This window comes from Phodopus roborovskii, unplaced genomic scaffold (genome assembly GCF_943737965.1).
Source record: "Phodopus roborovskii unplaced genomic scaffold, PHOROB, whole genome shotgun sequence".
Lineage (NCBI taxonomy): Eukaryota > Metazoa > Chordata > Mammalia > Rodentia > Cricetidae > Phodopus > Phodopus roborovskii.
The window spans coordinates 33,998,520-34,066,418 of NW_026126433.1; the positions used below are offsets into that span (position 1 = coordinate 33,998,520).

General features: G+C 39.9%; 2 protein-coding genes across 4 annotated transcripts in view; one reads left to right on the top strand and one right to left on the bottom strand.

Annotated features, from left to right (window-relative positions):
• The window catches only part of Mettl13 (methyltransferase 13, eEF1A lysine and N-terminal methyltransferase), a 13,346-nt gene extending 4,608 nt beyond the window's left edge, over positions 1-8,738 (bottom strand). The window contains exons 1-5 of the mRNA XM_051186099.1: positions 8,421-8,738; positions 6,079-6,838; positions 5,066-5,265; positions 2,880-3,075; positions 444-611 (exon numbers count right to left, since the gene is read on the bottom strand). Of these exons, the coding sequence (XP_051042056.1) occupies positions 444-611; positions 2,880-3,075; positions 5,066-5,265; positions 6,079-6,838; positions 8,421-8,573 (1,477 nt within the window). The 5' untranslated portion in view covers positions 8,574-8,738. The remainder of the gene's footprint in view (positions 1-443; positions 612-2,879; positions 3,076-5,065; positions 5,266-6,078; positions 6,839-8,420) is intronic.
• Positions 8,739-29,743: 21,005 nt separating this feature from the next.
• Vamp4 (vesicle associated membrane protein 4) lies at positions 29,744-51,666 on the top strand. 3 transcript variants are annotated; one of them, XR_007834637.1, is made up of 9 exons: positions 29,748-29,845; positions 33,190-33,307; positions 37,308-37,354; positions 39,352-39,402; positions 40,444-40,544; positions 41,847-41,926; positions 45,518-45,569; positions 47,372-47,520; positions 49,730-51,666. XR_007834637.1 is itself a non-coding variant. In XM_051186101.1 (8 exons), the coding sequence occupies exons 2-8, from the start codon at positions 33,242-33,244 to the stop codon at positions 49,756-49,758; spliced, it is 426 nt and encodes a 141-aa protein (XP_051042058.1). In that variant the 5' UTR covers positions 29,744-29,845; positions 33,190-33,241; the 3' UTR covers positions 49,759-51,666. The 3 variants fall into 3 exon arrangements, 2 of the variants coding, with proteins under 2 accessions (XP_051042058.1, XP_051042057.1); XM_051186101.1 differs by lacking the exon at positions 47,372-47,520 and having other exon boundaries at positions 29,744-29,845; XM_051186100.1 differs by lacking the exon at positions 49,730-51,666 and having other exon boundaries at positions 47,372-48,196.
• Positions 51,667-67,899: the final 16,233 nt, after the last annotated feature.

Here is a 67,899-nt window from a genome sequence, read left to right on the forward strand (position 1 = left end):
TCCTTTAATCCCAGCACTGGGGAGGCAGAGGCAAGCAGATCTCTGTGAGTTCAAGGCCAGGCTGGTCTACAGAATGAGTTCTAGGACAGCCAGGACTGTTAACTGTTACATACAAATGTGAAAATTTATAAATAACTTAAAATTTAATGGATAACTTAAAATCTGTGTGCTTCACATACCTTGCTGAATATATATTTATACCTTAACTTTAAAGTAAAATAAACAGAAGAAAACAAAGCTTATACCCCAACACAAGGAGCTATTTCAAGATGCCAGGCTATTTGAGGCAAGTTACCCATAAGCTCATTAGTGGAGAACATAGTTCAGATGAGGGAGGATAGGTACCTATGTGCATCTTCCAGTCTGTATTAACTGCATAAGTGACATGGCAATAAGCTTAGCCCTCAGTCTTACATGCTCTGCCTGTGGAAGGCATCTCTTACCTAAGAGCAACTCTGGGTTTCTTAGCAGGGCAAGGCCAGCGATCATGGCTTTATGGTGTTCACAACAGAGGTAACTCTTATCGATGGACTGTCCTGGGACAGGAGGGAAGTCCTCGGGAGTATCAGCAGGTCGCTGTTTCTTCCTCTCCTTTTTCCGTTTCTTCTGGGCTAAAGGAGAGAGTCACACTCCTGAAGTCCTAGGCTTCTTACACTAGCCCTTGGAAAGTAAGGGCTACCAGCAGCAGTGTGCTGCAACAGCTTTAAACAGAAGACCCAACTGTTCCATAAGCAATTTTGCTGCAGATTGGTTGACACTGTATAGATAGGCTGAAATTGACCATTGAGGGAATTATTTATACCATAGAAATTGGCAAAATCTACAAATCAGACTCCCCTCACACAAAGACACAGTTGTTTTAACATTCACGATATAGTGCTGACTACCAGAGAACCAGAAAAGGTAGACAGCAAAAGCACATTCAAAACCTGGAAATACTAACTAAAGGGTCTTAAGGGCCTTCCCTCTGAGGATGTAAGACCCAGTACAGAAGGAAAATGGGCTCATTATTCCTTTACAGAGATGCACAGTCATTACTACCTCCCCAATACCACTTACTGTACCAAGACTTTTTAACACTTCTTACTCTTAGCTCTTCTCATAACTGAGCATCTCAGATATTCAGTAAAGTACACACAATTAACAGGAGGTACAGTTAAGACATGAACATACGACTGCTTGTGTCCCTGTATCTACCATCCTCCTACTATGTCTCCTGGATCATATACTATACTACGCCACCCCACTAATAAGGAAATTACCTGAAACTCAAACTGGAAAGAGCAAAATTCTCTTCAGCCATTTGACTTAGGTGTGGGATGAGATTAAGGAACCTGCAGCCTGAATTACCAGATGAGAGGGTGGGAGCCCACAAGCATGGAGAATGGGCCAAAGAAAATCATTCTGAGAGTATGGGATAGGGTGAATCTGTGACCTCAGGAGTCTGGACTTCTCCCTCCAACTTCTTCCAGATTTGCTGTGATGACAGCATGGTCAAACAAAAGCAAGGAATGGAAATCAAGACAACCAATTTCAGATTTTTGTGACCAAAGGGAAGTTAGACTGCAGAGGGGGAGGACAGAAATATTTACTTTTTAATCTAAAGCAATTTTTTTAAATACTAGTCTCACTCTATAATCCTGTCCAGCCTGAGGTCTGGAAATTGATTAGTAGGCCAAGTGGCCTTCTGAGTACTAGGACTAACACAATGCCCCACCAAACCCAGCCTTAGTTTTTACATTAAGTGCATGATTTTAAATTAGTCACAATAATACAAACATATATAGCCAGGGGACAGGAGTAGGTAAGACAAAGTAGTGATTTCTCCTCAGTGAGATCTCTATGTAACATCTTACATATACTTAAGAGTGGCCCTCGGTGGTTAAGAACACTGGCTGCTCTTATAGAGAAGCAGAGTTCAGGCCCCACCCCAAGACCCACACCAGACAGTTCATGGCTGCCTATAACTCTAGCTCCAGAAATCTAATGTTCTCTTAGGGCCTCCACGGGTACCTATATCACAGCACGCGCGCGCGCACACACACACACACACACACACACACACACACACACACAATTTTTTTACTTAAAAACAAAATCTTAAAAAAAGGAAATGAATGAACCTGAGGGAGGCCTGGGTCTCACTGACCAACAATATAAACATCAGACAACTGTGACCACATTAAATATAAATTAATTAAAATTCAGACCAGTGTGGTGGCTTATGCCTGTAATCCTAGCTTAGAAGACTGAGGCAGGGGGACTGCTGAAAGTTCAAGAACAAGCTAAAGACTGAGACTATCTCAAAAATAAAATACATAAATAAAAATCAAGTTCTAACCGTATTCCATGTGCTCTGCAGTCACTTCTAGTTTGGGGCTTAACACGCTAGAAAGGAAGCGCAGAAACTATTTTCTTCACAGCACCCAGTTCCACCCAACAGTGCTGCACTAGATGGCAGGCGAGGCACCCAACTCTAAATCCCTCTGAAGCAGACAACCACGAGCATGCTATGGAGGAGCGCAGAGCTCCATGCAACCTTCGTGTTTCTGGCTCATCTCCAGAGGGGCACAGAGGGATGTACATTTAGCAGCCTATAAAACAGATTCCCTTTAAACTGAGGCACTAAAGCCATAATCAAGTTTATCCAGTCCACTGCCCCTACTGCTTATCATTTCAGAGCTAGGCTTTGCTCAAGATGTGAGCAAATGCTTCTGTTTGCTTATTTCCACTAGTACCCTGCCCCAATGGTGGGAAAGGAGAGCTTCGGTTTACAAAGATCCAGCTCTGCCCTCCATCTTGGCCAAGCTCTTAGTTCTTTTTAAGCACTCTAAATAAACTGAGTCTATCCAGACACAGTCACATCTGTGATGCCTCACCTCTGTGAGACACATCCTTCAGCAGCCTGGCTTCCGACTGCACCACGTTCCTGTTGCTGAGGAAGATGAGCCGCCGAAAGTACCACCTATCTTCCCCTTGCACATCCTCAATAACATAGTCACCACTCAAGGCACTGTGGTCTTGGTGCTGAACAGTCCGGACTCCAATGTCCCCGCCCACAGACAAGAAGGGAACCTGTAGGAGCAGAGATGCAGAAAAAAACATCAGCTCAATTAAGAAGTACGTGACACTATATACTACACTTTGGTTAAACATGAAAATTTCCCCATGCCAAGGACAACGACAGCTCCCAGAGACTTGCCTTTCTAACCCAGTGCTCTCCTGGGCCTTTCGACAGAGACCAAAGGTTTGATCCACTTTAGAAACCCAAATGAGGGGCTGGAGAGATAGTTCAGCAATTAAAGACACTGGCAGCTCCCCTAGAGGACTTGGGTTCAATTCCCAGCACTCACATAACAGCTCACAAAACTATAACTTCGGTTCTGGGAGATTGGACACCCTCACACAGGTATACATGCAGGCAAAACAACAATACACATAAAATAAAAATAAATAAAAACTCTAATGAACACACAGACATCCCCTAACCACTACACACCTGCACTTGGTGCTGCCCAAGAAAAATGTAAGATTTTCATCAATAAGCACACACATTCCCCACAGCTCAGGACATCAATGAACAAGACAGGGCTATCAGGAAGAGGCTGTGATATGTGGGAAGGAATCCAGACAAGAACAAAAATGACAAAAGACCAGGGGAAACAACAACCCTTCCTCTCCTCAACTTAGTCTCATCTTTTGCCCATTTTTCCTTATCTCAGGATGAGAATGTGTTTCCCCCTGAACTTGCTCCCTCTGTTTCTTCTTAAAGACCTCCCAGCAAATTTTCTAACTGCCAATAATCCCCGGCCTTGCAGCGTTGGGGAGGAGAGCTCACTAGACAATCTGGGCCTTCATGAGGTAAGTATCTCTAACTGATAACAGCCCAGGAGTCTGTCAGAAAAATCAGAGTCCTCAAACACAGGTCACCATTTTAGATCCACACTGTCACACCAACCCCTCGGCTTCCCTAACTTCTTATAACAGGCCTGTCAATTATTCATGGTGACAGATGACAAAAGACAGATGTCAACTGGCAATACCATTTTTTTGTCATAACTTTGTTTCCTTTTCAGATATGCTAATACCCAGAAGTGAGCTGTTTAAGTCTTCTCTTTTATATCCTCACATGATACTTCTGAGACACAAAACATCTAGGGACATCCAGCCCCACTAGGAGCTGGAAAGATGGCTCAATGGTCAAGAAGCCTGGCTACTCTTCTAGAAATCCAATCCTCAGCACCTACTTAGCAGCTCACAACTGTCTATAATGGTAGTCCCATGGGATCTGATGCTCTCCTCTGGTGTGCAAACATACATGCAGAGAAAAAGCCCATATAATTAATATATTAATATAAACATATATATATATGTGTGTGTGTATATATATATATATATATATACACACACATATGCATAATATATATTTTTTTATTTTTTTTAATATGAAAAAGAAAAACACAGGCCACCAACCCAGAGGCTATACTAAGTATGCCTTTCTTTGCTCTATAAGTGTGTGTGCATATTAAAGAATTAATAAAGAATTAAACCCAAGGCCTTATGCACAATGGGTAGGCCTATTGCACTCTACAACCTTAGCCTCGAGAGCAGTTCACCTTTCTCTCTCTGGTGGGAAACATTTAACTCTCACTTGACAATGACTCTCCAAACAATGGTCAAAATGTAGTCCTAACTTTCTTCTTTAACTTTTTTAAATATAATTTTATTATTTTATGTGCATTGGTGTCTTGTCATGGGTGTCAGGACCCCTGAAACTGCAGTTACATACAGTTGTGAACTGCCATGTGGGTGCTGGGGATTGACTCTGGGTCCTCTGGAAGAGAAGCCAGTGCTCTTAACCATAGAGTCAATCTTCCAGCCCCTTAATTCTTATGTTACCATACAAAGTAATGGGTTTTATCATGGCCTCTCTATGCATTGTTATTATATTTTTGTCCTCATCTGTTTCCCTCCCTTGTCCTGGCCTTTTTAAGGCTCCTTCTGCCTTCCTAGCTGCAGATGGAACTCCAGAAACCAGCGAAAGGTGCCGCTGAAGTTTTGGTACCTGCTGCTGGGGAGGCATCCCGGCTGGGGCCAGCTCCATGACTCTGGTTGACAGCTCTGCTTGAATGCTTTCCATGCCATCATACTGCTGGCCTCTATGAAGAGCCACTGTGACCAGCCTCCTGAAGCCTGCACTCGCCGCCAACTGTTTCCGGCCCTCGTCCATGCCAAAGAGCCACTCAGTCTCCCTGCCCTGGGGTACTGTAATAGACAAAATTGGTTACAGGGGCAAATAAACGTTCAAGCTTCAAACCGATGTAGTTCACATAGCAAAGCCAATAGCTGCTTAGGACCAGCTTCGTTCCTGTGACCCACTGACAGGTTATCATTCCCAAAGCAGAGCAACCCAACAAACAGGAAGCAGCACTAAGGGTGATACACGTGATACAAGTCTTGGGGATCAGGGGAGACCAGCAGAGAAAAAAAAATGCTATTTTATCCATGCAGGCCTGATTCCAAGCTGTTTAAAAAATACAAATAATGGAATCCTCACAAGGGCTCAAAATGAACATGACATCATTTCCATTTTTACAAATGAGCAAAGAGAAGCACAGAACTTAAACTGTTTGTCTAAGTCCATACAGCTAGTGAACGCAAAGCTCGGACTCAACCCCAGACGGTCTGGCCCATCACCACCCTCCTATCCACCCCACTACTCATTCCACAGGTGGACGGTAAGGATTATGAAATATGTGGAAAGATGGCTCACAGCTGGCACCAACCAGTCCAGCCTTGCCTCCATTAATCCACATTCACTGAAGAACTAACATTTCTATACAATGTGGAATGGATCTAAATTGGCACTTACTGCCTCCTGCCTCCATTCTCAAAGCTTCTATAATGGAGTATGAAAAGAACAGGCTCAAGTCTAAGAAGGTTGCTGGAGGCCTATTACTCCCTTTCGTCATAAAATTCAAATCAGCCATGACATACCCAATCACCAATACCCAAGCCCAATCCCAGCCCCTACAAGCCAGCCCTTCCAGGGAAAGAGGTGGAACAATCCCAACTCACTGATGAAAATGGCAAAATGACTGTCCCGCGATGGTTTCACAGTGGGGTTGTCCACCACGTGGAGGGTGTAGCGTGGCTCCCCAGTGTCCCCATTGCACAAGTCCAGAGATACACTCCCCAGCCCAGCCTTGCGGCGCAGCTGGCTGCACAGCCAAGCATAGTGCTGCCGCTCCCGCACGGCCTCGGCCAGCCGATCGGCACTCTCCAGCCGTACAGGCTTGCCCTGCTCCTGAGTACACAGCTCAAAGATGTGAAGGGCAGAGCCAGGGACTGGCCTGAACTTGGTCATGACGAAGGCAAAGACAGGCAGAGAGAACCGAGGCTCTGCTTCGAACACCTGGTCCTGGCTGTTGGCCACTTGGTGCACCCTCACCATCCACCCCTCCCGAGAGAAGTGACCCACTGCTTTCTTCAGGATGTGAGCCTGAGCCAGGGAGATGCAGAGATAGCGACCGCCCACCTGCAGGACACGGCCAACCTCAGCCAGCATCCTGTCCACCTGCTGCAGGGTCTTTTCCTCCTCGTCGGTCAGGACAGCATCCAGCGTGCCCTTGTCCAGCACCACCTGGAACGTGGCATCAGGAAACTCCATCTGTGTCATGTCCATCTTCAAGAAACTCATGTGGGGCCGTCGGCTGGCGTTGCGCTCTTTCATCTGCTTGATGACGACCTCACTGATGTCAATATTCACTATATCGTGATAGCCCACATCATATAGTTGCTCACTTAGCTCTGAGTTGCCGCATCCAATCACAAGCACCTAGAGGAAAAACATCATATACAAAACGGAAGTGACCAAGGCAAAGACACGCTGTTTGATACTTCAGAGGAAAGTCTCACCTTGTCTATTTTTTTTTTTTTTTGCAATATTTTTAAGTTACTTGATTGCATGGTTCTCAACGTGTGAGTCTTGTAGATGACAACCTTGTATTTCAACGTCAAAAGCTAGGCACACGTAAAAGGAATTCACTAATCTAAACAGTATTTTGCCACAATAAAGGTCATGTAAGAACAGGCTTTGTGATGTGTGCTATTCAAAAATTAATGTGTGGCTCGAGAGATAGCTCAGGAGGTAAGAGCACCTACAATTCTTAGAGAGGACGCAAGTTCAGCTCTCAGCACCCACATGGCACAGCTTGCAATTGCTTATAACACATTCCAGAACCAGATAGCCTCTTCTGACCTCCACAGGCTCATGTACTCACATGAGCCACATAAACTCACGATGGCAAACACGCATATGCATAATAAAAATAAATAAGTAAATGTTTTTTTAAGTCTGTAGGAAGTTGCAAAACACAAACACACTAGCTGCAATACTGCTTTTCCATTATAAAGGCAGCCTCCATAACTGTCTCTATGCACTCATGCTTCACATTTCCCAGATAATAAACTCCAGTTTGTGAAACTTCAAAATCTGCCCCATCACAGATTCTATCTGATGATATTTAGCTATCCTTCTGAAGCCAACACTAAAACCCAAATTACTATCTCTCTCTGTGGCACAATCTTCCATTCATCTTTGAAAAAGTTTGCTGTCACCATCTCTGGAAAAGCATCCTTTGGTGAGAAGTGACTGAGCTCTGGGGCCAGAAAGATCCACTTTTAAATCTCCATTTGGCAACCTACTACATGTGTGACCTCCAATATTCCCCTGTGAAAACAAGTGCGGCTAAATTTGCTAAAAATAAAAAGATTGCCCACAACAAATGTTGTTTTCTTCCCTACTGCCAATACAACCCCATCTCTTCTACGCTCACTATTAAACTTGGAACTTTTCTCTTTCAGAGTGTGTGCAATTTATGCCTTCTTGCTCCTGTAGCTTGAGTGCTAGGGACAATGTCTGCAATTTGATGAGCACTCAGAAGTGACTTGATTAATAAAAGTTTGTATCAACAAAGCCACACAGTACTGCCTAGACCACATTCGTGCACAGTGACAGAACACCTTTTTAGGCTACTGACGAAGTCATCATTCCAAAAAGGTCATAAGCTTTTTTTTTTTTTTCTTTTTTCTTTCTTTTCTTTTCTTTTCTTTTCTCAAGACAGGGTTTCTCTGTGTAACAGTCCTAACTGTCCTGGAACTTGCTTAGTAGACCAAGCTGGCCTTGAATTCAGAGAACCTCCTGTCTCAGCTGGGCCTAAAGGCGTACGCCGCCATGCCAGGCTCAAGGATCACTTTTGACTGAAAGCTTTAAAAGGCTATTTTAAAGTTGTCATTTGACCAAAATGCTGCACCGGTTCCTGAATTGTGGACCCGAGTAGGGTACCCACGCTTGTCTGTCTAAGTTTAGAACTGCTATCTTCAGTCTCCACTGAGGGTTTCCTGGACGCTCATCTTACCTTCTCCCTGGGCTTGATGTATTTGTGCAGTACCTCGCACAGTTCCAGATAGGTTCCATACCATTCGAAAGATTTCTTTCCTCGCTGCTGGAAGAACTTCTCCCAATAGTCAACAGAGCCAAACTCCTTGGAGCTTTTAGGTAGGAGATTCATGTTCCCACGGCGAGCTGTGTCTTCGAGACCACTGCTGGTGACAGATCCACGAAGGGAACTCACCACAGGAAGCACCGAGATACAGCCGCGGGGATCTTAACCACTACAGACACCATTGATTCGCCCCGCACTCAAAACCCAACCGAACGCCCCTACGCGGCGCACGCGCGCTCGCCTCCGAGTTTCCCACGCGCCACCCCCTTCTTTGCACCCTCAGTACGGGCCCCACGTGCAGCAGCCCCACACTCTGCTACTCTCAGAACCCAGCAAACACATCCGGGTAAGACGCCTCGGGATTGGTCTGGCGCCCATACCAGACCAGCAGCTCATTGGTCAGTGTGTCTCATTTCTGGCACATCATTGGCTGGGACTCTCTCGCCCTCGGGCTTGATCGTAGGCGTCGCGCGCTTTACCCAAGACGATGAGGGTGGGCGGGACTTCCTGCCAGAGTACGGGCGGAAGAGGCCAACTGCCTGGAGCCGGGAGCGTCTGCGCGCGCCGCCACAGCGGGCTCTGAGACACTGCACCCCATCGCCGGCTGAGGGCGCACGGGCTTTGGTAGCTCGCCCTGTCGCGGTGGGATGGCGTCTAAGAAGCACAGGAGCTGGAGGCCCAGGAAGAAATCTCTCTTGTTCATCAGGGTGGAATCCTTGGGGCGCGTGTGCCTGTCTGTCATTTCAGACCTGCACAGCCCAGCGCTGTTTCTTTCCCCATATTCTCTCCCCGGACTTCCTTAGCCACCGCTGTTGGTTAATTCAAAGGAAAATGACTACTTTTCTGCTCCAAAATATGGGGCTTCGCTATCAATATTGTAAACGATGTAAAATTTTAGGAGGAAAGACTTAACAACTTTCATAGGTGCCTCCTTTCCCCTCTCTCTCGCCCCTCAAAACACAGTAGCCATAATTAACATGTCCATTTTATTATCAACTTCCTTAAATTGTCATGTTGATGCCAGCTGTAAAGGTATATTTTATGTATGATAAGCATACTATCCTTTCAAATATTCGTTGTATGAAAACATTCCAAGGAGGTTCCTGGTGAAGGGCTGTTTTTGAAAAGACGTTGAAAGAAACAGCTCTCACGATAAAGGCGTGCGAGAGATGGTTTATTCTGGAGCCAAATATGAGTGACCATAGCCCAGGAACACAAATTTAGATTCCTCAAATACTGTGTTCCCATGAGGTGGCATTTTCATGGACCTTTTTACAGTAACAACGCAGAAAGTAGTAAGATGACACACTTCCAAATACATTGGTTGGTCTATAGTGAGATAATTACAACCAAGTGGAAAAGCTGGAGGTCTATTCCTGCTTTCCAGAGGTCTTACATTATGGTCACAAAAGATGTTAAGTCATGCACAGAGGACGGCCACCAAATGGCTATTTTTAAGGAGGCTAAAGATGTCCTTAGAAAATTTGGCTCTGGACTTGCACCATGTCAACCTCTTCACATAGCTGAAGTTGTGGTCAATGAGCCCTTGAGGACACAGCTTCTTTCCAGTAAATCTTGTTCACAGCCTACACAAAGTTGCTAGCACAGACACTAAATAGTTAGGATAGACATCATTTTTTAATTTAATCTTCAAACATTTTATAATCATCTATTGGGCATTTATTTATTTATTTATTCATGTGTGTGTTTGTTTTTTGAGACAGGATTTCTCTGTAATACCCCTGGCTATCCTGGAACTCACTTTGGAGACCAGGCTGGCCTCAAACTCACAACAAAGATCCGCCCTTCTCTGCCTCCCAACGGTTGGAATTAAAGGTGTGTGCCACCACTGCCCAGCTGGCTTTTTTTATTGAATTTTTTTCCATACAATATATTCTGATCATGGTTTATCCTCCCCCAACTCCTCCCAGATCTTCCCCATGACCCCCCAACACACACACTATTTAGCAAGCAAACAGGCAATAAAATAAAGCACCCAGAATTTTAAAGAAGACAGAAGAAACACATACAAACATCCCATCAAAACACACGATTAAAAACCATAATATATTGGCAAAAGACCATTAAGGGAAAAAAATGTCTAAACAAAGCAGTATAAGAAGGAAAGTATATGAAAATACCCTTGAGTTTGTTTTGTGTTGGCTATCTACTGCTAGTCTCCAGGCCTAATCTTAAGTGTGGTTAATTTATCCAATTACATGGCCTTGGAAAATATTAATCTTTCCTTTTCAAGCTGGTATCGATTGCAGATATAGCTTCTTGATCAGGTATGGATGCCAATGTCCTCTCCCCCCACTCACAGCTGGACCTTTGCAAGCCCTTTGAGTTCATGTGTGTGTCAGTTCTGTTGTGTCTGGAAGGCAGTTTCCTTGGAGTCATCTGTAGTGCAAATTCTAATTGGTCTTAATAATAAAAACATAGAGTCAGATATAGGGGCAAATGCAGAAAATAAGACACAGCCACTTCTTACCTCTACTGAATCCTCAGACCAAAGGGTTGAGCTTATATTTCTACATAGTCTCAGACTGAATGAGTCCCAGATCCTGTCTCCACCCACCTTACATTCCCATCTCTACCTCCCTAGTGCTAGGATTAAAGGCCTGTACCTCCCAAGTACTAGGATCAAAGGCATGAGATCCCAGGTACTGGGATCAAAGGTATGCAGCACCAAGGCCTGGTCTCTACAGTTAACTAGTGCCTAGCTCTGCCCTCTGATCTTCAGGCAAGCTTTATTTGTTAGAGCACAAACAAAATATCACCACAGTTATCCATCCCCTCTGGCTCTTAGAACCTGTCTGCCTTCTCTTCTGCATAGCTCCCTGAACCCTGAAGGGAAGAGTTTGATGAAGTTGCACCATTTAGGACTCAGTATCCAAAATCTCTCAGTCTCTGTACATTATCCAGTTTTGGGTCTCTGGGTTAGTTCCCATCTATTTCAGAAGGAAGCTTCTCGAATGGTGGCTGAGCAAGGCACTGATCTATTGTAGAAGAATGTCTTTAAGAGTTGTTTTACAAGCCAGATGGTGGTGGTGCATGCCTTTGATCCCAGCACTCTGGAGACAGAGGCAGGCACATCTCTGTGAGTTCAAGGCCTTCGTGGTCTACAGAGTGCTTTCCAGGACATCAAGGCTGTTACACAGAGAAACCCTGTCTCACAAAACAAAACAAAAAGAGTCCTTTTATTAATATGTTGCTTTAACAGAGCAATAATATTTGGTTTTCCCTTAGGTCCATAACTATCCAGTCTAAGGTTCATGGCCACCATCAGGTATAGATCTCATCTCATTGAGTGGGCCTTAAATCTAATCATAGAGTGGTTGACTACTCCCACAACATTTGTGCACTAGCATATCTTAGATGTGGGTCAGCATTGTAGATTGTAGGATTTGTAGATGGGTTAGTGGTTACCTTTCTCTTTTAGTAGCATACAGAGTACCTTCCAGTAGCATGAACACCAGTCAGTGAGGGCTGAAGGCTCCCTACAGGACTTCTTAAAACAGTAGATTGGTGAATTGCTCCATCTCACCCCAGCAAAGTTTTGATTCTTTAGTTCAGTGGTGAGACCCTGAGATTTGTGTTCCTAACAGGTTGCCAGATGATGCTTTATGCAGATATCATCCCTGAGCTAGTGTCAGATCCTTCCAGGCACGCCCCTTATAATGGTATCACTCCCAAACCACACTTTGAAAACCATTGCTTCAAAATTGAATTGAGTGATAAATAAAAATGGATATGGTGTGAGACAGGATAGAAAGGCAGGACAAATTAAGGGGGTATAGGGAGAAAAAGAAGCCCCTCCCTTGGAAATGTAGTCCTGATTCCTAGCTGAAAGTCAACCACAAAACCAAACCAACAAACAAACAAAAACCATCAACACAACTGATAAAGCCGGAATTACCTACAGAGATTATGCTAGTTTTCCTACAGATATATCAAACAAGGATTTTTTTTAATATAAAACAAGGATGTGGAAAACAAGCACTGCTTACATAGCACCAGATTGTTTGAAACCTTGGGTTTAACAGTATTAGCACTCCTCTCTCCTCTCTAAACCTGCTAGACCCTAGTTCTGGGGTCCTGATGGGCTGATGGGAGAGCCCCATGACACAAAACCAAAACCAGGAGATGCAACAAGCAAGTGGTGTTTATTGAACAACTGCACTTGAGTGTCAGCAATCTTGGGGAAAGCTGCACACCCCACAAAGGGTTTAGGCTCCTTTTTATAGAGATAAACCACAAATCAGCATACATGCATGGGCACAAGGTGATTGATTACAAAGTATGACCTCATGTTTGAGAGATCACCCAGGTGTGATCTGTTCTTATTCAAGGGATAAACCATAGAATGACTTGGAAAGTCCCCAGACTGTCCATTGCCCAGGAGTGACCCAAACAGGGCTGTTCATCTGGAATCATTTGTTCCAGGGTTGGGGGCCTATTTCTTTGTTGTGGGCCAAGACGTGTGAGAAACATTTTTCATACTCTGACTTTCTCCTGGCTGTACATTTAGAGCCTTCAGTTATTCCACAAAGGTTTGATGATTTAGTAACTAGCCCTATTTAACAAGATCAGTCTAGCATATAACCACTAACCCCATCACCATAGTAACCTTTCTTGTTCTCGTAATTCCTGTTTTTTCCTCCCATGTCAACGTTCATTTTTTTATGATTTTCTATACTCTGCTTGCAAGAATTATTCTCTTGACCCTTTCCTACATCCTTGCTCTGAAAACTAAAATCTTTCAAACCCAAAAGATATTTGACATAAGACCGCCTTAAATTTTTATTTATAAAAAAATCCTTAAGATGAGGAAAATGAACTAGCTCATATTACCGTACCTAACTCTAAAGTTCTGCTTAATTGTTAATCCTTGTTGTGAATTACATTCTTGGAGCAATGGAACTCAACAATAAAGTCTTATTACACAGTCATTGTAAAGACACATAGGTGGTACTCTCATGAGAAGGCCACACCCACACTTGGGTATATTCTGTCCTTTTCTTATGTATCTCTTTCTAAAAACCAGTGCTTAAATTTAAATTGTGTGCTCTGTCATTTATACACAATAAATTCACTACTTTTCCTTCACTCTGACTTGTCTTGAAATTCTTTTCTGAAAAGTAGTCAAGAATTAGAACTCCCTGGGCCATTGATGGCAGTTCTGGGATGTCTTCTCACCACTGATAGTTTTAGCTCCACAGTTTTCAAAGGTTAACCCAAAATCACCTATAAGTAACATTAAGGAATATCTGCCTCCTGTTCAGCTCCCTCCTTTCACATTGTTCTCTCCACCCAAACTTTTACCTACTCTATCGCACCAAGTTCCCTATCTGGGAGTTGTGGGGGCTTTTATAAAGTCAAGGACATCACTTGTGCTTGAAATACCACACAACTGTAAAGAAGCTAAACACATAGCATCCACCAATGCAAGGCTTCATCAGTTCAGTAAATGTTTGAAATGTTAATAGTGGCTATCACTTAGAGTAGAGTGGCACAGGTTAAGTTATAGATAAGTGATAAGCAAGACAGTCATGTGAAAGACATTAAACAGTTGTAAAAGCACCTACAGTGGGGTGGTGATGCTCTAAAGAAAAAATAAAACAAATTTTTATAGTAAGTACATTTGAGACCCCTTTCCTGACCTAAGGGTAGTCCAAAGAAGGCTTTCTTTGGGAAAAGGGTACAAAAAAATCTATGATATGATTCAGTCTGTGCTACATACCTGACTTTGTTTCAATAGGAGCATGGCATGGGTGGGGGAGGAGGAAGATTATGAGGAGGAAGAGGTAGCTCACCCTCTAGAGCAGTGGTTCTCAACTTCTCTAATGCTGTAACCCTTTAATACAGTTCCTCATGGTGTGGTGACCCCCAACCATAAAACTATGTCATTGCTACTTCATAACTCTAATTATGCTACTGTTGTGATTCATAATGTAATTATCTGATTGCAGGATATCCGATCTGCAACCCCAGAGGGGTTTTGACCCACAGGTTGAGAACTGCTACTCTAAAGGCCTCTGAGAAATTCTGGCTGCTGCTTTCCCCACTATCTCTACTCAAGGGTGTGGCATCAGAAAAGACCATAGAAGTACTGTCTATTCAGACCTAAGTTCTAGATTCTTATATACTGCCCCCAAAAGGTAATTACTGTTTGCAATTTGTCCCATACAAAAATGTAAGCAACTAATTAGTTGCTATCTGTGTGGGCCTCCTCTCTTTGACCCAAAGAAAACAATAACAACCAGAGCAGTTTAACATGGTAGAGATTTGCTAAAATGCAGTTGTTAATGCAGAAATACTCTGTAGTTCAGACTCTACCACTAGTCTTTACTTATTTGAAACATTTCTTGCAAGATTTAACTATGATATATAATTAATAACCATGGATTATCATTAATACAGTTAAAATTAGATGTTAAAATTCTTTGTTGTATTAGTATTCCCAGACTGACTGGTTACCTCTGTGATTTAAAATGAAGGCTGAAAATCTGGAGAGATGGCTCAGTGGTGAAGAGCACTTTCCACCCTTTCGAAGAGTACCCAGGGTCTGTTCCCAGAAACCCATAAGGTGATTCAAAACCATCCATAACTTCACTTCAAGGAGATCTGATGCCCTTTTCTGACCCAACGGGCACCAAGCACATGTTTGGTACACATACATACATGGAGATGACACAATGAGATACATGAAATAAACCTTAAAAAATTAAAGTAAATTAAAACTGAATTTAGATAAATACATTCAACACTGTAGAGAAATAATACAACCTTGCTCACATGGTTTTATGGTCCATAGAAATGCATTGTTCACAGCACTAATTTTTTGGTCATATATTGCAGAGGCAATAAAAAACCAATACAGAGCATCAACATGAGAGGGAGAAACTTGTATGCTTGTGGTAAAAGCTTACAGTGGGCAGAAAGCAGCATCAGGTAAAACTAAAAAATGAGTTACAAAAAACAAGTTTTAGTTTTCTATTTCAGACATTTAACTTAAGACTATCAGGCCACAAGAAGCTTACAGAGAAGTAGGACAATGATAGATGGGAAGAAATGATCTGAGACATGTTTTTTTGAGGACTGAAAAGTTTGATGACTTACTGGGAGGGGAATAAAAGACTAAGAGTTTCAAAATGGTACCCACACTGGCATTCAGATAACCAAGAAACCAGTCTGTAGAAAGTACCTGGAGAAAAAGAAGATGATTTGTAGAACTGCCACTTGGAAGGAATTGAAAGGTCCCCATGCTATTGAAACCCAGAGCCAGAGGCAAAAGTTGGTCTTCCCAAATGTCAATCTCAACTGATGTTCTCTCATGTTTATTGGGATAAAGAGAATTCTCCATGGGGTACAGGGAGTGGCTCATCTAATACTGGAAACTATTTCATGAACTTGTTTTCTACACTTAAGTTAAGAAATGAATGGTCTCCTGTGTCTTGCAATAATGGAAGACGGGCAAAACAACCTAGAGTGATTTCATGCTATTTTATTAGCTGAGTTTCAACACTTCTTGAGGTTACTGTTGACCTGAGAAATTATTCTCAAGCTAGACTGGAGTAATCAGATTGAAATTGTAGTACTGTGTTCGGTTTGTATAGCTCTTGTAGTTTACCAAGAGTTTTTCTTATACAAACATTTGGATCCATGATAAAGGCATTCAGAGCTGCTAAATTAATTCTACATTAGCAGAACTGACCTTTCTGACTGAAAGAACTTGCTAGGCTTATTAAGAATTGATTAGTATTATCCCAGGAGGTGGTGATACACCAATTACCATACACACATAATTGGTAATAAACTCCAATTGCTGGAAGATAAATGAAGAGAATTATACTTATGTTCAATTGAGTTCAGTCATATGTGTCTCTAGGTATTACATTTGCCTCCCAGTATTATTCTCTTTGTTCAGTAGTTTCATCTATCTACTGAGTCTGTAGCTGTTCAGTTTTCCTCATATGTAGGATTGCTAAAGAATTCCCATCCACTTTGACAGGGTAAGTAACACACACAGGAAACAGGCAAGTTGTTTGCCTTTAGGCCTGGAACAGTAACTTTAGGAAATCTGGGAAGATAGGGAAAGGAGGAAATGGCCCTGAGGGCAGTGACCTGTGCCGTGTGTGTGTGTGTGTGTGTGTGTGTGTGTGTGTGTGTGTGTGTGTGTGTGTGTGTGACCCCTACATGGAAGGACTCATTTGTCTTCTTTTTGGATCCTATGCACAGCCTAGATATTGGGGAAGATTACAATGGTACACCATAACAATGTGTTCTCCATAATTTCATTGTAAAACAGTTCCTGTGAAGGAAAAAAACAACATGTTGAAAACAACTTATTTTTCTTCAAAATTGTAGCACTCAGCACTCCGAACCATGAGCATCTCAAGTGTCGCATTTTCGGGGATAGTCTCCATCCTCAGCCATAACAAAATACTTTCCACAACCAAAGGAATGGATTTTAAAATATAATTCAATAAATAAAATTCACTGAAATGCTCTACCCAACATCTTCATCTTAAATTTCTGATCCAGCATCCTCAAAGAAACCAACCTGAAATTTCCTGTAGTTCAATATAATCCTTCTCTGAAACAGAAACTTTTTTTGCCACAAGGTGGCTGAGTTACAAGGAAGTTTTTTCCTAAGAAGAATCTCAGTGTATAGTCCCAAAATGTTTTATTGTCACTAATTCAACTCATCTCCCAATAGTGCATCTTTCAGTTGGTTAATTTTTGGTTGATCGGATGGGTCTTTTGGTTTTTACAAGTTTAGAGTCCAACATCAATGGAGGAGTGTTCCCCTTTCTCTACATTCTCTCCAGCACAAGCTGTCACTGGTGTTTTTGATTTTGGCCATTCTGATCAGGTGCAAGATGGATGGAATCTCAGAGTGGTTTTGGTTTGCATTTCCCTGATGACTAAGGATGTTGAGCATTTCCTCAGTGTCTTTCTGCCATTTGAAATTGCTCTATTGAGTCCACACCACCCTGAACACGCCCGATCTCATCTGATCTTGGAAGCTAAGCAGGGTCCGGCCTGGCTAGTACTTGGATGGGAGACTGTTCTGTTGAGAATTCGCTGTTTAGATCTGTACTCTCATTTTTTAGTTGGATTATTTGGTAGTTTGATGTTTAGTTTCTTGAATTCTTTGTATATTTTGGAGATCAGCCCTCTGTCAGATGCAGGGATCTTTTCCCATTCTATAGGGAATCATTGTGACTTGTTGACATGCTCTTTGCTTTACAGACGCTTCTGGTTTCAGGAAGTCCTATTTATTAATTGTTGCTCTCAGTGTCTGTGCTACTGGTGCTTTATTTAGGAAGTGGTCTCCTGTGCCTGCCGCAGACTGCTCAGTGGACAACAGGTCTGTGGGGAGACCAAGACTCGGATGACCAGGTCAGGAGTGGCTTCAGTGTGACAGACAGACACAAACACACTCGAGGAGGTTTGCAACTGCTGTAATTTTTACTTCAGAGCATCGGGTTTTTAATGCAGAAAGTTCAAAGAACAGATCTTTGGCCACAATTCAAAAAATTACAGACATTTTACAGAAATTAATGCACATCAGCAATTTTCTTGAAGCATGAGATCAAGTGCATAGCCGGAAACTATTTTCTATTTTGGCCTGCCTGTGGTCAGCGTGCCAGACACTTGGTTCACTGAGTTTAGAGAATAATCATTGTTTTTGAACATTAAACTTTCAACAGCATTGCCAAGCTCTCTCCTAAACCTCTATGAACTCTTATACTGTTTCAGGGGCCCTAAGATCCCAATCATAGCGTTTCCAATATACTACAGACCTGGCCCAGAACCTAGGATCTTTATGAAATATGAGCCAAACATAGACATTCCACCTAAGATTGTAGTAACTCCAACAGCATCTTTGCTGCGGGTGGACTATTTTCAGGCAGGGTCACATTGCGGGCAAGTTCACATAGCTTCAACTCTATTAATTTCTCAGGCCTTGGGCTGACACCTGAAGTCTCAGCCAGCACCATGGGTTTTGTGATTGAGGGCACAGAGGACATTCATCTGTTGATCGCTGGTCTGCATCTCTTTCAATTCCTAAAACTATAGCTAAATGTTCTCTAGGCTTTACTGAACTAACAGTGGAGCTACAGGCCAGAAAACTCATGATTAAAACCATTATTGTTAACATAGCACAAATACACCCAGCACCCATTCCAATCAGCCAGCCAAGCAAGCACCTGCAGGGACCTGGCCACTTCTTCCCAGGAGATGTAACCACGTGTGGTGCAAACCTCTGGACAGGTAGCCATGAGATTCATCTCAGCCATTGCTACACTGTCCCCACTGGGGCTGGTGTGGCATGTGCCTATGCTTTCAAGTGTATTTTCCACTTTCTCTTTTATGAATTTCAGTGTGGATGGATTTATATTGAGGTCTTTGATCCATTTGGACTTGAGTTTTGTATATGGCCATAGATATGACTCTATTTGCACCCTTCTACATGTTAAAAAGGCTATATTTTTAAAGTAGCATTTTAAGAATTGAAATAGTCTCTCATATATATATATTATATATACACACATATACATATATATATATATATATATATATATATATATATATATACATATACATCAGTAGGTTTTAGTATGCTTATACTCCTTTGCTGTCATCACCACTACCTATTCTGGAACAGTTTCATTAATCTCAAGGAGAAATTCCCCACTGCAGTCCTACCAGGCCCTCCATCTTCTCTATTTAACTTGTCTCCACAGATTTATATCCTCCATGCATATCATAAAAATAGAATCATAATATATGGTCTTTTGTGTTTCCCTTTTCACTTAGCATATTTCCAAGGCTCATCTTTGATGTAGTATGTACTAGTATTCCATTCTACATTGTGCCTCAATAAGATGAGTATTAATTGTTTCCACTTTGAGCTATAATGAATACTGCTGCTGTTAACATTGACATTGTATGAAGGTGTGCTGTTTAAGATATGCCTAGGAGTGAGATTATGGATCATGTGTTCATTATAATTATTTAAAAAAATAAATCTAATGATCCAGAAAAGCAAGTTAGGGTGTATAATTTTTCTCAAGGGATTGTTGTAATCTGTTCCATTAGCAATACATATTACACGAAGAAAATCCTACCATAAAAGAAGATTCTACAAATACTGAAAAGTAAAGAAAGAAGAGCTCAGGATAGTTGAGGCAAGATGGCCAATTGTTAATTCAGCACTTAGAGCCTTCCAAAAAAAAAAAAAAAACAGGATAGATTTAAAAGTATATAGGACAAAAGTGGAGGTTCACAGAGTTAATAGTTTAGAGAGAAAGACGATGTGGTAACTTGGATGGAAGAATCAGGCAGAGTTATGTGAGTTTGAGGCCAGCCTGCTCTATATAATGAGCTCCAGGACAGCCAGAGCTACATAGAGAGACCTTGTCTCAAGCAAAGAAACAAACAAACAAAATTAAAAAAAAAAAAGCAAGAAGGGTAAATATTAGTAAAATAAATGCATTATCCTCTGAAAAGTTGCAAAGATGTTAATGTTATTTGTACATGGAAACATGGAATATACTAAGGTTTTCTTTTTTCTTTCTTTCTTCCTTTTTTTTTCAAGACAGTTTCTCTGTGTAACAGCCCTGGCTGTCCTGGAACTCACTCTGTAGACTAGGCTGGCCTGGAAACTCACAGAGATCTGCCTGTCTCTGCCTCTTAAGTACTGGGATTATAGGTGTGCTTTTTCTTTTCTTTTCTTTAAGTATAAATCTGAACATGATGCTCTCTGGTTTTTAATTCTTGGGATACTCTAACATCCCTTCAAGGCCCTATCTCATCTTCCACTGTGCTCCTTGTCTACCACACTCCCTCATCAGGCCTGCCTCCTCTTTTCTCATAAATATCAAAATCCAGAGTATCGAGAAACTGAGAATACTGTTGTCAAAGAATGAAGTTACTTTCCTATCTTAGCCACATGCAAAACTGAGCTCAGAGTGAAGTAAGGACCCAAAACTAAAGGACACAGGGGGAAAGCTTAATGTCATTGGCTTTGGTGGGTGTCAGATAAAACGTGAAAAGCATTAACAGCAAAAACAAAAATGGAAACTGGGACTAAATCCAACTTTGACACTCCTGTCCATGAAAGCAATCAATCAACAAAGTTAAAGGACAACCTACAGGACAGGAAACAATGCTTACAAGTCATAGCCAATTGGAGTTCATATCTAGAACATATGAACAACTCATATAATTCAACAGCAACAGGCTGTTTTGTAAAAATAGACAAAAGACTTGAATAGATATATAATGCACCACATTGCTATTTTAAGGAAATAAAAATCATATTTGCAAAGCCAGATGTGGTGGTACACCTGTTTTCGTGCTGAGAAGGAAGATGTCAAGAACTAGGCTAGCCTAGACTAAACCACAGGGTCCTAGCTTAAGAGAAAATCATTTAAAAACCTTTAAATAGCCACAGGATATCCATGGAGTGGGGGTATAACAAATGTTACCAAGGATGTGGAGAAATTGACACTCATCTGCACTGTTGGTGAAAATATAAAATGACCTGTTAGAAAAGTTCCTTCAAAATGTAAAAAGTTATTGTATGACTCAATGTCTATATCCTTGGCAACCTAGAAATTCTGAGGCCAGCTTGGGTGGCATGAGATTCTATCTCAAAGTCAGGGTGAGACTGAGGATGGGAAGGAAAAGTAGAATTATGGTTGCTGGAGTTGGGGACAAAAGGGTCATTGTCAATAAACATACAACTTGAATTTTGAAAGATATAAGGGTTCTAGACGTCTAATGCCCAGCATGTGAGTGTAGGTATCACTAAAAACCCATACACTGCAACATAATGAAGATGTAAAGTTTTATGTGTTTTTTTAAAGAACAATGCTCAAAATAATATTGTTTATAGTGCCACATTCTTTCCTGGCTAGTGGCACTTGCTGTCCTTTCTGCCTGGAACATTCTCCCCCTTGTTTTTCACATGATTGGAGCCTTTCATGCTTTTAGTCAACTTAGTGAATCCTGCTTAGGAATACCTCCCTCAAAAATCTTTTTTTTTTTCTTTTATATCAAGTTCCCCTCTACTCTGTCGATCATGTTTTTACTGTTTTCTAAGTATTTGTGGCAATGTGTAATTGTGTAATTAGTTCATGTATTTATTTGTTTGAAATTTAATCTATAAAGAAAGCATTTAAACTATGTGCACGACTTAGTAGCAGACACACAATAGACACTGTGTGTGTGTGTGTGTGTGTGTGTGTGTGTGTGTGTGTGTTTGTTTAGTCTGTTCTCTCCCCTGTGGCTCAAACTCAGGACACCAGGCTTTGCTGCTATAGCCGTTACTAAATGAACTGTGTCACTAGTCCCTTGTTTCTTTTTATATTCTTCAAATGTCAAAAGAAAACCAGTGCCATTGAGCCAACTCTTGCTAACTAATCTATAACTATAATAAAATCGTGTGAAGTAAAAAAAAAAAAAAAAAAAAAAAAAAAAAAAAGCTATAAAAATGTGGGATTCTGTATTATGGAAGACTACCAGGAGACTACATAAGTATTGCATTAGGAGTGTGTGGCATTCTTAGAAGACAATGTTGAGGCAGAGATCTCCTTCCAGCTTCCCCCTTTATGGCCTGGGAAATGAAGCCAGGGTTGAGAACGCCACTTTGTAAAACTCACTATGCACAGAGCTTCCAGGCAGCCTGAGAATGCGAAAATACTACACCTTCCACTTTCCCCAGCTTTTTGTTTGGGTTTGCTATAATTTTGGTTTTTCTTCTTTTTTTCTAAATGAAATTTTATAAAATTACAACCAATTCCATGAATGTTTCTGTTGTTTAATCTATGCAATTAAAATCACTGATTGAAGCCAGGTGGTGGCAGAGGCAGGTAGATCTCTGTGAGTTCAAGGCCAGCCTGGTCTACAGAGTGAGTTCTAGGATAGTCAGGGCTACACAGAGAAAGCCTGTCTCGGGGCATTTGGGTGTGGGGACAAAATCATAGGTCATCTCTCCTTTCCTTTAGTGTAGAACTCTACATCTTGCATTCTCAAACATCATGCTTTCATTTGTGTAGCTATTTTTAGTTGGATTTTTAATCTCACTTTTATATTGTCTAACTCTTCCTAACTACTAAATATAACTTGTTTTTTTTTTTTTTTTTTTTTATGGTAACTTGACTCTAGAAAACATGTCTTAGTTACTGTGATGGTTTGACAGAAAATGGATGCAAAGAGATTCAAAGTGCCATTCCTTTTGGATCCTAAGAAAATGGATCCAAAGGGAATGGCACTATTAGGAGGTGTGGCCTTGTTGGAGGAAGTGTGTCACTGTGGGTATGGGCTTTGAGGTCTCTTTTGCTCAAGCTTCCCTTAGTGTGTCTGTGAGTTGACTTCCTGTTGCCTGCAAGATGTAGCATTCTCAGCTCCAGCAACACATCTGCCTGCAGGCTGCCATGCTCCCCATCATGCTGATAATGGACTGAACCTTTGGAACTATAAGCAAGCTACCCCAATTAAATGTTTTCTTTACAAGAGTTGCTGTGGTCATGGTGCCTCTTCACACCCTAAATAAGACAGTTACCGTTCCGTTGCTGTGAAAAGACACCATGACCAAGGCAACTATTATAAGAAAGAGAATTTAATTGAGGCCTTGCTTACAATTTCAGATGTTTAGTCCATTGTCATAATGGGGGAGGGGGGAAGCATGGCAGTAGGCAGGTGCTGGCACAATGCTACATCCTTAGAGAGAGACTCTAAGCTTGGTTTTTGAAATCTCAAAGTCTACCCCCAGTGATGCACTTCTTCCAACAAGGCCATATCTCGTAATCCTTCTAATTCTTTCCAGTAATGCCCCCACCCATCAATGCCTTAGGTAGGAGGTCAGAAGGGTGGAAGATCTGCCCCTGCCTACCACCAGCCCAAACACTCAGGAGGGCAGACTCTGTACTTCGCCTGTGCAGCACAATAGAGTCAATCCTGTTGCCACTATAGCTTCCATGATGAGATTCCCTGTTTTTGTTTTTTTCTTTTCTTTTTTCTCTTAAATTTTATTGGGAGGGTGCTGCAAGGGCAGAGGGCAGATATATAGGAATGGGAAATGAATGGGATTGAGATGCGAAATGTAAAATACACAAAGAATAAATAAAAAGAATGTTTTTTTTTCAGCGCCCACGGGGAGTTTATTGAGAGGAGAGAAAGAGGGGGTAGCTGGTGGCCAACCAAAAGCGGGGGTGGGGGGTGGGGAGAGAGAGAGAGAGCACAAGAGGGGCAAGAGGGGGAGCAAGAGAGAGCAAGAGCAAAAAGAATGTTTTTAAAAAATCAAATAGTACCACTCCCTGCTGACTAAGAATTCAAATCTATGACCCTATGGGGGCCATGCTTATTCAAACCACCACAAAAAGGAATCTGCAATTCCATTAAAATTTAAACTTCACAATGTGGCTTTCTATTTCTCCCTTGTTAACCAAAATACTTCTGAAAGATTGGTAATGGCTTGATTACTTATGGCTTTCCTAGCATTGTATTTTCTCATAAGCTTTGACACCAATAGCCACTCTGTCCCTTTCAACTTCATGGGGATGGGAGGAGAGCTTTGGGGGTTAAACCCTGCTAGACAAGTGCTCTATCATCCCTCACATCATTCTTCTATTTCCTTTTTTTAAGTGTTAGGAATAGAACCCAGACCCTAGAGCAGGTTAGGCAAGCATTCTCCCAGCTTTCTTTCTCTCTCTACAGTGTGTGTGTGTGGGGGGGGGAGTGTTGCATTGCCGAGGCAGTACTTGCTATGCATCTTTAGACTGCCCTTAACTTTATCATCCTTTGCCTCAGCCTCTCAAGAGTTGTGACTGATTTCTGGTATGTACCACCAAGCCCAACGTGTCTTTTTTAAAATGTCCTGCCTTGACTTCTCTGTACAAGTTTGATTATTGATGGCTCTTCATCCTTTCTCCCCAGCTACTAACAAACACTCATTCTCTTATGCCCAGTTCTGATATCTCATGTACCAGCAGAAAATTGACATTCTTGTAAGTACTCTGCCTTGGACTCTTCTTCCCAGAGAGGGCAGTTAGGAGGATCCCTGTGCTAAATGACTTCTACCCTTGAGAAAGAAAAAAACAACATAAGGAAGAAAAAAGAGACTTCATGATCTTTCTTTTCTTCCACTACTATTCACGTGGTTGAAAAGAAGGAAGAGAAATAGATCAAGATCAGACATCTTTTGACCTACAACTATGACTTTGTCATTTTTCTACTGAACCTATTCTTACAGGAGTTGATTCATGCCAGGACATAGTAATGGCTTCCTCTTATTACAACCCCCAAGATATGGCAGCACTCCCACTTGATTTCATTGTATTGAAGATTGCCTTCACAGGAATTGTGGGGCCTAAGTCTCTTTGATTTTTTTCTTTTGGTCACCACAAAGTGATCAGCTTGCTCCTCAAAGTGCTCCTTATCATGATAATCTATCTCACTACAGTCCTACAAGTAATGATCCCAAGTTACTATGGACCAAAACCTCTGAAACCCGTTAATCCAACTGGCCTTTTGTCTTTTTATGCTATTTCATAGTGTGTTTGCTATTTTAAAACACCATGACCAACTATAGAACTTATAGAAGAAAGAAATTTATTTGGGCTTATGGTTCCAGAGAGGTTGAGCCCATCATGGTAGAGCAAAGGCATGCTAGCAGAAGCAGGAAGCTTGCATCATGAACACCAAGCAAAGAGAGCAAACGGGAAATGATATGTGACTTTTGAAACCTCAATCTCCCATCCCCAGTAACATACTTCCTCCAAAAGGACAAACCTCCTAAACCTACTTTCAACAGCAGCACCAACTCAAACACCCGAATCTACAGGGGAAATTATAATTCAAACTATCATACACAAGCATTTTATCATAGTAATGGAACACTAACACCCTCAGTTTGTGTTGCTGTAAAAGTCTGTAAGCTTTTGGAAGAATATACATTTTACCATTTTATATCCTTAAACTTTAAAAGAATGTGTATCACATATCTGAAAGATTAATCAATTCACTTTGATATTATACCCCAAACTAGCAATATCACTTTCAGCAAGAAAGTAATGTTTGATCTTCAGCATACTCAGAGATCAAGTGGGGTCACCACAAAACACTAAGATTGAAAGACTGCTTCTATGTGTTTCAAGAATAAACTGGGGTGTGTAGCTTCCCTACCAACAGTAGATGGCCACAGGAAGTCCTCAGCTACAACTACAGGGTCAGACTGAGGTTCTTCTGGAGCAGCTAAAAATAAAACAGAAGAAGCAAGAAGAGACGCTAAGACGATTTTACATTGGCCTGCCATCTGAAGTTATCAATATGGTGACAAGTCAAAAAAAGACTACAAAATGTTTAGATGGAAATAACACCATGAGTCAATAATCAAGGGCTTGCTCATCAGTTTGGAAGAAATCTAGCACAGGGGACATTTCCAAAGAAATTCTAAACATGTGCACCTTGCTGCACCTTCTCCCCATCTTACTAAAAGTATAACCATGAGTACAGGTTGAATGATGGGGTATACAACGTTGGGTAGCTACCTCCTCTGAATTGGAGCATTCCTCTTTGAAGGAAGAGGCTTACAAGATTTAAGAGGCTATAAAAACAATACTTAGGAAGTTACAGGATTCACAAGGCCCCAAGGTTATAAAAGCAGTAAACAGCTATAAGGAGGAGGCTCTCTGGTGGGGTCATCGTCAAGGAGCTTCAGGGATGCAACTTTCATGAGTCATCACTCATGTCATGGTTTGCTTTTTTAGTGATGCACTCTGCCTTTGAGTCACCTAGGCTCCTGTAAGTAACCCCAATAAGCTCTTTGGTTCACCAAAGTAGAATTGGATGAAATTAATCTTTTGTAGGGTGCTGGTTCCCTACCTAGGGTAAATAGATATTTGTTCACATCTCTCCAGAAAGTCACACACCATAGAAGAAAACTAGTTAGACAGTGTGTTTATTTATGGAACTTTCTACAATCCCCAGGTTGCAGTAGCTGTAGTCTGGCCTGCTGTTAGACCACTCAACGCAGCTCATAGAAATCATGCTTTTTAATCAAAACATTTTTCCATAGTTTTTTATATAATGAAATTATTGTTGTACTTACACACTGAGATAAAATACTGCCTCTTACTACTCCACCTTACACTAATGTTTTGCTATAAAGTTGGCAAAAAATATATTTTTTACTGTCCCTGTCTTTTATTATTAGGCTTACAAATGTCATTTAAAGTGTCAGATATTTTCCTTTATTAGGAACAATGTATCACAATGCAATATTTTAAAATAGTTTAATTTGCCTGTTGATTCTGTTGTATTTTCTTTTTTATGTATGTAGACCAGGCTGACCTGAAATGCAGAGATTCATCTGCCTGTCTTTATGAGTGCAGGGATTAAAAGTATATGTCACCATGTCTACCTCTTATTTTTAAATCTTTCTAACTACAAATATGTGATAACCACTCCGTCTTCCATTCTACTTTTGTGTGATAGTGGCATTTTAGCATGTTAATTCTATATTATTTTCAAAGACTTAGTGGTGGAATATCTGGAAAATTCTTTGTTTGCTAATTGGTATATATATCTATTCGTCACTGCAATAGACTCAATTTACCAATATATTTCCACAAGTAAACATTTTTTATCCCTCCTTTTAAAAAGTATAAACTGCTGGGCAGTAGTGGTGCACAACTTTACTCCTATCACCCAGCTGGCAGAGGCAAGGAGATCTCTGTGAGTTTGAGGCCAGTCTGATCTATGCAGAGAGAGTTTCAGGACAGCTAAAGCTACACAGAGGAAACCCTGTCTCCAAAAAAACAAACAACAAAAAACAAAAACAAAAAAAACTGCCTAATTTCTATTTTGTTGAAGCATGGGACCCATTTATATGCATACATAGATAAATAGTTCAACTCAATGTAAGCTTATAGTTCTGCAGTATTTGGACAAATTATACAATGTTATCTCAGAATCATGCTCTCTACATTAACAAGGAAAATGATACTATCATTAGGTTGTTATACAGAAAGGTCACATTTTAATTATGAGGATAGTGCTTAAAAATAGACAGTTGACAAAGGGTGGCCACTTTTAACTTTACAATAAACTTACAGCCCAACTAGACATGTTTCTCTGATGTCCTTATCTTTGTGGGAGCCATTTCCCTGAAATAAAATTCTTATAATATAGCAGTATATCAATAAACAACAAGAATTAAAAGGGAAAACAGAGATATCCATGAACCCTTCTCATATCACATTTAAAGTTCCTGAGGAAGTCATCTGGGCATTGCCAGTACAGTATATATTTTAAAGAAAGGCTATTGTTGAGCTGGACAGTGGTGGTACACTCCTTTAATCCCAGTATTAGGGAGGTAGAGGCCAGAGGATCTCTGTGAGTTTGAGGTCAGACTGGTCTACAGAGCTAGTTCCAGGAAACCAGGACTGTTACACAGAGAAACCCTGTCTTGGGGGGGGGGGGGGACAAAAAACAAAACAAAAACCCTATAGTCAATCTGTGTTTTAAAGCCAGGCTCTATGTAACTCATGTGTGTGATCAAATAATGCAAAGTAGGGACAGGTTTAGGCTACTTTGTGTTGCTCCTTAGATAACTCCTGACTTGGGTTCTTTTTTTTTTTTTTTTTTTTTTTTTTTTTTGTTCAAGAAAATGTATGTGTTTTCTAAGTAAGATGTACAGTCATCCTACTGATACAGAATGTGTATCCCTGGCTGTCCTGGAACTCACTTGCTCTGTAGACCAGGCTGGCCTCAAACCCAGTGAGAGCTGTGCATATAGTCACATTTTTACAATTAATTTTCATTCCATTTTTTTAACCTACTAGGAAACAATAGCAAAACAAAATATTGAAAACTGGAAAGTAAACAAATCAAGTAGTGATTGGCTTAGCAGATACAGCCTGATTTACACACTCAAACCTCAAATATGGCTCAGGAATGGAAATTTTCAGAAAAGAGCAAGATATGGGCTAAAGTTAAAAGAAATGGTAGATCATCTACTTAAGAATCAGATGATTGGGGCTGGAGAGAGGGCTCAGTAGTTAAGAGCACTTGCTGTTCTTGCAGAAAAGCCTGTTCCAATTCCCAGCGCCCACATGGTGGCTCATAACCATCCAGTTCCAGGGGATCCCATGTCCTCTTCTGGCCTTTGAGGCCATCAGGTATAAATGTGGTGCACAGATATGCATGCAAGCAAGACACTCACGTACATAAAATAAACAATAAAGAGGGACCACTCTGTTTTCTTTAAAATTAGAAACAATCTTATTTTATATATCAATCGCAGTTCCCTTTCTCTCCCATTCTCCCATGCCCTCCACCGACCCCCATTCCATCCCACTTCTGCTCCATAGAAAGGGAGAGGCCTTCTATGGAAGATCTTCAGTCTGTCACATCATTTAGGGCAGGGCCTAGGGCCTCCCCTGTGTGTCTAGGCTGAGAGAGTACCCCTCTATGGGGAAGGGGCTCCCAATGTCCATTTGTACACTAGGGATAAATTGCCAGGAGCCCCACAGACTGCTCAGGCTTTCTAACTTATACTCATGTGCAGGGGGCCTGATTCTGTCTTGTAATGATTTCCAAAGTGTCAGTCTTGGGTCCATGATCTCCCCCTTGTTCAGGTCAGGCTACAACTAAAGGAAATGAAACTGACTAACCCTTGCCAACGATCCTCAAGCCTGACTAATTTTAAAAACGGCATCGAACAACTCTCTTCCATCAGAAAATGCCTTAGGCATTTACACTTCTATTTGGCTCCCTCAGACGTCCCGCAAAGCGACAACTTCTAACCGACCGACACCTCAGTCATCCATCCCTTCAGTGTCCCGCTCTGCGAGACTTCTCCTCAACGTTCCCTACTCCTCCCACGTCCGATCCGCGTGCTCCTCCACGGCATCTGAATGTCATATCTACTGGGGAGTCTCCTAGGTTAAATGGCGGGAGTGATCGACCAGCTCGGTGTCTCCACTGCTTGAACTAGTCCGGTCCGCCCAACATCAAGAAACGGAGCGCCGAGAGGCTCGATCTCCTTTGCGTGGGCCCGCCCCCATGAGCCCTCTCCAGGCCTCCGAGTGCCGAGCGGCTGGATCCCCGAGGTCTGAGCCCGCCCCCTCCGCCCAGCGCCAAGCTGCTGAGCGCCGAGTGGCTCGATGCGCGGGGGCGCTGCAGCATCACGGAGCGGAGCCGGGTGTGCGCCCTCGGTCTTCCCCCTCCCACCCTCCTTCCTCGGCTTCCCGCTCCCTCCCCCGCCCGCCCTGCGCAGCCAGCAGGGATTGCTGCCCGGAGCTCCTCGGGAGCCTCAGGTATCCCGCCCCGGCACGCCTAGAGATGAAGGAAGCTAGGCGACGCCCCTGCCCGCCGCCCCAACGTCCGCTGGGGCCTGGAGCTGGCCTGCGCGAGGACCGGGTCGCGAGTGGGGAAGCCAGGGGCCCGGGGTGCCGTGAGGAAGGGGCGCGAGGACGGGGCGGGGGTGCGGCTGGGGCGGCCGAGGAGCCTTGGGACCGATTTACCCTCCCCGGAAAGAGCTGTTTCAAGGGGGTTCCTGCGCCGGGAGTGGGGGGGGGGGCAGAGTTCCTAGCAGATGTCGGGGTGCGGGGCCTGGTACGCAGGCTGGAAAGAGAGCCATGGAAGCGGCCGGGAGGCTGCCTGGGCTCCTTCCTCAGGGGTTCTGGACAAAACGCTCAGTGTTCAGAATGACCCGATGGTGGAGGTGAACACGTAACAGGTTTTGCGAGTAAGATTTCCAGTCTTGAGTCCATTCAAATCACGATTTGCGTGAAACTGCCACCAACCAAAGACTGCAGATCAGATGAGAAATGAGGAAGAACCAGAAAGGGAATGGAGACTGAGAAAAGGGAAGCCTGTGGCTAGCCAGATTTGAGCATTTTGTGAAATGAAACACTCAGGGCGTGTTTTGTAAAGTAAAAAAGCCAACATAGAATAAACAACAGGTTAGAAGTTTTTTACGTGTAAAGCCACCGAGAAAACGTACTACAAAAGATAAACATACGTGAAATTTAAGCGAGTGTATACATCAGAGTCCTGCCTTGTTGACACTTCAGTGAACCCTGTTGAGGAAAGACATCAGGGATGGCTCTTACTATACCTAGACGCTTTAAATGACAAGAATATTTTTGGTAGAGGAACTATAGGCAGAATATAGCCAACTCTTAATTTCTGAGCACAGTGCATTTCTGCTACTTTTTTTCTCCTACAACTATTAGTTGGTGGTAGTTCATCAAAAGTAATTAATTTATCTGTCTGTTGTTTTACTAGTGACCTGAGTTTGCTACCTTCAAACTGATAACTTGGATTTAAGAACTTGAACACGGGGTTTACTCCTCATTAAGGCTTAGTGTTATTATATCTTGTAGAAAGGTTATGTAAGTGCGTTTGATCACTTCATTCCCTGTTGGCTGAGATCAGGAGTATCTGTTCCTTTTGTGCTGTCGAGGTTTAAAATAGAAAGTCCAGATATGATTAAAAGCTCGTTTTCTTCAATTCTTGCTTTGTCATTTTTTTCAGTGCACTCTGTAATTTTTCTGCATGAAATTTGTTCTGAAATTATGATGAAAGGAATAAAATGGGTCAGATATATCTAACAAATAACTCGAAGAACCCTAGAGCTGTCACTCAGGCATGGGTAGTTATTTAATGTCACAAGTGGTTTGCTAGTCAGAAAACAAATGGCAGGAAGCTGATTTTACTGATAATACTTTGATTTCGGTTTCTTTTTGTGCCTACCATTAATCAAGAAACTAATATCTAACATTAATTTAAAGATCTTCAAGTTTTTTTTTTTTTCTTGTAGAAGATGGTAGGTTGTTTTAAGAAAGTATATCTTTCTACAGCAGAGCTGTGTAACATGATGGCAACTAAGTGCATAAGTGTTAAACTGATAATACATATTCACTTGTTGGTCAGTTGGAGTGGAGTGATATAACACTTGTCATACTACATATTCTTAGTGCTTGCTTGAAAGAAGTGTCAAGAATAAAAAAGAAAACCCATGTACAATACTGAATGCTAAAAATGTCTCTGTTACTACATATACATGTGTGTATTCAGCACATGCTAAACATCTTGGCTTTTATGAATTTTTAATCAGCCATCATCTGCTCCAAAATGCTGAAATTTTATATTTGCATAACTAGTTCTCTAGAAAATTTTGATTATGTTGCATACTCAAGTGTTTCCTGGAAAAATCACAATGCACATTCTGCTGCAAAGAAAACCAGCTTTATTTAACTTTCTTGTTTTTATGTATGGAAAAAAAAAATCCCATTTCCTCTCAGAAAATGTCTGTGAGGAGGGTGTTTTCCCTCAGAAACAAACCATTGTGCAGGACATTCTCCAACAGAAGCCAGCTAAAAAGTCCTCTTAGTTTATTTCTACCACTGTCTACTAGGAAAAAGCCACAATGTCCCCCACATCAGCTCCAAGCCCCCAAGCTATTATACCTGTGCTTCTAATTGGCTGTAAATTGAGATAGCTGCAGTCTCTTTGTTGGTCTCAATTAATTTGCTAGAGTGGCCCACAGAATTCAGGGAGACACTTTACTTAAGTTTGCCAGCTTATTATAAAGGCTGTTATGAAAGGTGCAGATGAATTATCAGATGGTATAGATGGGAAGGTATAGGAGAAGGAACCCAGATCCTTCCTGGTCCCTCTAGGTGTTCATTCTCTAGGAAAGTCCATGTGTTTATACTTCACAGCTCTCTGGGGTCCTGGCCTGTTGGGTTTTTATGGAAGCTACATTTGTGGAAATACTAAATTACAGCAGCTACTGTTGGGGATTACTTCTACCTTCTCCTGTTGGGGTGGTATGGACTGAAATAGCCCAACCTTTTAATCCTGTCTTGGTTTTCTCAGTGAATAGCCTCCATTCTGACACTGCCTATAGACTACTGGACATCTGTCAATCTCATTAGCTTAAAAACTCACATTTATCACTCATGTATATGGAGTTTTTAGGATCTATATGTCAGGAAACAATAGTAAGACTAGAGAGAACACGTACATATACACACATGTAAATATATGTATATACATTACTTTGTGAGTTAATAGATATGCACATGTATATGTAAATATAGAATTATTATTACCACAATGTCACACTAATACTAGCTACCCTTATGGAGCACCAGAGGACCATATTTTATAAATGGTTTTGCATGTGTTATCTATCCCCTGTGACCACCTAACTTCATGCAGAATTCTGGAAATCACTACTTTACAGATGAGGAACCAAATCAATGCTTAAGCAACTGGTTAAAAGTGCAGTGAGCAGAAGTATGCCACTGTTTTCTGACTCCAAGTTAAAAGTCAAAGCTTGTTCAGTATTTAGGGACTATTCCCATTTTCTCCCTTTTTGACAGCATCTGCTCTTTCATTTTATAAAAACCTAAATTTTACCCATTTTCTCTACATGTTTCCTTAGGAGAATAACATTCATTTTTAATTATGGTTTTAACTAATTCTTGCAAGCTAAGACTTAACATGTAGACTATAGTTAGTGGAATGTAGCAAGTCAGGTAGGTAGTTAAAAGTGAAGAGATCCTTTCATTCAGGGCCTTGTACAGTCTTATGCACGTTTGCTTCTACCTCAAAGCTTCTCATATGATGAAATTCATTTTCTCCTAAGGTGGCAAATTCTTACTCTGTGGACGATAGGAGAGTGTTTGTGAGAAGAAAGTATGCCTCCCAAGTTCAAGCGACACCTAAATGATGATGATGTTACCGGGTCTGTGAAAAGTGAAAGGGTAAGTTTAGAAGCTTAAGCTTTAAAGAAATCCAATATAAGCTGCATTCCTTGTAAATGATAGAAGGACATCTGGAATGTATGGAACAAAAAGAGGGTGACCCTTTTCCTGTTCACCCTAAAGGGTCATGGCTGATGCCCCATAGCGAAAGGAAGGTTAACAAAGGAAAAGTAGAACAGATTTATCTGATCATGGTTTTATTCTATATGACATTAGAGCAGTTAGATTGAAGACCCAAAAAGGCAGGTGAATTGGCCTGTTTTTATGATTGGATAGAATGGTGTGTGTGATCTAATAGAAGAGAGGAATGGGGGTGGGTGGGGGGAGAAACTTTCTCCACTTCTTGGCCTCTGTGTTCCTTTCTGCTGGATATGGGACAGAAACCTTTTGGAATGGTGGTCTTAAGACCTATCATCAAACAGGGCAGGTCAGAGAATGTTTTTAGGATCAGTTCTTAGGTAGAAAGATAGGAGATCAGTGTAATATTTTCAGGCTTATGGCCATTTAAACATTTAAATTATATGTATATAGTTGAGTGGATTTTGGCAGCTACTACCACAGTCAGTTTTAGGGCACATCTATATCCCTGAAGGAAGCCCTGTCCTCTTAACCAATCACCCACATCCCCTCCATTCCTTCAGTCACAGACAACTAAATCTCTGACTTGTTCTGAACATTTTATGTAATTGAAATCATATGATATATATCTTGTGATTGGCTTCTTTGACTCATGTTTTCAAAATTGTCAGTATTGTAGTATTAGTACTTTATATTCCTTTTTTCTAAACTTTTTTTTTCATTTTTTATTTTATGTGTGTGGGTGTTTTTCTTACAAATATGTCTTTGTACCATGTGTACAGTACCTGAGAAGGCCAAAAGAGGGTTTTAGACCCCCCCCCCCCAGAACCTAGAGTTTCAGATGATTATGACATGTGGCTACTGGGAATCAAGCCTGGCTCCTCTGGAAGATCAGAAAGTGTTCTTAGCCACTTCACCATCTGACCAGCCCCTTTATGTTCCTTTTTATTGCTGTGTAATATTCTATGGTGTGGGCGTACCACATTTAGTTATCTGTTCATTATCTGATGGACATTTTGGAATGCCTGCACTGCCACACCTGTTAGTTCAGCTGTTCTGAATACTGCTGAATGAATACTAACATACACATTTTGTTTGAACATATGTTTTCATTCTTATATTTTTGGTTGTGAACCTACCTTTTGATAGCTGAGCCCTGTTTTCATTTTGGAGAGTATGTATCTAGCAGCAGAATTACTAGGTTTTATAGTAACTATACCCAACCTTTTGGGGTGGTCTCAGACTTGTTTCCAATGAGGGTGTACAGCTTTAAATTTTTTAGCAATGCTGTATAAGCACACCCTTATCACACTCACACTCTGCCTGCTGAGTGAGCATGGTATCTTACTGTATACTGTTAAAACTTCTTTATATTGTATCCCTAACACACATACCTGGTCAGTGAATATTGCTGTGTGTGTTTTTCTGTGGTCAACTGAGATAAACTCTAGTTATCTTCAAAGCAGGGTATAACTCACTGGGCTTGTAATTTGATATGAACTTAGTTTTATTTATTTCAAACTATATTATCTATATATGAACATTGAGCATTGCTAAGTCCTTTTTGTTGTTAGTCCTTCTTGGTAGATGATACTTTTTTTAATTGTAACACAAAAAATCTTATTTGGTTATTTATTGTGATGCTTTAAGGTTTGTCTTAGATTACTATTATTCTTTATGTTTTAAGCTTATCAGTACATCTTTTCTCCAAGTCTCAGCTTATTCTTTATTTGACATTTCTTTGAGGTGAATCTCTTGAAAACAATATTGCCTGGATTTTGTGGACCTCCAGTCATGCATGATTTTGTTTTTAGTAGGGTCACTCACTTGCTATGATAAATAATACTGTTGAAATTTTTCTGTGCCAGCCATTTTCCTGTGGGCAGTGAGTGCCCTGTCTATAATATTTATCTGGGTTTTTGTCACCATTTGACTTAAGATTAAATTTCATGTCTTCAGAATGATTTGCTATGACAACCTGAATCTCATGAGGTCACCCTGCCACTTTCTGCCCCATCACTGTTTGAATTCTCTGCATGGCATTTTTCTTAGGATCACCTTTTCCTTTGAGAGCTGAGACCATGTCATGGCTCATATTTGGTGTTTACCCCAATGCCTAGCACATATGAAATGCTCAGCATTAACAAGTATTTTAATGAACAGTATTTCTTCTTTACTCTATAGTATATGTTATATATTAGTTATTGTACAAGGATAAATGACTGTTATACATACATGCCTTTTTTTGTTTCCCTTCACACTTTTGCCAGATTGATCATTTCTCCTCATCTCTTACCTGGCCTTGGGACCCTGTGGCACTCTGGTGAATTTACTCCCTTTCTTCTCTTTCCCTCTGTTTTTAAATATTAACAAAATATTTTGGCAGTGATATTTAAATCTCTGTTGTCCTCATACCAAAAATTATTCACCTTCATTGGTTTACTTTTTTCTTCCCCTTCCTGTTTTCACTCCTTGCCAAGATGAGCACATGAATATACTTTTACTTCGTCCCTTCACACTCACACACTCAGCCTCTGAGCTTTACTGAGAGTTTTAGCTCTCTTAGAGCTTAGTTATGCTTTTTATTAACTTAGTGTTCACAATGATATTATCGTGTGTGTGTGTGTGTGTGTGTGTGTGTGTGTGTGTGTGTGTGTGTGTATGGGTCTTTTCCTCAGTTACTTTACATCTGATTTTTGAGGCATGGTCTCTCATTGACGCTGGTACGCTGACTGGGTAGGCTTACTGGGCAGACAGCACCGAGGATCCTCCTGTTTCCATACCCCAATGTTGGGTCCAGTGCATAATGCCACACCTGGCTTTTTTATATGGATGCTCGGAACCCAGCTCAGGTCCTATGCTTGTGAAGCAACTCCTTCACCTACTGAGCCGCCTTCCCAACCCTCATCACATTCAAATTCTTTGATCATATCTGTCTGTATCCTAAGACTTTGTTCTAATTTGATTCTCTCTTTGGGTAGTCTAATTCCTCAAGCAGTGTCCTCATAAAAGATGCATCCGTGATCCATTTCCCATTTTTGTAGAAGCAAATTACCACAAAGTTGAAGCACTGCAACTCTGCTATTTCATATTTTCTTAGTGGGAAATTGAGTTTTGCTCTTCCAAGTTACTAGGAGCTACCTCCCGTTCTTGGCTTATACCCTACCTCCATCTTCAATCTCAATTTCTTAGTGCCTTCTTTTTACTTTCCTCTTTTCTTTTGAAGAACGGTTGTCCTTAGTTGGGATTCAAATGAATAATCAGTAAGGACCTTCATTCTCCTTACTGACATTGCCTAGTCTCTTACACCTCAGAAGCTGACAGTACGGGTTTAGTTACTGGGACATGGACATCTTTGGGACACCATTACTCTGCCTACAAAATATGATAAATTGTTTGTGTCTACAGGTCTGGATTTTGCATGACTTAAACCTTTTAGGACCTCATGTTCTCCTTTTAGGGAAAATGTGGCGCCATCTTCATTTCAAAGAAGACTTTGTGTTTGGAAATGTGAAACTTAAAATTACAGTTGCTTGAAATTAGCATATGTAGGGGGCTATTTCTGGAGTAGGTATCTAGAAGAGCCTTTGTCTCAGCTCTGATGTCACCCCTCCCCCCTTACTCCTTCTGGGGTAGCCACTGAACTCCACAGTTCAGGGATGCCAGTAGAGAGCATGGAGGGAAGGGAATGACTGCCATGCCAGTGACAGGACTCTGGAACTGAATGCATTTTCTCTGGAAGGTCAGCAAACCTTGTCCCGGATTTTCTGTCTGTCTGGGAGGCACCTGTAATTTATTCTTCCCTGTTCTGGAAGCTTGTTTAAAAATGCCAGCAGCCTAGAACTTGTTTCTTTTCTCTTCCCTGACATTTTGTAATTCCTCTGCATCAGAAAAGTCAAGTCTTTTTTCATTTTTTTGACAGAGAAATCTTTTGGAAGACGATTCAGATGAAGAAGAGGACTTTTTTCTGTAAGTTAATATTTTGTTCAATTAATAATTAGCATACAAGAAAGTGCACATAGTGAAAATGTTTATTGTGGGGTTTGTCATACGCTAAAATAAATCTCTATAATTAATCATCCAAATAAAGAAGGAACACAACTCTGGCCCTAGAACTTTCTTTGCACTTTTTTTTAAGCTGTTGCTCTCCCTGGCTGTAGGTTTCCACAAATCTGCTTTCTGTCCCTGTGGTTTCTGTTTCCTAGAGTTTTATAAAAGTGAAGCCATATGGCATGCCCCCCAACTTTTTTATTTTTGTACTGACTTCATTTCCTTAACCTGCTCATATGAGATTCATATGTGGATCAGCAGGTTGTTTGTTTTTCTGAGTGGTCTCCCATTGTGTAAATACACTCCCATCCATTTATCCATTCACTTGTGTGTGAATGTTTAGTGGTTTCTCATTTTTTACTAAAACAAAATGGTTGTGAATGTTTGTGTGCAGTTGTTTATGAGGACACATGCCTTCATTTCTCCTGGGTAATCCCTGGGCATGAAGGCTGGTGCACACTGACATCTGTCTTCCCAAGTGGCCAAAACTTGACTAAAGCTTTTGTTGAACTGAAATCAAGCTTTTACATATCTTCCCTTTCTATCCTTCCAACAGGTTTCATTAAATAGCCTAGGCTAGACTCAGACTCAGCCATTACCTTGCCTTTGTTTCCCAAATGCTGGGATTGGAGATGTGTATCACCATGTATCTGTCTGTCTGTCACTCTTACTCTTTCCGTCCCTTTCCTTCTCCCTCTCCTTCATTTCACCCCAAATGTCTTATATCATAAATACTATCTTGAAAAAATAATGTCAGTATTTGGTTTTTGGTTTTTTTTGTTGTTGTTGTTGTTTTGTTTTGTTTTGTTTTGTTTTCCTTTGATTTTCTCTGTGTAGCCTTGGCTATCCTGGAACTCACCTTTGTAGACCAAGCTGGCCTTGAACTCAGAGATCCACCTGCCCCTGCCTCTGAGTGCTGGTATTAAAGATGTGAGCCACAACACACCCAGCTTTTGGAATATTTTATCCTAATGATTTTTAGTTAACTAACTCATTTGTGGCATTCTTATTTAATCACTGCTTTTTCATGATTATCTCTGGACTTATTCATAATTATCTGGTCCAGAATATAAAACATAGTGCTTTAACTTGTCATTTGGGGTAAAATGCTGGTCCAGAACTTCAGTACTTAGTTTGAACTCTGAAGACTGAGAGGGAAAAGCTTAAGTAGTTAAGGCAGGGTGATAATTGTCATACTTATAAATGATATTGTTTTAATGAATAGTTTAATTTTTCCTCTAAATGTGTTTTCTTATAAGTGTATTTTCCCCTTCATTTAGAATGTTTAAAAATTAAGAGCCTAGGATTGTTTATTTGTTGTTGTTTTTTGAGGGTTTTTTTTTAATTTTTTGATTTAAACCTTCTCTATCTTCAGAAAATTTTTTTATCATAATATCCTGAAGTTGGCATTCCTAGAGCATTGAAGTAGATGGATCAAGGTGTTATACACTTGACTATAACAAGAGATAATAGTAATAACTTGAGACTGTTAAATGCTTGTGCTCTTACATTTTCTTATTGCTGTGTGGATATCTATAAGAAAGATATTTTTAAAATATACTTCAAATTTTTATGTTTTGAATAAATTCAAAAAGTAAGTTGCTTTTTAGTTGATATGACATTTCAGAGTTTAATGTGTGTGGGATAAGTATCACCAAAGGTTAGGATTATGTACTCTACTTTCTCAGGAAGTTTTACCACTCAGAAGAATTAGATTATAGCCAACAGTATATACAATGAAGAAGATACATTATTATGTAGCATCCATTTTTATCAGCTCCTATAAAATGCACTCCATATGATTAATGATGATCTATACTTAGAATCCAACTTGATTGCACAGAGAGGTGTATTTCTTATTTTCATATTTGTGTGATATTGTCATTACTAACATATACTGGATATTTTATTTTCAGACGGGGACCATCTGGACCAAGATTTGGGCCTAGAAATGATAAAATTAAGCAGTAAGTTCCTAGATACTCATTCACTTAAATGATTGTCATAGTTATCTGTGAACCAGGGCTGACTACAGCCTGTGAACCAGATCTGGCTGTTGTTTTTTTTTAATAAACAAACATATTGAGTTTTTATTTTTTATTAGAATACGGGCTATATTCATTTGTCTCCATATTATCAGTAGCTTTTTTTGAACAATAATAGCAATGTTGAGTAGTTGTGACACAGAAATCATATAGTCAGATATTTCATTGTCGAGGTTTATATATAAAGTAATGTAAGATAGGTTCTTATCTGTGGTTAAAGTATCACAGGAATACTAGACACTCAATTAAGCATTTCTGTGTTTTTATACTTTGGAGGTAACTCCTAAGTGACAGTAGGTAGTTGAGGCTAATTCTTAAGTTTGTTTCAGTATTTACTGAATAGCTGAAGTTTGATTACAAGAGGCACTGAGCATTCTGTCAGTGCTTGTCTTGCTTATGAGATACATTCAAGATAGAGTCAAGACTAAATATATGTTATGAGCAGTTTTGCTGCCAGCCTGGTCCCAGAGTCGCATCATCCCCAAATAATACACAGAGACACTGTATTAGATATAAAGCTGTTGGCCTGTTATTAGCGTTTCTTATTAGCTTACTAGCCCATTTCTATCAATCTAAGTATTTCCACATGGAGAGAGAGTCTGGACCTCTTCCTTTCAAGTCCCTACATCTTGACTTTCCTCCACTATATCTCCCAGAATATTCCTTGTCTCTTAGTCCTGCCTATCTAGCCTTCCTATTTGCCAACAGTGCTTTATTCATTAACCAATAAGAAACATGTTTACAGAACGACATCTCCCATCAAAAATACACTTTCAGTTAAACATTAATGTATGGCCTTTATCCTTAACTACCCGAGTATTCAGACCAACAAATGGGAAAACACTGCTTTATTTTGTAGTTCAATGGCAAACCACAGTTCTCTGAGAATTTGTCATCTAGTAAAAGTTCTAAAAGTGTGGATATTCCTAAAAGAAGAATAAATCTTATCTCTTTTCAAACTAGTGTTCAGAATCAGGTGGATGAAGTTATTGATGTAATGCAAGAAAATATTACAAAGGTAATTGAGAGAGGAGAGAGACTAGATGAACTGCAGGACAAATCAGGTACAGCCATTTCCCATTTTGTGTATTTCTTGATGTTATGAATATGTGTGTAGCTAATAGATACCTTCCATTTGTCTCACTGATGTTTAGAAATCGTGGGTTAGGAAGTTAACATTCAATTCTTAAGACCATGCTTAGTTTCTGCCCATTAATCTGAATGGTCTTACTATATTATTTCCTTCTTACTCAGTTAAGAGTGGAGAATTTAAAACTTCATTGCCCAAAATCCCCTCTTTTTCTTGCTCCGTTATGTTGATATGCTTTGTGTTTTTTATGATGTCAAGGTGTTAAAATCTAGTGTGTTTTTAGTACTCCTTTCAAACTTGCTTACTATTTTTATTTAATATCTTCTCTGGTAATTGGGGAGTCTGTCTTTACTGACAGGTGTTAGTCTGTGTATCTATAATGATTCCAACCACATTCCTGGATCTCAAATATTGTTTGAGTGATGATTTAGGCTTTCCCTGGAAACTTAGCAACTTTTATTTATAGACTGTTAGCCTTTGAGCCTGTAATGGTTTTTGGCACACATTAGCCATTCATGCTCTTTCACTGGTTAGTGGTTGCATGTTAGATTATTCTTGATAGACTTGCCTGACCAGAAACTTGCTTGATTGCTTATTCTTTTCACTTAAAATCAGCTATCTTTTTTTTTTTTCCTAAAAATTCAGTTTTCTCTGTGTGCAATTCTTTTTTTAGAAACATGCCAAACTGTTTTGTTTCTGGTGCTGGGATCTAATGTGTACTATCAGGCATCAACCCATGAGCAACAACCCCTGCCCCTGCTCTTGTAAAAACTCTGATTACATTAATTTGTGTGCATATGCATGTGCATGCATTGGAGCACATAAAATGATGAACATGTGGAGACTGGGGTCTTGGCTCTCTCCTCCCATCATGTGGGTCCCTGTGTATCAAGCTCGGGTCATCAAGCTGAGTGTCCATCTTGTACCACACACCCCCTCCTCCCCGCCCGCACACACACACACACACACACACACACACACACACACACTATTCTTATTTTTAAACTGTTTTCTTACCAGAATTAAGAAGTGTGTGTATATAAGCATTGAGGAAAGGTTCGTGAAATCTTGAGTAGGGGATGGGGGTGGGATTGGTTGAACAAGCTGATTTTCCATTGCATTTTTTTGCTTTTTGTTTTGTGTTGTTTTGTTTTTCCAATGTAGACTAACAGAATTTGTGGGGGGAAAGTTTAAGTAGAAATTGATGTTTGTGTGACTAGATAGAAGAATCCTGTTGTGTCATTTAATCCTTTTCTCCACCCTCTGTGTGATATAGAAAGCTTATCGGATAATGCAACTGCTTTCAGCAACAGATCCAAACAACTCCGAAGGCAAATGTGGTGGCGTGGATGCAAAGTAAGTAAATGAGGTGGTGGGGGAGGGGATAGAGGAAGGTGTGAGCAGAAGGGGCCACTTGTCTGAGCTCTGTGAGGGAAAATGCCTTGTTATTGGGAGATTTCCTCAACCTGGAACATGAAGGAGTTACTAAAGGAACCAAGCAGTGTCGGAAAGGATGCCTCATCGTTCTCTCCATGAAAGCACCCCTCATTTCCCAGAGATCCAGCATCTGGACATGGTGACACACACTGCCCTTCTTAGCATCACTTCTTCTAGCGCTTTTGGAACAATTCATTGTATACAGCCTGGGTGTCTTTCTTTTAATAAAATGAGGACTAGAGGGAAGTATGATTTTTTTTCTCCTAGGGGAAAAAACCGAAGCAGTTTGTATGCCAGAAACTTTAACAAAAAGATTAAGGAAAAAGTCCCATTTTATTCTTTAATTATTTCAGTGAAGAAGTGAATTTGCCTCTTAAATCAAGTATGACCAGTATGATCAAGTATGAAGCAAATATCTTTTAAGATTTTATAGCAAATATCACAGGATGAGAGCAGATTTTTCTTTTTTCTTAGGTATATGTTTTTGTTTTGCCAAAATCCTTAAACATAGGCTCATTGGATTTTTGTTGTTGTTTTAAACGTTTTTTTTTTTTTTTTTGGTTTTGGTTTGGTTTGGTTTGGGATTTGGTTTTTTGAGACAGGGTTTCTCTGTCTAATAGTCCAACTTCCTTTGTAGACCAGGCTGGTCCCAAACTCACGGAGATCCACCTGCCTCTGCCTCCTAGGTGATGGGATTAATGGCATGTGCCACCACTACCTGGTGGGTTCATTGTTTTTAAACCCTCATTTTAGGGTTCAGTGATAATCTTTTAAACCTGAACTTGCCATATATTAAGGATTTCTTCCAAGAGATATCTTGGATTTACTGAGTTTTGTCTGTTTAACTATTAAATATCCTGTTTCCAGAAATAGAACAAAGGGGAGAAAGACAAGTTTCATTGCTCCCTTCATACATAGATGGGACATTTTTTCCATCTATTTTTGTTTTCTTCAGAGAATAAATTTTGCATTTTCTCTAATTTATTCTTTGCCTCCTCCTCCTCTACTGTTTTTAACTAGTTTAAAATACACAGTACTGTGGTTTTAAACAGACTCACCCAGGTAACCCTGTAGACCGTACAGCATCAAGCACACAATGAACAACATTGTCCTGTGATTAACGAAGATGAGTTAAAGTAGCAAGTGTTTTCTATGTCATTTCTAAGGTTTATTATATTTCTTCTCTGTTGTCATACACTGTTAGTACTTATTGTGCTCCTGTTCATCTAGAACGTTCCCCATGTCTCCCACTTTCTGGATTGACTTTCATGGTAGTAATTTAGGAAGGCTGTTATGGAAAAGGAGATAGAAATTTAAAACGTCAGAGGTTGCCAGTGGCTGAAAAGGTTGTAGGGTGGTAATAGGTTACAGCTGGTTATGAGGGAACTTTTGGGGCCTGTGATGAAAATGTATTTGGGTAAGATGGCTTTAGATACTTCTTACCTCAAATTGGAAACCAAGCAAGAAAACTCTATTCAATATGGTGTTTTTAATTTTTTGTTGATTTTTCCGTATAAATTTTGTAAAGTTAAGCCTAGTTAATAAGACAAATTAATAGATGGTTTGGGAAAGCCACTATTAAATTCCATATGATTTAGAATATATTTTCAGGTTAAATAAAGGATTAAAGTACTTTTAGTACAATATAAACCCAGGTTCAAGACTATGTTTACATTTTTAAGTTATAATTACAGACATAGACTTTTATACCCACATTGCAAAGCCCTTTATATATTTTTGGGGTCACTTTGTTGGTGTCATAGCTGTAATGTCATTCTATTTTTAAAATATTTAACTAATTCATATTTCTATTTATGATTATCATTAGAACGAAGCATCTCTTTATAATACTGGAAATACTGATTTTTTTTTTAACTTTTGAGAACCTTATTATAAAAATCTTGGAAATAAAAAAAAAGTCACACATTGAAATTATCCAGTATATCTCAGTGACCATCTATATAATTACCTAGTATCTCTTAGTGACAGCCATATAATTACCCAGTTAGAACATCCCTTCTGAAGCTGTGGATCCTCACTCTGGACTTTGCACTTTCACTATCTAATATTTTTTAATTACTTATCTACTACCAATATTGATCTTTTTTGAGTACCCTCCCCCTTAAAAAAAAAAAAAAAAAAAAAAGGACTGGCTTGCCTGAACTCACTCTATAGACCAGGCTAGCCTTGAACTCATAGAGATCCACTTGCCTCTGCCTCCTACATGTTGATATTAAAGTCATGAGTTTTTAATTATATGAAAATGTTTGATGAAAGCAAGGCTTTTGATTCATCAAGGAAATGAAATTAGTTTATATAATGTATGCATTTAAGAAAAAATGAAATAATTGTATATAGAAAGATAACATGAGATTAAAATGTCAAGCATCTGGTTGAAAAATGATGATTTTAAAGATTTATTTATAATGGATACAGTATTCTGTCTGCATGCATGCCTGTAGTCTAGAAGAAAACACCAGATCTCATTACAGATGGTTGTGAGCCACCATGTGGTTGCTGGGAATTGAATTCATAACCTCTGGAAGAGCAGCTAGTTCTCTTCACCTCTGGGCCATCTCTCCAGCCCCCTTGAAACATGATCTTAAAGCTTTTCTAATTCTAAAGTGACACAATACTCTTAAGTTACTTAAGTGTTGTTATTCATAAAGAATCTAAAGTATAGTCCTTAAAATGGAGATTAAAACATCATGAAGGGGTAAAATTACTGTAAAGAAAATATGGCAAGAAAACAACTGACAGTATTCTCATATACTTGGAAAAAAACTGCTGTGACCCCTGCTGCCTTATGTGTAATGGTCTTCTGGGAAGCCTGCTGCCATATAGATAGCTGTCCCCTATACATGTTTTTGTTTTCCATATCGCTGGTTGTCTACAGAGAGCTGTTGTTAGAGAAACCTAAATTTGTCTTAACTCTTGGAAGAGAAAAACCAAATTCATTTTATCTTATTATACATGTGTTCCATTTTATTGCTGGTTATTAGTTTGTTCTATTTACTTTATCAATTTATTATTGTAGGTATGCCTTTACAGGGAAAACCACACATAGAAGATTTGGTACAATCCATGGTTTAGGGCATTCATGGAGCGAGGGCACATAACTCCGTACATAAGACAGGACCTTTGTATGTAAAATAATACATGGGCTACTGGGAGCCTGTGTTTTTATCCAGTCCTGACCAGAATTGCTAAAAGTAGTTTTTGTGTCTCACATTAGAAGTAGGCCCAGTCCTGAGAAGGCTTTGGTTGTGGCTGGTACTGTGCAGTAGAGCCTTAGATGGTGTCATCTACCAAAGCAAAGCCATACATTTGGGGGCACTTTGATTATTTACACAAGAATACAAAACAGCCATCAGGTTCTTGTGAGAAACATCAAATTGGAAACCCTGCCCAGAGTGTGCCTATTTATTGATGAGGTAGTAAAGTAAATAGACCAGAGCCTTGTCGTTATTAACAAGCCAAATCTTTCATTTGTCTTTTTGTGTGTTATAGATAAAAGCCATCATGGCTTTGGCTGCAGCTATCCTTTTGTTAATGATTATCAGTAAGTATTTATTGGATCATTGTTCCTTGGGATATTGTGTTTTGTAAGGCTGGGGTTTGATATGGTCTTGATTTTCTTTTTCAGAGACATAGTCTCACAATGTAGCCCAGGCTGTCCTAAATGCCACTGTGTAGCCCAGGCTGGTCTCTGACTAGGGCTTTATTTTAAAATCATTTTAATTCCCTTTAATTTGAGTTGACGTAGTAGTGTATGTAATGTGAGCATTGAATAATGACATATGCCTTGAATAAGGAGGGAACCTTTACCTAAAATCTCTCAGTCTCTGAAAACTACTTTAAATGTCTGAAATTCTATGTGAATTTGCATGTGTACATATCTCTGGGGAGTGTCAAAAGTCTCAAAAGGTAATCCTTCTCCTGCTCCTCGACCACACCCCAGTCACAGCACAGGGATAAAGCTGGTATCTGTTATATTTAGGACCAAATTACAATTTTCTGTTTACTGCCGTGTTCAGGAGGCAAACCCAGTTTATTTCTCCAAATGATTTTTGTATGTGTGAGATTTGAACTTAGTTTTAGTTCGGAAAGCATAACTCATTCTGGTTTTGGATTTTTTTTTTTCTTAGTATTTTTTTCAAAGTCAGGTCATTTTTAAAGTACCTTTCTTCAAGATCTCTTTACTTACATTTACAGAGGTTTTTGAAGAACTAGAAAGTTGAATATTTTTATAAGGATTTTTTTTAAACTTAAAAAGTGTTACAAAAGTCTATAATCCAGTATCATTACCTGGGTTGTTTGAATTCATTTAGTAGTTGAAGTATATTTGTAACCCCATGTTAATGCTTGTGTTACTTTCATGGTCATTCAGAAAAAGGAGAATTTTGACTCCCTTGACCATAGGTTTCCAGCTGGGTCAAATGGAGATCTGCCTTCTTATTTCAGTTTTCACTGCATAACCAAGTGTCCTTTCATAGACTGCTTGGTCCACATTTTTGCTGACTTCATGGTGTCAAACGGCCCTTGCGGATAGTCTAGAAATGCTGTCCCTCTTACTAAAGCTGTGGTAGCCCTTCCCAGGAAATATGTATGTGGGCTTATTCCAGGATGAGCTACAATGCTGCTGACCTTGACTTTGTTATAATTTTTAATTAATGATAGCTATTAAACAATATGTCTTTCAACAAAACACACATAAACCAAGATTGTGTGCTAAGTTATTGACTAAAGTGTAGTAGCCAGAGACTTGTGGGAGCTTATGTCTGTATTTTTCCTAGGATTAGTGGTTTAGGAGTTACCAGTTCAGTGTTCATGGTAACGTTGTAGAATACAGTTATCTCAGATAACAAGAACCTACCATAAATAGTGGGCACCATGTCAAGTACAGACTAGCATAAAAAGAACTATAAAATGTAACTGGACTTTCACTGTACTACTATAGCTGCTGTCAATATAAGTATTGTATATGCTTTTAGTCTTTTCGTATTGGTATGTTAGCATGATTTCCAAAAGCTAGGATCATATCAAATATTTTCCAATAAATATTTTATTCATTATTTTCCCATATCATTAAATATTGTAGTAATATTTTAGAAGCTACGGGTTACTGTTTTGACACGGTTTATTTGCTCAAGAGGCCAGTGTTAGACACAGGTTGTTTTTATGATGTTTCTGTATTTCCTCTTATTTTATAGCTATTATCTGAGAGTTTGGCCTGGGTTTCTCCTCTATAACAATGGCCGATACCTACACTTAGGGATTGTGCTTCTGACCTAGCTGTGATATGGTTCTGATTTTGATGCATTCTTTTCTTTTTCTTTTTTGTTTTACTTTTTTCTCTTACAGTTCTTATAGTTGTGAAAAACCGTACTTGATTTGGTGACAGAGATCCTCATTAAACAAGATCTGGGACAATAATAATTAAAGATTGCTGCATAATTTAAATGAAATCTATGTATATAACTTTCAAATTTTCTTTTTCAAGAAACTAAAAGGCAAGTACCACTTCAAATTGGAACATTGAGAATATCCAATTATCTTCTTCCCAACTTGCAAAATGTGTTTTTAATAATTATATTTAAGGCAAAGATAACTCTATTTTGCTTTATTCCAAGGATCTAATTTGAAACTAGATACTTGCCAGTTTGTTATATGTATATATATATATAGTTAAACACTGATAACATACCCATACTTGTGTTATAGTGTCATTAAAAACATTTATTATTAAAGTGAGGGTCAAGCTGATGGTCAGAAAGCCTGTATAGAGTCCTGACTCTTATGCTGAAAGAGATTCATAACCATCCCATCAGTATTTGCAAGAATGTCATTCTTTTCATATTGCAGTTGCTTTGCAGGCAATTTCCACATTTATGGACTAACAAAAGCTAAGTGTTGTAAATGTTTCTGCCTTTGGCCCTACCTGAAAACATTCCAGTAAACCTATTCTGACTGTATAAGGGAATATGTGGTAATCTTTTGGTATTTGCATTTTGAAAATGGGAAACTTAAACAGTGTGAAATGCATAATATGATACCATAAAACTGGAGATAATAAAAGTATTGGAGAATGTCATTGGAGTGTTTGAAAATGAGCAATATATAGCGCCCAGTCTTGGTCCAGTTGATTGTCAGTTAAACTACAATAAAAAGGGACTAATTCTGATGTAAGTGCAATCTGCAGGTAACTTTCCTTGATCTACTTTATTAATAGATTTCCCTCTTTAATTTTAACTAATCCTGTGCCGGACGAGCTGAAGTTAGCATAGTCTTCTGCTTTGACTATCATGTTTTTCTGACACTCTCGGTGTGTTCTCTTGGGGACATAGATGTTGCACGGTCAAGTGTCCAAACAGCCAGTGGCAGTGAGTAGCAAACTGTCAGTAATAGATACTCAGGGGCATAACATGATGTGTTCACTGTAAAGAGTGTAAACCCCTTCTGATTGTTTAAACAAGTCAACATGAAACTACATCCTGATGTGTAAGAGGAAAGGGCATGATAATCAAATTGGAGACTTCGGAAACTTCTTCACATGTACATCTTAACCTAGAAATACAGTTTGTAGGGATTGCTAGTATGTGAGGGGGGGACAGTGGTTCTGTATAACAGATACTACTTCTGTGATTATTTTAATTCAAAATGTATAAAAGAATTTGGATTTTTCTTTGTTTAATTCTACAGTGGTTCATACTAGCAGACAAGAATGTTTAGAATGGAAAGAAACTTGAAAGATGGAAGCCAGATGAAATAGTGCCCTAGACACTTGCAGGGTCTAGATAGAACTGCTGACTTTACAGTACTTGCATATTATGGAAAGTTGACTCTGGCCTCTCCATTCTGTTAGTCAGTTCATGTGCACACCATCTGAACTGATGGTAAATCCTTTTGAAAATGAGTATTCTTAATCCCAGCAGCTGATAGTAGAGGGGGGATATTTTACTTACATTAGCCCAGCTGGTCCCAGTGTATATTTGTCTTGTGTTAAGAGTAACTAGACTCCTACTTCATTAGCTTTCCATTGATGAGTATAGAAGTCCAGTTTCACTCACTGTCTATTAGTGAAGATGAAGTTTTCTTTTTGAAAAGACTCTATTTCCTGTGCTGCTTTTAATAAAGTACGCCACTTTTAAGAAAACAATTATTTTAAAAATAGAATTATAAAATTATTTTTAAAACATTAAGTATAAAAATGTTAGATTACATAACTTTATATATATATATAGTTGTTTGTATTTAAATTTATTGCTACTGAGGAAACCCTGTTGGCATGTGACTGAGAATTTTGCAGCAGTAATGACTTCACTCAGTTTATTTATTGGTTTATCTTTATTGATGTTACATTATCCTGAGTCCTTAAAATGACTGGCATGTTTATGACATTATGTCATACTGTGAAATATGTGAAATACTGGAAATATGGGCGTTCTTAGGATACGAAGCTGAGAAGAGCCAGGAGTAATGGCTCACACCCATAAGCCCTGGTCTCTGAACACTGAAGTAGGAGGAATGCCATGATTTTGAAGCCATTCTGGGCTTCATGGTGTGTTCTGGACCAGCCTGGGCTATAGAGTAAGAACCTGTCTCAAAAAAACAAACAAACAACAAAACAAAAACAAGCAAAAAAACAGAAGGGAAATAGTTGTTCAAATTGATGCCAGGCCTGCCTTCATTCCCTCCTTAATCCTTCTTTTTCTCATCCAGCTCAGATCATCCTGCACTTGAAAAAATGAAGTTTTACCACCATCAAACCTATCATTATTTAACAACAATGAAGATCAACAGAAAAATTCAAGTAGCTTTGCTAATGTTAGTTGATGCCCAGTGAAATCAGGCCACTACTTCCATGCCTGAATCGTGCCCTTTGTGATTTGTCTAACAGAAGCCTCTTTCCTTGCAGCAGTTGTGGTGAATGGGTTCTTCCAATTCAGTGGCCTTTGATTCCTTTGTCAGAACAAAACCCATTGGAAATTGTCCCAAAATTTTATAAGCTGGGAAATTTACTGATTAAAAGAAGGTCCACTATTGATGATGGGACATTGTTTAAAACGGAGAAAGAGTAATACACATCAGGTACAGAGGTACCTGTGACTGTCATTGCAGTTCATTACTGGTCTCTGTGTTAGAAAGTACTGTTGGCCTTTTAGTAGCAGACCAACACCTTTCTGTTCTGGGTAGCATGCGGGTACCCTGTAAATACACACATACACAGGCTGAGGATCCATATGTGGGAAGAGCTTGGTATCTCTTCTTGCCATTTCCACATGTGCTGTGTCCTTGTCAGCACCAGAGCCCAGATAGATTTGTATTCACAACTTGTATATAATTTATGGTTAGACAATATGCAAGAATTCTTTTCAGTGATGAACATAAATGTCATTAGTTGTATTGAGTCAGTGTTAACTAAGTTAAGAACTGTACTATCGATCAAATTTTGTGTTTTCACATAGAAATGTTATTAGTCAATTTTCTGTGAGTGGTACTAAGAGCATGAGTTCATCTAAGCACATGTTTTGGGAAGGCAGTTGCCATAGAACAATGTAAAGACAATGGGTCAGAAGGATCAAAAAAGGGCCATCTCAATTCATACAAATGCCACCCTCCCTTCGACTGATGGGAGCCTATTTTGTGTGTCTTGCTTTTTAGACTAGGTGACCCAGGCTGGCCTCAAACTCATAGAGAGCCACCAGCCTCTGCCTCCCAAGTGCTGGGATTAAAGGTATGTGCCACCATGCCCTGCAGGCTTCTTCTTTTTGATCAAAGAAAGAATTCTTGGGCCCAAGTGATCTTTCCAACTTACTCTCAAAAGTAGCTGAGATACACGTGGGCACCACCATGTGCAGATGGGCCTTCTCTTTAAGCCTGATGTTAGTCTTATTCAGATATTTATTTTCATATGTCAAGTAGAATAAGGGATGGGAGCACACTTTTTTCTGGCTCTTGTTTTATTTTATAAAACTACTTAGAACAAGTGAGTACGGATGAAAAGAAAAACATTGCTATTCCAGTTGGGATGAGTGTAAGCTTGTGAAACAAGGACTGTGCCCTGTGTGTCTCTCAGCAGTGCAGTACCCTGGCAAACACTGGACAAAGGTGTGTGCCGGAGTGGGGGTGGGGTGCTCCAGAAGTCACACTGTGCTGGTGTGAGAGCTGATTTCCAATGTGTACTTGAGAGGTCACATGAGAGACCTAGGTGATTATCTAGAGATAAACATGTTCTTGTTATAATTGATTATAGAAAACTTCTGGTTTTACAGTGTTGCAGTAGCTTCTTTTCACTTGAAAAGATTATGAAATAAAATATTATTTTAAAGCTGTAAATTGCACATGTCCAAGGATTTAGTAAAATATTAGTGATAAGAAATTTCAAGCATTGCTTTTATGTCTTAGTTGTATGTCCTTTTTTTTTTCATCCCACAATTCCCGATTTAACCATTTTGGCAAGTGCCTTCGACATTTTAGGAGTATGATGGGAGATGAGCAAATGTTAGATGCCATGCCCCTTTTTCTGGCTTCTCAATTCCTCATGACCATTTATGTTTTGCAGTGCTACAAAGTTCAGTCCTTTGTTTTTATATGGAATGTATTTGTAGCTTCTCCATAGTAAACAGCAAAATAAACCATTTTGTAGAAAATGAAAAGTAAGTATTTTGGCTTGTTCAGTGTGTATATACTAGTGACTTAATTTCAAAACAGAACACCTGTACAAGCACCTTGGTTTCATCAGTCCCCGTTTTCCACTAAAGTACATGGAATAAAAGTAAAACCTATCTAGAAAGAATTTCTCAATGTACAACACCAAATGTCAACAGCAGGGAAGTGATTGGGGTACTTATGTCTACCCTCACTGGTGTCCATTTATTAATTCAGTCCCAATCAGAGCTGGGCCCATAATCCCAGCGCTCAGGAAGTGGAGACAGGTGATCAGGGAGTAGTTCAAGGCTAGACAATTGCATAGTTTGAAGTCAGCTGGAACTACAAGAGCCTATCTTTATTCAAAACAAAACAAACAAAAAACCAAGTAGTCCAATCAGAACAGCTAGCACCTGTCCCTCAGCAGTATGGCACTAAGAAGCCTGAGTAGTGAGCACATCTCCAGCCTCCCTCCAGGCCCTCAGTGTCATCTCTGTAGTACTTGGAGTCAGAAAGTACCATGGTTAGGGATGGAGATAGCAAACACCTTAAGTACATTCTAAGAATGACCCTATTTAAAATAACCTAATATTTCACTTTATAAGAGAACCATTCCAGAAGGCCAGACCTTCCCTAAGTCCAGCAGTCACACTTAGACACAACATGTCGATTAGATGCTAAGTACTACTGTGGAGCAGTCACTCTATTCCCCTGCTGTAGGTACATGCAGGGATTTAGCACACAGGTGGTTGTGTGAGAGGGCCAGATCTCATCAGAGCATGTCTATAAAGAGATGCACATGAAGCCTGTGAAAAGCACTAAACTTGGGAAGGAGAATGCAAGAGAGATCCTTGCAACATAAAAGCTTGCCATTCACTCGATTTAAACACTGGGGTCAGGGAGTTTGTGCCTTGAGTAAGAGTGCCTGCCCTGCAAGCATGAGGACCTGAATTCAAGTCTCCAGTGCCGACATAAAAACAAAACAGGCATGGCTGTATGTATCTGTAACTCCTGCATTGGTAAGCAGAGAGGCACATGGGTTCCAAGAGCTCACTCGACACCACTCTAGACAAAAGGTCATCTTCCAATTTATTGAGAGATTCTGTCTGAAAGCAGTAAGGTAGAAAAGCAGAGGGAGACACCCAAGAGAGGTCTTGCTCTGACCATGTGCCCATGCAAGCACACACTGACATGCTGGCACTACACAAATACATAACCCCCATCATCTTTTTAAACCACTTGTCCTGTCACCTTCTACCCATATCTTTGATCTGGGTTGAGTTTTTTGTTCTTTCTCTTAAAATGCTTCTGTTCAGTTTTGCATACATACTTTACCCAATCTTACTCTCAGAAAGGTCAGCAGTGACCTCTGTTTTGACAAATCCAGAGGCCCATATTCTACCTTTATGTTTCCATATCAGCATGTGATAGTTGGTGACTCTACTTCTGAAGGTCCATTTTTACTTTGCTGGTTGGCACTCATCTCCCCAACCCTTGCCTGCCATTGTAATAACTCTGGATTCAACTCTGGGTTCTCTCTGAACACATTCCCTTAGCAATCTTACCTAATATTGTCATGAAACATCTTTGTTCTGACATATCCCAAGTTCATGTCTCCCTCTCTTGAAGTTGGACCCATGAAACATTCAATTTGTCATGTTTCATTATTACTCATTTCAGATTCATATGCCCAAAATAAAATTCTAATGCCAAGTATGGTGGCACATGCTTGTAATCTCCATGAAGTCTGCTCTGAGTACCCCATCAAGTCTCTGCACATCTCTATTCTTCCATAATTATTTATGCTTATTACCCTCATTCTAAATGCAACCTTCATAAAAGGATTTTTGTCTCTTGTTTATTAATATCTCCCAAACCACTTGCTGTAGCAGCAGTAATTGCTGTTGAATGGTTCCATTATCTTGAAGATAGAAAGGAAGGCCATGATTTTGAAAATGATGTACTTACTACAGGGGCTAAATTGATTTTTAGAGTATGTCAGCAATAGGATGAAAGACATGGCCTCTATAATTCAGAAAGTCATAGATAAAAGAGGTAAAAATAGAATTAGATATATGATGAAAGCAACTTAAGTCAGCTACAAGGGAAATGAATTAAAATATCTTGTTAGCAGTGGTTTTCAACCTGTGGGTTGCAACCCCTTTGCAGGTGTTCAGCAACCCTTTCACAGGGGTTGCCTAAGATCATCACAAAACACAGACATTTACAATACCTGACAATAGGAAAATTAGTTATGAAGTAGCAACAAAGTTAATTTTATGGATGTGGGTCATCTCAACATAAGGACCTGTATTAAAGGTCTCCGCATTAGGAAAGTTGAGAACCTCTGTGCTAGAGGATGCAGGAAAGGTGATTCAGAAAGGAAGAACACCTAGTCTGTAAGCATAAGGATCTGACTTCAGATTTCCAGAATCCACATAAAGAGCCAGAGAAAGTGAGTTCTTATGACCCAGCACGATGGTGAGCAGTTACAGGTGGATCTGCACAGCTCACTGGTCAGCCAGCCTAGCTTAAATAAATCCTATCTGAAGTCCATAAAGTGGAGAGCAATAAAGCAAAACACCCAGTGTGCACATGCACCACACATACTGAGTATATGCATGCCGCACAACACATGCACTAATAGCCATTTGCTAGAAAGCCAAATCCAATGCATATTATTTCCTACACAGAAGTCAAGGATAGAATTGCTTTAGAAAGTGGTGTAAGAGAGAGAGGGTCTAGTTAAGCAGTGGTGGGACATGCCTTTAATCCCAACACTCAAGAGGCAGAGGCAGGTGGTTCAAAGCCAATCTGGGTTGCAGAGCAAGTTCCAGGACAGCCAGAGACACAAAGAGAAACCCTGTCTCAAAAAAATCAAAGAGAAATAGAGGGAGAGGTTCTAGAGGCTAGAAGAATTAAGAAGTGTTCAAAAATATGAAGCACCACCAAATCTACAATCAGTCCCTTGGAATCAAAGTCCAAAACATTGAACAGTGTGCTCAGCATTTGCTCAACTGACACCCAAAGTGGGGCAATCACCAGATCCCTCAAGCTGCATCACTCACCCTGATCAATGGCCCATGTAAACATCTTTGATTCTGATGGTGCCCATTTCTGTAGTCCATGGAGATGAGGACTAGATGAGTGACTATCTCCTGACGGTAAAGTCATTAGTTCTCAGATTTATTTATTTATTTATTTATTTATATTCATTCTGTCTGCTAAGGCTTGAACCCAGGACCTCATCCAGACTCAGCAAGCACTGTACCATTAAGCTATATCTCTAGTCTGGGGAGGATCAAAAGTTCAAATTATCAAGTCAAGCTCTTTCACATTGTTCCTGTGTTCCTATTAGCAAAAGCTGCCAGCAGCATTTCCAGCACCCACTGTGAAATAAAAATGTAAAGGACTTTGCTCAAGGAGTGAGGAAAGCAAGACCCTTTTTTCCTCCATTATAAAGCTGTTGGCCATTGTTTTGGGTTTCTTATTTAGCTAGTTCTGTCTTAATTAATCTATGTACTATCTATACCCACGTGGTCTTGGCTTACTGGGAATGCCAGACCTACAACTCCTTTGCCTGCTACATCTCCGCAGAGAAGAGAGCAATTTCTTATTTGTCCCTGCTTATATTCTGATTATGCCCAGCTGCATACATCACTTTCAGGAATCACATGACGAATCGTCTCTGCCCACACTTCCCAGAATCCTCCTAGTCTCCTTGTCCTACCTATCCACCTGCCTGGCCAATGAGTGTTTTATTCATCAACCAATCAAACAAACATATACAGAAGAACATTCCCCATCATCTCCTGTTTTCTAAGTAAAAAGAAGGGTTTTAACTTTAACATAGTAAAATTACATATAACAAAACAGTTATAATATTTAGTCCATTAACATTATCAAGAATTAAAGAAAATATTCTATCATCTATCCTACCTTTGTGAGTTTAAAATCTTATATGTAACTTATCTTTAATCCTAACTAAGGAAAACTATAACCATAACTATCTGTCTTCAACTCCATAAAAGACCATAGAAGGATAGTATATAAACTCTAGAAATGGCAGAGACATCTTGCTACCTAGACAGTCACAGAGTAAATGGCTAGTAAAAAATGGGAAAACATTTAAGAGGAGTAGAGTGGAAATGTGGTAGTGCTTTTTTTTTTTTTTTTTTTTTTTTTTTTCGGTTTGACGTTAATGGCAGTCATTCTCGATCCACAGAGAAAGAGGAGAAATGAGAAGGGAGGCTAGAGAAAGAAAAGGGAATACTTGTAATTTAACACATGGCTGAATGAAAAGTAGAAATACAGCCCTAGTGCATTTGCCTCTGTGAAGATTGAGATAACCAGTCACTACAACAGGATGTGAATCAAGCATGCACTTACTGACCAGAGGCTAAGAACTGACCTTCTGAACCAAAGAAAAGGAAGAAGTTCAAGAATTTACAACCTGCATAGCTGCACGTATGAGCCACTGGCTGATGTGAGTCTGGCTCAAGGCAATGTCCCCTCCCACTCCTGAGTGTCCTTCTCACTCAGTTCAAACACAGGACTGAATCCCCTTGTTAGGACTCTCAGTGTGGTACTTCTTGTAGGATCCTGAATAGAACTCTTCCACATCCTCCCTTTAGCAGGAAGAGCAAGTTAGGGTGTGCTGATAGGCCAAGGGTTGGGAAAAGGTAGCAGAAGAAAAGGAAATTTATAAGTCAGTGGTAGCACATGGCTTTAATCCTAGCACTTGGGAGGCAGAGGTGGCAGATCTCTGTGTTCAAGGTCAGCCAGGGCAAGGCAGAGAAACCCTGTCTTGATAAACAAAACAGGACAGAAGAAGCAGAAGAAACAGAGTAAAGGAGATAACCTCTCTCTCTCTCAGGTTCCCTGCTGTTGCTGCTGTTCAGTTTTAAGCACACAGCTCCTAAAAGGTATCGCGGTTAAATAAGGATCAGGATAAACAAATAGGCCGAATAGATGTTTATTCAGGGAGAAATAACTTACAACCTAGACAGATGAACACCAGGAAATTCAACCCGAACCTCTCCTGTCCAAGTCATGCCAGCAAGAGAGCTTTTCCCGGCTTCCTTCCACAGGTCACTTCCGCCCATGGCTCCACCCCCAATGGGCGTGGTCAGTGCCACAGAAGGACTATCTCACTTTTAGTCTAAAGAAAAGATTTAGGCTTAATACAAAACTATATACAAAACAGTGAATAACAAGTGTGCTCTAAGAAAAGGAAAATCGAGAACAAAACGACCTACATATCTAGTCCTAGGGTGAAGGCATAATGGAGTTTACAATAGAGTTGTCCTAAGCTGGAAAATGTAAGTCTAGTACCTAATATATCTAACTAGGAAGAGAGAATAATAGTTGTGATAGTTTAATCTTCAACCTCATAAAGACCTGAGAAGGAAAATAACAATACTAGAGTAGACAGGAAGTGCAGATGGACAACTTCCAAAAGGTGCATGAAGGACAGAAACAGCAAGCCACCTGAACAGTCACCCTAGGTCTCACAGCAACATTGGTACACCCAGTTTTGGCTAAGGCCAAGAGAACTTGACAGACCACAACAACAGCAGGGAGGTAGAATGGCTGTCTTACCCTGACTTGGCAAGGTCAAGCAGTCTTCTATATTTGTCTCCTGCAAGCACATAGGACTGCATGTCCAAGTCAGTGGTCAAGGTGGGGGCAATCCTTTGCCCAACAGGCCATTAGCTGAGGCGAGAATGAACTCCAGCAGGAGCAACAACAGTGTCCAACATATTTTCGGGAAAGTGCGCGGTGCTGTCAGGAGCAACAGTGTCTCATGTCAATGGAGTACTAATATTAAAACATTTAAATGCCATGTTCTGCATGTCTATGAAGTGATTGAAGATTAAGCATCTATATCTGACTAATCTCATAGGTACAGGAAACATGAGTGAAGATAATCTGTAATACTCAGGAATTTAGCTAAAAGACTGATTAAAACTTTCCTGAGTAAAGCAGGAACAAATACTTAAACAATATAACTATTTACATATACATACATGTAAATCCCTAAAATAGAGGTAGAGTATAAGTGTCAAGACAAGAGGTAGAACTATAAAGGGCAGCAAGATAAATATCCCAAATTGTATCAATATACAAAATATCTTGAATACAAGAAAAGTATACATACATAGAATATGGTAAAAAATAATGTGCATAAAACATTGTACGTGGAAAGATTTAACACAATATAACAAAATATAAACTTAATTTTACATAGCTTACCACATAAGAATACATAACAATGTAAGCTGTAAAATACTATCTCATTCTTACTCAAATTCTCAAGAAAATAGGCTAATCTACCTATATCCCATCTAAACCATACCTTTCCCAACCATTCCCTATTCCTGTCTAAAAGATAAATCCGAGTGTAAGCATCACCTTCCATACCCAACCCTAAATAACTAAAACCAACCCAAAGACGATGACTATTATCCCAAAATTTCAAGGGTAGGGAAAGGGGCGTTGATGTAATGTATAATTTAGTACAGATTTTAGATAGTTACCTATAATAGTAAAAACTTATATCTAGGTGAGTTAGGTTTTCTAGCTATATAGAGTTGTATTTGAGATAGATAGGAATTCTTCAAACCTTTCAAAGACCTACAGAATATGGCATTTAAAATGTTTTAGGGTTTTTCTTGACAATGAGACATAATTGTTCCTGGCAACACCACCTGCGTCAAAAAGGAAGATGAACACTGAAGAAACTCGTTACAGAGTTTGCTTCCAATATGGCAAGACTAGCCATTTGGACAAGATACTGCTCTTGTCTAGACTGTTTGACTTTATGCTGTATAAACTGGACATGCAGGACCCACAGAAAAGTGACTGGTGATTCAAGATGGACATTGCTACAGAGATCCTGCTTCATAAAGAGTCTGCAAGACAGTATGCAGGACACAGAGAAAAGTGACTGACAAACTGCCAATACAAGAAGACAGTTTAAAGTTTCCTGCTTTGCTGAAGAGTCAGCTAGACATACTATGGCCTATGGACTAAAGATGGAAGATTACAGAAGAACTTCAGGTGACTGACAAGGCGAGATGTCTCTGTCATTTCTAGAGTTTATATACTATCCTTCTATGGTCTTTAAAGGAGTTGAAGACAGATAGTTATGGTTATAGTTTTCCTCAGTTAGGATTAAAGATAAGTTACATATAGGACTTTAGACTCACAAATATAGGATGGATGATAAAACAGTTTCTTTTAATCTTGCTAAATGTCAATGGACTAAATATTAACTATGATTCTTATTTGATAACTGTTGTGTTATATATTTTGCTGTTAAGGTTAAAACCCTTCTTTTTATTTAAACAGAAAAGAGGAGATGATGGGAGATGCCATTATGTATATATGTTTCTTATACTGGTTAATAATAAAGCACTGTTGGCCAATAGGAAAGGAAGATAGGAGGGACTAGGAGACAAGGAGGAAATAGGAAGTAGTAAGAGGAGCCAAGATGGAGAGTCGGGAGAAAGCAGTATGCTGGCCGGCTCCCCGGTAAGAGAAATACATAGATCAGCAGAAATGGGTTAATAATTATGGCAGAGCTAGCCAATAAGAAACAATAGAATTATATCTAATACAGAGTCTCAGTGTGTTATTTGGGGCTGGCGCGGCGGCAGGACAAGACCGGGCGGAGGGTGGAAAAACCGTACTTCTTACAAAATGGTGTCTCTGGTCTGACAGAAAGATCTGTGGGAAAACAATCTACTCCAGAAAACGAACTCACTACCAGCAAAAGCAAGGGTTATACCAAAGTCCAGCTTGGTGAGCCAATGGTTTTTGTTACTGTTGTTGTTTTAGTTTGGTTTCTTTGTGGTTGTGAACAACGGTTATGTGTGAGGAGTTGTTTATAGAAGCACAGGTAACTCAAAAGTGTCACCAAAAAGCCCATCCCAACACATGTGATGACTCAAATTGCTGGACCTATGGAGTTCTGTGAATGCCTTGTCTGAGAGATCACCTCTGTGTAGTAGGGCTGGTGGTCTCCTCTCACAGCAGTAGTTGAAGGCTTTTATAAAACTGTTGGGCCTTCCAGACTCTTCCGTGTTTCAGCTTTTCCAGGCATGTGATGTCTGTTTACCTTCTGAGCCTCATGAGTTTTCCCCTTACCCTTAGAAAGAGCTTTTGGATTTAGAGGAAGCTGCTGTGCTGATAACTCATCCTTTCTGAGTCTTATGTTGTCCCTCTAAAGTGGACAACGGTCACCTCTCAACCTTTCTAGAATTCACAGCAAAGAAGTTAATCAACACCTGCCCATTTACTGTTCGGTGAGTGCCATAACCAATTACTTATTGAACCTATATGCACAGTGGATGTGGATTGCATTGACCTTGGATGAAACATAAGGAACTTGAAAGCTTTTCCAAGCCTGTGAGTTATATACTATCATCCTGTCAGGTTCCAAACCCAGGGACAAATAGCCAACTAAGGTGCCACTTAACATCAAAGCAGACCTGGCTGCCAGGTTCTCCCTGTATCTCTCCCCACCCCACCCTCTTCCATATTAATCCAACCATTTTGGTTACCTTGTCCTTTTTGTCTACCCTATTGGCCAGTCCCTTGGTCCAGGCTGCCCCTTCAGGTCAGTGGCTGCTCTCCTCTTTCCCCTCCCCCTCTCCTCACATGGCCCAGCTCAGTCTGGTCACATTTACTCTGGACTCTTCCAGATGTCCCTGCCTCTGACTATGCTCTCCTGTATATCTACAATAAACCTTCTCCTCCACCATGCCTAGGAGCAGTCATGTTCCTCCTTTCTTAAGTCTTTTCTTTCTTTCTTCATTCACAAAAAGGCTGGGATGTCTCAAATCTTGGAACATATGCCTGAGGTGTTTATTTCACATATCAAAGCAGACCTGGCCAGGTTCTCCTAGCATCCCTCAGTCCCTACCTGTTACAGGATATGGTTTGCATATCCCACCCCCTACAACTCAACTCTCCTCCTCAGGGGACTGGGCTACTCTACCCTATATAATCCAGCCATTTTGGTTATCCCTCCTCTATTGGGCCTCCTGGATGCTACACCTGGTTCCCTTCTCCCCTCTTCCTCCCCCTCCCTGCTCTCTTCAAATGGCTCAGGGTCATGTCCATTCTGGACTCTCCCAGATGTCCCTGCCTCTGACTATGCTCTCCTGTATATCTTACAATAATCTTTCTCCTTCACCATACCTAGAAGCAATCATGTCCTTCCATTTTTATTTCTTTTTTTCCATTCCCTTGCTTTTCTATGTCTTCCCTGGAAATAAATTCTATTTGTCTGATGGGTGTGTCCTCCTCACAAAGCCAAGTCAGTATTAACTGGTACCAGAAGAGGACTATTGTGTCCAAAAAAGTGAAGACCTGGAAAAAATTGGAACAAGACAAGGCTAATTTTGATGAAAACCCAGTAAAATCCTTTTATCTGCCATGACTGCTCCTTTCTGCCCCACCCTCCCTGTTCACAAACTCTGAACTGGTGCTGAGAACCAGGCCTGGAAATCCTCTCTGCTCTCCCCTCTCTCTTACCCCTTTTTCCTACTCCCCCCCACATTGTCCATCACCATCATCAACATAGTGTGCTTTAAGTGCTGAAGGGTGCCACGTCCTTTATTTACATATCTCAACATCCCTTACTTGGTTAGAAACAGTCTTGAGGACATTTATTAAACAAACCTACTGATTTATTTTGTAATCAGAAGGTAAATATTTTTATTTTACTCTTTGGCAGGGTCTTGTTATATAGCTCAAGCTGGTATCAGCTCCCCCCTCCAGAGAGCTAGAACCACAGATAATCCCAAGCATGCCCACATCACTCTACTTAGGTTCACTCTACTCAAGTTCAAGTAGTGAATTTTAAGTAGTTTACTTTGTCTTATTAATAACATTATCAAAGTAAGTCAGTGGTTGACAACTGGGAAAGCCTTTACCACCCATTGGATGTTTATCAGTGTGTGGAGACATTTTTGGTCCTTGTAGCTGCTGGTGGTGGGGTTGCTGTTGGTGTCTAGGTGGTAAAGTCCCTAACATCCTACCATGCACAGAACAGCCCCTCACAGCAAAGAATTATCTGACCAAAACCATCATATAGACTCTGGTTGACAAACCTTAAGATAAACTGATTTTTTGTAGGGATTGGAAGCCACACACCACCAAGAAAAGCTTCAGTTCCCATTGAGGTTTACATCAAATTGAACAAAATTGCCAGAAGCATGTATCAAAGTGTTGAGAGAAATTCAGCAAGGTGCTTTTTAACCTCAGTGACACTAAGACCAAAAAGTAGATGGTTTAGCATCATAAAAATACCATTTCTTTAATGAAAAAAAATTGGCTCAGTAAGCCATGTCTTTTTTTTTTAAACAAGGAAACTGGGACAGTTTTGTTCTATTTTTACCTTTGCCCTCAGTGCTTCTGATTGTCTCTAGACAGAACCTATTTACGCTATCTTAAGCAAAATCATTGTTTTGCTTCTTCCATCGTTTTGCTTCTTGAGGGACTTGAAAGAAAATTTAAAATTTCCTATTTCAAACAAATAACAGGCATCAGTGACAAAACTAAGCATTTTCTTTCATTTTTAATATTTAACCTTATGTTTTATATCATTTTGTCAGTGGATTATTGCTTATTCTCTATCTTTTCTTCAAGCAATGTCAATTTTCCCCTTGTTTTCCCACACACCTGATGGCCTGCCCATTGTTTGCACTCTACTGCCCTCCACCAAAACCTACAGTTCTCTGGCACCAGCCCCTACAGACAGAGTCTGACTCCCAGCCCTTGATGGCTTTCACACTTGACTTTCCTTGGGTCCATTGCCAACTGGACCTAGCCAGTTTGGCTGAGTACTGTGTGTGCCTAAAGTTGCCTGGAGATGTGTTAGTGCCAGGAAAAAAACTCCAGGCTTTTTCAAGTTCATTGTTTACTTCTACATTTGGTTGAAGAACTGTTTTTTTTCTTTCTCTTCAGCCTTTTGCAAATTAAATCAGCTTTCAAGGCAGCTCCTTCTAGGGCCACCTTGTAGAGCCACAGGAATGTGGCCTGTAGACTTTGCATTCTGAACAGCATGCCTTATCCTCCTTGCAGGGGACTTACAGGCAAGATGAAATAGCTTTCCCAGAGGCATGCAGCTGAAATGCTAGCCCATGCACTTTTCAAAACTGGACCAATTTTCTTCCTTCTTTGTTTTGTAAGAAGGATGGGTTGACCACCATCATTGCTTGATGACTTCCCACAGTCCAGGCAGGTTTTTGTGAACAAGCTATCTCTAGTTAAGGGCTCTGGTCTCCAGTCCTTAGCATCTCTATCCTCTGTCCATTCTTGCATAGTCTGTATTAGTCCTGAGATGAATGTTTGCTGAGATGTTCTCAGAATTGTATTGATTAGATGCACAAGTAGCTCTAAAGAGATGGGCTGGGCAACTTCTTTTTTGGCATTTGGCTTAGGATTGCAGTTTATATTGCAAGGTAAATATCAGACCCTTTCATCTTCAGTAGACCCATTCATAAACTTGCTTCAGGTGTGACTGGGGGCAGGTATGTGACTTAAATACTGACATAATTTTTTATTTTTCCTCCAATACTTTGCTTACAATAAATTAGTATTTGAAGGTAAATTAGTATTTACCACTTGGGTAAAGCTAAGCCTCTTCCCTTTGAGTTCAAGAATTGAGCATCACCATTTGACTCTAGCTTTGTCTATCCTTCATAAAGGGTCTTAATTGCTTCTACTTAGAGGCTGGGTATCAAGTGTCCAAATGGTTGTGTTTGTTCTATAGGTTCTGCATGCAATCACCATGCTAGTAATTCTAATTTCCTAATTCAATAAAAAAAAATCTTTCATGGGATATAGTAAGTTAAGAAATCTTTCATCAGATATTCCTTTTGTGCTTGTCTGTATATTTATTTGGGGCCAGATGTATGTGGTGGTGGGACACGCGTGCACATGTGTGTGCATATACATGGAGGCCAGAGGACAACCTCAGGTACCATCTACCTTGTTTTGTGAGACAAGGTCTATCATTGGCCTTGGAGCTCATCCTTCAGGATGGTCTGGCTCTACCACACCAGCACTGGGATTACTACCATGTGCTAAAATCCAAATGTCCTCTTTATTTCTTAGTATAAGAAAGATTGAATCAGGAAAAGTATCTCCTGCCTGGTTGAGAATCTCTGAATCCTTGTAAATTATTTTGTGATCAAAATACCTTCCTAAGACTTTCTTCTATGTGGTTTTTTTGGCCTGGGAAAGTGGATAAAATAATTCTCTGACCTGCAATAGACCCCCATCTATCAAGAGGAAAAACCACTCAAAGGCCACATCTTAGCAGAGCTGTTTTCCTCCCAAGTACCCTCTGTGTTGTCATGTTTTCTGTCTTTTTGTGTCTCTGTGAGGCTGTCTTCATAATATATTGTGAATTGTCTTTTACAATGTTTTCCTCAAATGCCTTTTATTCTTTTAGTAGTGTGGCACATTTTCCCCTTAGGATTTCAAGTATTTCTTCTAAGATGCCAATTATTTTCTCCTTTTATTGATTGCAACATACTATTATGCCATCAGTAGTGAGGACTTTGGTCTCCACTCCCCTGCTGCTGCAATGTCTGAGGTTTCTGCTGGTGGTTTGGGGGAGAAGGATCATCACAACTCACATTCCTGAGTCACCATAGTCCATGCCCATGCCCTGAGTTCCACACAACATAACACAAATTTGTGATAGAGTTAATGGATTCAGCCTTGCCTTACAAATTTTTATTAGTGATTTTACTTTAATAAGGTTGGGATTTTTTCCTTTAGGAATCCCACAAAAATTGTTTTCCAGTTTTACACAATTCTGCCCAGAACTCAAATAATTCTATTAGAGGTCAGCCTTTAAATTAGTCTTTTTCACACTATGTGTATGTGGTGTGTGTGTAACATCAGTTCAGTCTTCAAGGTTCAAGACTATTTCAGCTTCTCAGGAGACAAACTCAAGGTTCCTCTCTACTCCCTTGGGTTAGTGAATGACATTTTCTGCCTCTTTAAAATATACCCATTCTGTAGCTCCATAATAAGCTACTTTAAGTAGACCCATAGCTCCTCACCTGTGCACATGTGATAGCTAACCCCAATTGTATACACCAAAACTCCTTTCTTCACAGAATGTGATGACAGGCAGTGTTACTAGAGGCAGGGTCCAACCACCCTTGAGAGCCCAAAGAAAACACAAAAGACTTATATTATGACACTGTTGGTTGATGGCATGGGCTTCTTATGGCTAGCTCTGTCTTAATTATTAACCCATTTCTATTAATCTATATATTTCCACATGGTCTTGGCTTACTGGAGAACACCTACCCGAGTCCTCTCTTTCTGGGCTCAAATGACAACTCCTTTCTGCCAACACTTTATAGAATTCTCCTTGTATGGTAGCCCCGCCTATCCTGTGTGCCTGGCCACTAGTCAAACAGTGTTTTATTCATCAACCAATAAGACAAACATATATACAGAACGACATCCCCCATCATCTCCTCTTTTTTGTCTAAATAAAAAGAAGGGTTTTAACTTTAACATAGTAAAATTATAGATAACAAAACAGTTATCTAGTAAGAACTATAGCTATAATATTTAGTTCATTAACATTTAGCAAGATTTAAAGAAAATATCCTATCATCTATTCTGTCTTTGTGATTCTAGTGTCTTATATATAAAGAAAGCTTCCACAGCTGTTTGGCCACAAACGAACAAACAGACACTATATTAATTATGAAACTGTTGGCCGGTGGCTAGGGCTTTGTATTGGCTAACTCTCTCTTAATTATTAACCTATTCAATCAATCTATGTATTGCCTCAAGGCTGTGGTTTATCGGGTAATGCCCAGGCATGTTGTTACTCTTTTGGCAGCGTAGAGACTGTGGCAGGTTCTGTCTGCCTACCTTTCCCAGAATTCTCCTTCTCCTAGTCCCATCTACTCATCAACCAATAGGAGCAACATATACAGAAGGACATCTGCCATCAAGGCAGATGCAGGCTTTGTTCATACACTCAGTTCTCATCCACATCTCTCTTTCTTCCTTACACCATGAGATTTCCTTGCTTCTCTTTTAAAGAAAGTTGTTTCTGTTTTGATTTTATCCAGAATATCTAGAGCTTATACGTCAAATTTCCAGAACAAAAACTATTGTTGAAATTTGGAGAGGGGAGGATTACTTTATATAATATACAAACATTAACTCAAAATAGACCACAGACCTAAAAAGAGCCCATAAACTTAAATTATAAAATCATTAGAAGACAAAAAATTTTGTGATGTGAATGATTATTTAAGTTGATTTATCATATGTCACAAGAATATATATTTTTAAAGATCGGCAATACTTCTATTGACCCATGAAAAATAAAAATATATGATTACACAAAGACTGGCACACGCAAATATTTATAGTAGTTTTTGGTATGAGGAAAATTGTGTCTCCTGACTAGTCAACACAATGAAGTGCTAAACTCTATGACCTCAAAATGTGATCTAACTTGAAAATTTAAAAGTCAACAGGTAAGACAAATTCAAATTAAAGGCAGGGGCCTTGGTGTCTCATAAATGAGACATCTGGATACAGGCACATACAGAGGCAGTTGGAAGAAGGCTGTGTGATCATGAAGGTAGCCATTCTCCAGCCAAAGAAAAAACCTGGAACAGACCCATTCTTCCCAACCCTCGGAAAAATCAAACCCTGCTGTCATCTTGACTATGGGCTTCTAGCCTTCAAAACCATTAGATGGAATTTTTGTGTGGTTTAGGCCATCTTGTTTGTGACCTGAATTAGGACAACTTTAGCAACATTAAGAACAAACCAAATGCTCACCAACTGATAAAGGATAAACATATGGTCAATTCATCTTCAGAAGACTACTTATTAATAAACAAAATGAACTACTTGAAAATGCAACAAGATGAATGAATCCTAACTAAAGTCATGCAATGCTAAGTTAGAGAAGCCAGAACTGATAGGCTACATGGTATAGTTTTCATTTAGGTAACATTTCTGAAGGCAAAACCATAGGGATAGAGAGTAACTGGTGACTATGGGGAAGTAATTGACTACAAAAGCATCAAGTGAACATTTTGGGCAAAGGAAATATTCTGTACACTTGCCCCTTGATTCATGATGGAGTTTTATTTCCATAAACCCTTTTGTAAGTTGAAAACACATTTAAAATACCCAACCTGCTCAGCACTAAGGAGTGTGAGGAACTAGAGAGTACAATACACTGTAAGGAACCAGATGTCTATCTTTGTGAGGTGGGACTGAGACTCTTTATCACTGCCTAACATGACAAGAGACTATCATACTCTATATTAGACCCAGAGAAATCAAAGGTAGAAATGTGAATTATACTTTCTGTGGAATCCACATTGTCTTATAGCTTGAAAAATTTTAAATTCCAAATGAGGACATTGTAAGTTAGAGAATATCTCTATTTTGATTGTAACAGTTAATTGGTCAACATTTATACACTCTGTCCTCATGATTTTGTCCTCAGGGATGTTGTCTTAGGGTTTCTATTGTAAAGAGACACTATGACCACAACAACTCTTATAAAGGAAAACATTTAATTGGGGGGTGGCTTACAATTTCAGAGGTTTAGTTCATTATTATCATAGTGAAACATGGCAGCATTCAGGCAGATATGGTACTGAAGAAAGAGCTATCTTGATCCCCAGGCAACAGGAAGTGAACTATATGCCACATTGAGTATAGCCTGAGCAAAGGAGACCTCAAAGCCTACTCCCACAGTGACACACTTCCTCTAACAAAGCTACACCTACTCCAACAAATTCACACCTCCTAATAGTGCCATTCTCTTTGGGGGCCGTTTTCTTTCGAACAGCCACATTCTACTCTCTGGCCCCCAAAAGCTTATAGCCATATCATAATGTAGAAATGCTTTCAGTCCAACTTCAAAAGTCCCCATAGCCTATAATAGTCTCAAACTTATTTAAAAGTCTAATGTTCCAAGTGTCTTCTGATATTCATACAATCTCTTAACTGCAATCCCTTATAAAATCAAAATCAAAACACAGATCACACACTTCCAACATATAATGGCAGGATACACATTAACATTTCAAAACATAGGGAAGGGAGCATCATGAGAAATGCTGGTCCAAATCAAGATTGAAAACCAGCTGGGGAAACTCCAAACTCTGCACCTCCATGTCTGATGTCAAAACACTCTTCAGATCTCAAACACCTTT

Excerpts from the sequence above, each read along its gene's own strand:
- Vamp4 (XM_051186101.1), top strand. The coding sequence starts at position 33,242 with ATGCCTCCCAAGTTCAAGCGACACCTAAATGATGATGATGTTACCGGG. Across the intron at positions 39,403-40,443 it reads AGAAATGATAAAATTAAGCA|TGTTCAGAATCAGGTGGATG; the intron begins GTAAGTTCCTAG and ends TTTTCAAACTAG. Across the intron at positions 45,570-49,729 it reads CCTTTTGTTAATGATTATCA|CTCAGATCATCCTGCACTTG; the intron begins GTAAGTATTTAT and ends TTTCTCATCCAG.